Source organism: Rattus rattus, chromosome 4 (genome assembly GCF_011064425.1).
Source record: "Rattus rattus isolate New Zealand chromosome 4, Rrattus_CSIRO_v1, whole genome shotgun sequence".
NCBI lineage: Eukaryota > Metazoa > Chordata > Mammalia > Rodentia > Muridae > Rattus > Rattus rattus.
In genome coordinates this window covers 81,491,217-81,555,205 of record NC_046157.1, presented here as the reverse complement: position 1 = coordinate 81,555,205, position 63,989 = coordinate 81,491,217, and the positions used below count along the sequence as shown (strand labels likewise).

Genomic DNA, 63,989 nt, shown 5'->3' with positions numbered 1-63,989 from the left:
ACTATAATTCTAGCACCCTGGAGACTAAGACAGGAGAGTCTTGAGTTCCAGAATAATCGGGCTAAATGATGAGCTCCTATTTTTTAAAAAAAGTTATTCAAGATATTTAATAGCCTCTGGAGGGGCGTACAATGACTTAGATGACTTCCGTGTACCTCTACAGTTCTACCCTCTCCCACAAATCCAGGAAGAGACATTACCATGTAGCTAGGGAGTAATGGGTCCCCCATACATGTTCCTTTGAGAGATTATTTATTTTACTATTATTTTTATGTGTGCTGACATTTTTGCCTGCATATGTATCTGTGTGAAAGTGTCGGAACTCCTGGAACTGGAGTTACAGACAGTGGTGAGCTGCCATGTGAGTGATGGGAATTGAATCCAGGACCCCCAGAAGAGCAGCAAGTGCTCTTAACTGCTGAGCCATCTTTCTGCCCCCCCCCCCAGAGATTAAAGCATAGCTGTACTCAGTGTCAAATGAAGTGCAGATACTCATCAAAGGGCCGTACAATAATCCTGTGGGCAGAGAAGGCAGCTGGGCCAAATTATGTTGTTAAGGTAGGAACTGGGGTGCAGGACTCATGGAATGGGGAAACAAAGAAGACTTAGCAGGAAGACACCTGTAAGTGGCACATGCTCCTCAAACCTTAAGAGACAGGACACAGGCTATGGCTTAAGGATGATGACCTGTGGTCCAAATCTTGGGCTTCATTGGAGGTCTGGATTCCTTAGGAATACAGCAGAGCCCTGGACTAGTTTTTTTCCCTTCTTTTTCTTTTTTTATTAATTATTTTCACACAGTATATTTTAATCACGTTTTTCCCTCTCTCATCTCCTACCTGATCCTTTCCACCTCTCTACCCACCCAACTTCATGTTCATTCTTTCTCTCCAAACAAAACAAAACAAAACAATACAATACAAAACAAAACAGAACTGTCGCTCATTCATTCATTAAGATTTATCTTCCTTATAAAGCAGCAGATCTAAGTCAGTGGAGGAGCAGGTCAGGCCAAGGACATCATGACCTTGGGAATGTCTGTCCATTGACTCTTCCTCGAATGGACAAATTGCAAAACTGCTGAACAGCTATAGAACTGGGAAGCCGGTGGAGGAGATGAGGGAGATCTTTTACTTCCAACGCAATCCTGCATTTTTAAAGATCACTTCACCGTTCTATTTATACAGAGAACATCTGTGACCAGAATCAGAACTGTCTCCAGGCATAGAATGTGGGGAAATGCCTGGGGGAGTGTAAGATACCCGAGCGCCCGCAGTTTTCCTATTTTCCTGCAAGCACGTGGCATGGGTCGGGCCACAGGAGAGCGTATCCGCGAGTTCCAAATCAGCTCCAGTTTTCGTTTTTTCACTGCAGAACCCCTGCCCTTAAGATACTGCGTCTTGGTAAGCATGCCGGAGTCAGAAGCATATAAATAGATGTTGGATGGGGGGCAGTGCAGGAAGATGGGGAAGAGAAGAACGTGAGGCGATGTCGAGCAAACTAAGTATGTGAGAAAAATGCCATAAGGAAACTGGCTACTTTATATTAATTTAAAAATAAAAATAATCGGGGTTGGGGATTTAGCTCAGCGATAGAGCGCTTGCCTAGAGAGTGCGAGGCCCTGGGTTCGGTCCCCAGCTCCAAAAAAATAAAAAAAAATAAAAAAAAATAAAAATAATCTCCTGGGGGAGATGGCTCTGTGGGTAAGGACACCTCCTGGGTGAGAATAGGGACTTGAGCTTGGATGCCTCCCACACCCTCATAAAAGCCAGCTGCTCCCCTGTCTGTTTCCTCCTTTGATCCTCCTAACTGCTTCACAGCTGCTCCTAGTTGCTGTTATTGTGGTTTGATGAGAAGTTGGAATTAGCCTGACAAAGAAGATTGGACTTGGGCTGGAGAGATGGCTCAGACTGCTCTTCCAGAGGTCCTGAGTTCAAATCCCAGCAACCCCATGGAGGCTCACAACCATCTGTAATGGGATCTGATGCCTTCTTCTGGTGTGTCTGAAGACATCTACAGTGTGCTTATATACATAAAATAAATAAATCTTTTTCTTTAAAAAAAAAATGGGGGCTGGGGATTTAGCTCAGTGGTAGAGCTTGCCTAGCGTTAAGGCCCTGGGTTGGTCCCCAGCTCAAAAAAAAAAAAAAAAAAAAAAAAAAAAAAAATGGACTTGCCTCAAGAAACTCAACACCCCTAATCAGCAGGAAGTAGCCTAAAATGGTCTACATCTCCTTTTCCCTCTAACCTTTCTCTCCTACCTAGTGTTAGGGTGTTGGATGGGAGGTAGATACAAGAACCCAATAAAATAGTTTAAGAAAATACAGCAACAGTGTATTTGTCTTAGTTAGGGTTGTACTGCTGTGAACAGACACCATGACCAAGGCAACTCTTATAAAGGACATTTAATTGGGACTGGCTTACAGGCAGAGGTTCAGTCCATTATCATCAAGGCAGGAGCATGGCAGCATCCAAGCAGGCATGGTGCAGGAGGAGCTGAGAGTTCTACATCTTCTTCTGAAGGCTGATAGCAGAACACTGGCTTCCAGGCAACTAGGATGAGGGTCTTAAACCCACACGCACAGTGACACACCTACTCCAACAAGGCCACACCTCCTAATAGTGCCACATACAAACCATCACAGTATTGGTCTAGCTATGGGCTTGAACTCTCAGCCCCAAACCCATCACCTCTAAGCCTCCCTTCCCAACTAATGGAGACACTGAGATATCCAAGGTAGAGTCTGGTGTACCCTAAGGCTCGAAGGAGCTGGACCATGGTCAGCAGTCCCTTTCTGAAGAACTCTTCTAAGCGAGCAGTTGCACACAAAGGGGCCACTTCTCTGTGTCTCTGTTCTGAGAGGATTGCTGGAGGTCTACAGAGGCCCCAGCAACCTGAAGAGCAACAAACAATCGCACCATACATTCATGTGGTGTTTTCGTGTGGCTTCTTTCTTGTGTCAGCACCTCTGATAGTGTCTAGGCACTCTGTCCATCAGCCTGCCTGCCTGCACGGCCCTCCACGCCAGCCTGGAAATGGCTCCTACTGCCACGTTTCTAATTTTATTCCCACTGCTTGGCCTTTAGACAAATTACTTTCTGTCCATGCTTTTCCTTCTATTCAACCCAAGGTTTTCCTTTTCAATGACACAGACCAAGCACCTCTTTGCTTTTTTCTAATGAAAGACGCTTGTTCTTTGGAACCCTTCCCATCCAATCTGCATCATAGATCATTATTTCAACCACACACAAATCTAACACACGGATGGACCGCCGCTTTCTGTGCATATATACATGTCAACCCCAAGTATGGCTCCTCAAGTCCCCTCCTCTTTAACTTTTAAGTCAGGGTTTTTACCAACAATTTGCTTTTTTAGCTAGGCTGGCTGGCCAGGAAGCCAAAGGGATCTGTTTGTCTCTTCCTTCCCAGTCCTGGGATTAGAAGTGCATGTGACCATGCCTGTGGGTTCTGAGGCTTGAACTCAAGTCCCCATACTTGGGTGGAAAGTACTTTAGGAGCCATCCTCCCAGTCTCAGCTTCTAACAGTTCTCTTTCCAGCGCTGCCTTTTTTGTGTTTCTAGATCACCATATCCTTTTGTTTTCCTCTTGGCTGACAAGTTATTTTTGGGTTCTCTTGCTAAACCAACCCTTGTCACTCAAACCTTTAAAGCTTTTTCTATCCTCATTTCATTAATATCCTGTCCTGGTTGGTTTTTCTCAACTTGATCCAAATATGGACATGGCTAGGAAGAGGTACTTCTCCATCAGATTGGCCCGAGACCATGTCAGTGAGGCATTTTCCTGATTGCTAATTCATGTAGAAGGCTCAACCCACTGTGGGTGGCTACATTCCTAGGAAAGTGAACTGTAAAGAAAGCAGACCAGAGGAAGCAAGCCAGTAAACAGTGGTCCTTTGCGGTCACTTTCAGATTTCAAATCCAGGACCGTTAACCTTAACCCTGTTAATACAGAGGCAATTCCACTGGCATTAAAGGACCCTAGTTATCACTGAAGTATAGGAGCCATTAAGAGGCTTGGCTTGGTAGAAAGTTGGTAAGTTACGGGGTTCATGTGAAGGACCCTAGAGGCTTTTGCCAGCCTTACACCCAATGCCTCAGGTCAAGATTAGGCCAAGTACCAGCTTCCCACCTTGGGAAGGCCAAGTTCCATTCTCCAGTTCTTGGGAGGAGCAGGGACATTCTTGAAAAACTGCAGAATGTACTGACTGATAGTCACCTGACCCTCTGGTCCCAGATAGAGTTTGCATGCATGTCATATGCTTGCTAACCAATAGACTCAAAGGTCAATCAATATGCTTAGCCAATAAGTTTAAACTGTAACCTTGCTGATGTAACCTGTACCCCTAAAAAGTATAAAAACTGCTTGGCATAGACATTCAGGGTCACCTTCTAGTCACTCACCATGAGTGGCTGGTTGAAGGTTGACCCCGACACACTGGAAAATAAACCTCTTGCGTTTGCATCGAATTCCATTCTCATGTCTCACTTGGGGTGGGGGGGTCTCCCAGTAGTTAAGACTCACTTAGAGTCTTACAGCATGCTTTCAGGAACCTAGCAATTGTTCATGTTACCACCTGTTGGCACCAGGCATGCCAAGTGTGTGCTGCAGATAAAAGGACTTGCCAGTGACCCCAGATCTCTCTCTTTGTCTGTCTGCCTGTCTCTGTCTCTATCTGTTTCTGTGTGTGTCTCTCATTGTGTGTATCTCTGTCTCTCTTCTTTCTCCTTTCTGTGCATACTCACTCTCTTTTTCTCTCTGATTCCTGTCTCTCTTGTCTTCCTGCCTGTATGGCAATTTCTCTGACCTTGTTCTCTGTGACCAGTGAACCCACCCAAGAGCTGCCTTCAATAAACCTGCTATACTTTTAATTTGACTTGCTTCATCCAGGGAGAAACCATATTAGTTTCTGCCTTCAGGTTCCTTTCTTGGCTTCTCTTCATGGACTGTGACCAGTAAAATAGACGCTTTCCTCTCCAGGTTGTTTTGGTCATGCTGCTTCCCACAGCAACAGAAAGCAAACTAGGACATGCCCTCACTTTGTGTCATAACTTTCAGGATACGTAGTGATAACTCCTACATTTGTATTTCTAGTCTGGCCTTTTCCTCTGGTGTTAGACCCCCACACTCAGATGCCTCCTCCACAGCTCTCTGGTTCCTCACAGGCATCTCCAGCACATGCCTCTCAGTCTTCCCCCAAATCTGTCTCTTCTGCAGTTTAGAATTATTTCCATCTGTCTCGAGACTCAGGAAATATCCTTGGGAGACTTGGGATATATCCTTGACTCTTGAACATCTCACATTCCAGAACAGAATCACAAATGAACTGTGCTACCTATATCGAGACAAAAGGGCACCCTTCCCAGCCCTTCCCTCTCTGTTGCTACCATGGTCCATGCCACCACTGCTGTTTGACTGCGATAGCCTTCTGACGTCTCTCCCTACTTCCTCCTTTGTCTGTTTCAGCTTGTTCTCAACACAAAATCCAGAATGGACCCAGAAGAGGGCTCAGCGGGTGAAGAACATGCTGTGTAAGTAAACATGAGAACTTGAGTCCCCAGAATCCATGGGGAAGCTGAGGCTGTAATTCACACCCATGATTCCAGTGTTCCTAAAGCAGGATGAGCATTTAGAAAGGAGCGTTGTGAAAGTCCATGGGCCAGCTAGCTTGGATGACACAGTGACATATCTATCTATCTATCCATCCATCCACATATAACCATTTCTACCTCTATCTAATCTACATCTATTTCATCTATCCCTATCTATGTATAATATAAAATTAGGGATTGCTCTGACCTCACAGGCTCTCCATGGCATCCCTCCTACACAATAAATACATATAAATAAGAGTAAATCTTGCTTTTTTTTTTTTGCAGGCTCCACCACTAGCTCCCCATTTCTTTCAGAGCAAACACCCAGCCCTCCGGTGGCCTATGAAGCCGTCTGTCAACCTACCCTCCCCAGTTCCTTTGAGCTCATCTATTGTCCCTCACCTTTCCTCCTCACAGAAGGCATGACCATGCGTCCCTCCATTCATGCCTGTTCACTGTCTCAGATCTGGTATTCCTTCAGGTATTTGCTGTAATGTCACACCTCTGCAAGACATTCTCTAATCACTTGATTAAACTCGCCTCCCAGAATCTTATATAGAAAAGACTATGACAAGCAAGTGAGTTTTCTGGAGATGGCCCACTGTTTTGCATGACTGCCATGGGTATGCTCTGAGAGGCATGGACCCCAGAGACTGTCCCAGGACTGCTTCTCACCACTGATATGACTGTCCTGCCACTATTACAGAGCTTAATGATTCCTGGGCATTAACCCACCCTATTGATAGAATCGATATGAATATGTACTTTCATGTAATAATGCTGTTTAGATGAATTGATGATTTCATAACTCCTGATAATGATTGTCCAAAACTCCTGAATTGATACAAGTAATCACAAGGTCCCTATAGAATAAAAGCTATACATAGAACCCTGTAAACCTTCATGTGTCCAGGCTAAATGCACTAGGAAAAGAAAGCTATGATCAAGAAAAATATTTCTTATAGGTTAGGAATGAGGCCACTATCTGTTAACTAAAGATCACAAACTGGGAATAGACAAATTATTGTAGGTGTAAGTATAGAAAATAAGTGACTGACTAATTTAGCTATACACTTCAAAATAACAAGACACAAGGCAGATAAATTGTCTCGCAAAGTTGTGACATAAAAACTGTTGCTTTGAACTTATACTGAACTTGTGGAGCTAGAAGATAGCTAAGGAGTGCTTAGTCAGTTGCTAGACTTAATGAAAAGACATGTACACAATTCTGCTGAAACTCCTTAAACCTTATCAATCTATGACATGAAGTCTTGCCTTACACTGACTATGAATTTATGGAATGTAAAAGTGCTTAGAAAACCATGTGATCGATTATCCTGCTGTAATGGTTCTGCCTGCTATGAGGTAATTTTTTTTGTCTAAAAAGGTATGAAAACTAAGAACAACAATAAAGTAGCAATGTAGCCCTTTTCTGTTTCATTCAGTGTGCATGTGTTTGTGTGTGTACCTGACTTTCTCTTCTTCTTTTTTTTTTCTCTGTAGCTCAGAAAGAGTCAACAAACTCTGAGCCTCTTGCCTAGCCAAACAAGCAACTCCTGAGTGAAAGAGTTGTTGCTGCAAAATTATAAAAAATGTTGTCTTTTACCTCACACTAGGCCCTGCACTGTCGTGCCCCAAGATATCTAGTAGATATCTTAATCTCAGTCAGCAAAGCCTCTCACCTGCTTTGCTCCATCCTATATCACATTGCCGATGGCCTCTCTCTGAGCCTGGCAACAATCTCTCTACCCATCCAGTTCCCAAGGTAGGCTAGTGTCCCAGCCGCCATATACTCTCTTAAACCTAAATCGCCACATGAAAGAACACATAACACAATAACCTCTGATTCAATTGATAAGATATAATTGCCCACCTAAACATACAAAGCCCTGGACACATCCATCCCTTAAGAACATTCATAACAACCAGTAAAGGTGTAGAGTGGAATCTTAACATCAGCTTCCGTGTTCTCTCGGTGGCTTCTCTAGTCTCCTCCCATTCCAGCCTCCTCCTTTTCCCTCAAACTCTTCTCCTGCCCATCCTTCCTTCCCGTCCAATGACAGGCCTCATTCTATCTTGTACCTACCTTCAGCTGTATGACATCATCCTATAAACAGTGAAGAGCCCAAGTAACTCAATTTCTTTTCTTAATCCCATGCTGCTATCAGCCGGAGTTAATTGCCAGAAGCCATCATCAGTTTTTGGCCTCAAAATAGCAAGAGAGAGTTAAATAGCCAAATGTCACCAGCTTCTGGTCCCCACTGATACCACACCTCACTGCCTTCCTTAGTTTACTTTGGATGCTGAGCTGGCTTTTGGTACCATCCCCTGCTACTTCTCATTTTTATCCACCACCCAACATGTATGTGGTTATCCTAACATGCTACATGTGGCCGCAGAGCCAAGACCAGTTTCTGGCACTAGGATGCTTTTTATAAAACACTGCATAGGCAGGAAAAATGTATTGTTGAATGCTAAAATTATGACAACCTATTTTCTTTCATTTTTCCTAAATTAGTGGTTCCAATATCTTTTACAAACATGGACTCTAGAAGAGTCTGATAAAAGCTATAATTATCCCCATCGAATGCTCCCTTTTATTAGCCAATGTATTGATTAGATGCTTTGAGAGTTTGGTGTTTAATTACTAGGTTTTTAATGTCTTGACTGCATATTTTTTCATCCCTGCCCAGCTTTTATGTAAGTGCTGGGGATTTGAACATGGGTCCTTTTGTTCACAGCAAGTGCTCTTACTTGCTAAACTATCTTCTGAGTCTCCTGGATAGAAATCTTGGCTGATATATATTCAATGTACTGGCTGGTTTTGTGGACAGTTTTTTTTTTCTTTTTTTTTTTTTTCAGGGCTGGGGATTGAACCCAGGACCTTGCGCTTCCTAGGCAAACGCTCTACCACTGAGCCAAATCCCCAACCCCTGTGGACAGTTCTTGACACAAGCTAAAGTCATTAGAGAGGAAGGATCCTCAGTTGGAGAAATGCCTCCATGATGTCCAGCTGTAAGGCATTTTCTCGATTTGTGATCAATGGGGGAGGGACCTGCCCATTTTAGGTGGCGCCATCCCAGGGCTGGTGGTCCTGAGTTCTATAAAAAAAGCAGGGTGAGTAACCCAGGGGAAACAAGCCAGTAAACAGCATCCCTCCATGGCTTCCGCATCAGCACCTGCCGCCAGGATCTTGCCCTGTTTAGAGTTCCTGTCCTGACTTCCTTCAACACTGAACACCAATATGGAGTATAAATCAAATAAATTCTCTTCTCCCTGTGGTGTTTTGAGTTAAAATGGCCCTACTAGACCTATAGGGAGTGGCACTATTAGTAGACATGTCCTTGTTGGAGGAGATGTGGCCTTGCTAGAGGAAGTGTGTCACTGTGGGAGTTAGGCTTTGAAGTCTCAGCTGAGGCCACTTCTCTCCCTGCTGTGTGGGGATCAAGATACGGAACTCTCAGACCCTTCTCCATGTCTGCCTGCACGCTGCTGCGTTTCTTGCTATGATGATAATGGACTAAACCTCTTAACTGTATGCCAGCCCCAATTAAATATTTTGTGCTCATGGCGTCTCTTCACAGCAATAAAGACCCCAACTAAAACAGAAGTTGGTACCAGGGACTGGGGTATTTCTGTGCTAAGCCTGATCATGCTTTTGTCTAGAGGAATGTAGACTTTGGGACTTTGGATTAGAAAGTGTGTTGGATGCTTTAAGTGAGGCGTAATGGCCATCCTAGTTGGAACATGGGAGACAGTGGTGCTGAGGGCGACTTGAACTGTGAGGACCTGCCTCAAGATGGTTTAGAGGAGAAGAATGTGCCCTAGAGACAGTTCTTATAATATTTTGGCAAAGAATGTGACTGTTACCCTTGTCTCAAAAACTTACTCGAGGCCAAAGTGAAGAGTTTTAGATTAATTCTATTGGCAAAGGAAATCTCGAAATGGTCTAGTATAGATTCTGTGGTGTGGTAATTAATGTCCACCCTTATGAAGAGTGTTTTGATAAAATGAAGCAAGCCTAGCAAGGAAAAATATGAAATGTGTAGTTCAAGGAGGAAAGGGGTTCCAGGAAGTGGAAAGGAGCTAAATTCTCTGTTTAAGGAGATAAAAAGATTAAAGGAAAGAGAGCCCAATGTTAAATGGAATAAACACAACAGTGATCTCAGGACAAAACCATACCCAGCTAAGCTTCCATCTTGTGGAAAGGAATTAAACAAAAGCTTAGGAATTAGCATGGTTGTACGCACCTTTAATCCCAGTACTTAGTAGACAAAGGCAAGTAGATCTGAGTTCAGAGACAGCCTGGTCTACAGAGCAAATTCCAGGATACCCAAGCTCAGGAAATGAAGGAAACCATGGAGAATAGATCTGGGGAAGATGTAAATGAACAAGGGGGACCATGATCTAGTCTCAGCAAGCTGACGAAACTGGCACACTGGGCTAAGTGGCCCTGGTTTTGGAGCCAAGAATAGAAGAAATGGGTTGTGGAATCTCCCTCCATAATTAAGGAAAGCTTCTAAGGTCAGGCATTTGTCAGGGGTATCCCTACACGGAGGCCTAGAGAGGCCATTATGTGAAGCTGTGGTTTCATTGTCATAGCAGAAAGTGGATGAGTAAAACTGTCCCCACTTCTCAGAATAAAACCGGACTTTTGCAGAATACAACACTCTTTTGCATTTACATACTATTGAGTCTGAGGTACCACTCTTCATCGAATCATGGGCCCTTACAATATCATGCACTCCGATCCCATTAACCTTGCTGCCTCGTGGTATGTGACCTCTACTCTTGCAATCCTGCCCCCTTCCAAAGGAAAAAATAATAAAAAGAAAAAAGAAAACAAAAAAAGTCATCTTAGCATCTATTTCCTTTTGTCTAGTCATCTTGTAACGTTTTCTGCAATCAATTGGTGTGGTCAAAGGCCTGACTTTTGCCATATGCCTCACTGGGACTGCACTCAGAAGTCCTGTTGTTGCCCTGTGTCATGGAGATCCTGTGGCTTTCAGGTGCTCTAGCAGCTCAGAGATGTTGGGGTAGACCAACTCAGAGCCCTGGTTCTGGGCCTGGGAGAAGATGACTTGGTCAGACTGCCAGCACTGCTGGTCTGAACCAAGGACAGTGTGGTGGTTTAAATATGCTTGGCTGAGGGTGTGGCACTATTAGGAGGCGTGGCCTTGTTGGTGGACGTGTTTCACTGTGAGGGGTGGGCAAAATCTTCCTCCTACTGCCTGAGGGGTCAGTCTTCTGGCTGCCTTCTGACAAGTTATAGAACTCTCAGCTCCTCCTGCACGAGGCCTGCCTGGATGCTGCCAAGCTCCCACCTTGATAATGGACTGAACCTCTGAACATGTAAGGCAGCCCCAGTTAAATGTTGTCCTTATCAGAGCTGCCTTGGTCATGGTGGCTGTTTGCTTCAATAACACCCTAAGACAGCCAGCTCTCAATTTGGCCAAGTGAGTAGGGCCAGCTCTCCTGCCTAAGGCTGGGAGGGCTCCCCAGCAACCACACCACCAGCCTGGCTAGCTGCTGAGCAAAGCCCATGGACTGCTGTCTTTCCATCCTCAGTACTGAGTACGCCTGGCTCCAGCACACCTTGTGTACGTAGTCTCTAGAGTGTTAGAATGGAAATGAGACCTTCAGGTTTACACAGCCCCAGACTGTGGAGTTTGGTTTTGCTCAAAATATTAGAATTGTATCTTCACTGTTTAAGTCTACCACATGGAAAATGATAGAAGGCTAACTTACTCAGGGGATTACTTACTTTGATGTCCGTTTCCAAGGAGAATTAAGAGAGCACAAAGCAGAGAGACCTGACCCCTGACATCACATGTTCATGTGTTAAAGTCACAACTTTAACACTGAGTTTCCAGGCACAGGGCATGCAGATTCCTCAGCTGTCATCCATGCTGGGTATGGGAGTGCACACCAGGCAAGGCAGGAAGATCTTGAATTGGAGGACAGCTTGGGCTATATAGCCAGATCAGGTCTCAAAACACAACAAAAGAGCCAAAAAACCAAACTAAAAGAAAACAAAATAACCAACGCCCCTCCCCCACCAAATGAACCCTCAAAAACCAAAAACAAATGAAAACACCAAAAGTCAAGCTACTTTTTAGTATTTTTATAAATTTATTAAAAAAGAAAAGCAATTGCAATGACAGTGATCACCTGTACTCCCCTACTGGGGGGGGGGAGGGGGCGGGGGAAGACCTACATAGCTGAGTCCCAAAGGAAAATCAAGACATTATTATCAGGCACCCTGTAGCCAGGAGAGGCTGTTGGTGCAGTGGTCTAGACACTGGCGTGTCCCATTACCAGTGCAATTAAAATATGTACATTTACAGTTATCCTGTAACAGGAAGTAGAGTGCCCAGTAGACCAGCAGCCCACTCCTCCACTTACTCTGTATCTTTGAAGCCATCACTACAATCACAAGAACAAACAAGTAAAAAGAACTAAGTTAAACAAACAAACAAAAAGAAATCCAAGTGAGCCTCTCTGGCCTCTGTGGGCTCTTCTTACGCTGTGCTAGAATCAGAAGGACCACACCCACAGGGCCATGGGCCAACTGCAATGCAGCAACAAAATGGAAACCCGAGCATCTACATTAAAGGAAAGAAAACTCAAACTTGCCTTCCTCAAAATGAAACTCAGCAACAATATGAGGTTAGGGTTATGTACAAACTCACAGACACAAATAAATAGCACTCTACAATTGCTGGCTGAAGCACTAGAGTTAAGTCTGAGGAATCCCTGGAGAAACCCTTAGAATCCTCTCCCCCTCAAAGGTAGAGATTCCTCACGGTTTTCAGTGACACCCGGCAGCTCATGTGAGAGCCAGAAGTTTGTAGTGAGTTTACTAAAAAGGATCAGCCCCCTCTGACCTCTGGAAGCCAGAAGAAATGGCAAGATTCCTGGGATAGGAAGAGATGGCTTACTTCATGCTTCTCCGACTAAACTGGTCTCCCCGTGATACTTCTTTCCATCTTTAACAAAGTCAAAGAGCCAGTCTTTAGACGTGTCTTTGGAAGGACTGCGTTTGACTCTGATTGCAGAGAAGGCAGCCAGCTCTTCTGATGTATCAACCTTGGTCTTTTCTTCCAGGCCTCAGCATCTACGGAGCTGGGGCTGGGGCTAGGGTATGTGTGTGGCTCAGTGGTAGAGTGCTTGTCCAGAAAACACATTTCTGAGGCCCAATTCCTGACCCCGCAGGAATCCTGGCAGGTTGTTGGTCCCCACAGCACTGATGCAGTGAGCAAACCTTGCTGCAAGGCCTACAGAGAAAGGAGAAAACAGTGGGGACTGGCACCAAAGAAATCAGCTGCCATGGGAAGAACATTCATCCACCCAAGCAAGGGCGACACACATGTCTCTCCTCCACGCTGTGCTGCAGTCTGCGTCCAGGACAGCGGTCTCAACAGTGCTTCCTCAGGCACTGAGGATTCTTTCCTTCTAGTGCACGTCCGAAGTGTCAGTGTGAATGTGGCTGCTTCTTCATCCTGAGAGCCGTGCTGGTCCATCCACTGGAGACCCATGCTCTACCCAAGCACTTCGGCCGGCAGGGCACGTGCTCTCTGGATTGAAACGCACAGACCCTTCCAGTTCCTACTTGCTGCCATAAAGCCCATGATTAAATCTCCTAGGTTTGCCTCTGTTGAAGAACAACCGTGAACATCCTCAATACTTCAGCACAGATGTTGTGAAGTTTTGTTCTCTACTCTCTAAACTGTCTCTAAAGTGGCCACAGTGTGAACTATGGCCCAGAATGGCTGTTAACAGAAATGCGCAGACCACAGTCAAAGCTAGAAATGCACCTTCTAGACCCTCTAGGTTTTCTATCCTTTCATCCTGAGTCCAAAAATATCTTCTTTGTACTTTCTTGGCTGAAGTAAAAAAATACCAACCTAGCATGTGGGCAGACTCCTATCAGCACAGGTCAGAAGACTGCAGCTTAGTTTGTCTTAACAGGGAGCCACCTGAGTGCAGCGCCTTGCATCAGGCAGCCCGACACCCACCAGGGGATGGACGCTGTTGAGACTCCACAGGGAGGCAGAGGCTGTGGCTGCCTTCACTGAGGACCAGGTTGAGAAGGCTGTTCTCCCTACTGCAATGGCTGACTGGCTGGCTTTACTACTCAACATAAGTGCTGGGTTTGTAATGCTGGGCTGGCAAACACCTCTTTAATCATCCAAATTTGTAAAAGGTCAATGTCACCAACAGTCTGAACAGGTCCTCAATGAAAGGGAGAGACAAAAGCTTGCCTCTTCAGTTTGTCAGCCATCACTGCAGCTGTAATACTGAGCTAAGTAGTTTCTGTCCTGAGAAAGGGCAGAGTGAGACTGTCAGTGCCCGACTGGAAGTCAGTCCATTTCCAGGAACAGTGGAGAGGACTGTGACTCATCCGCTCTGCCACCCTCCTGTGGTTAGGAAACTCGGATGATCTGTGTCATGGCTTCTTCATCAGCTTGGTTTGGATCCTACAGAGAAAGACAACACATCAGTCCTTTACACCAGCAACAGGAATCCCTGGCTCTCACGACTTAGGAGTTTAGGTACGTGGGTGGCTAGGACAAAGCCCCAGAGCAAGCACAATGCCATGCTGTAGTTTTGTGCCATTATTTTATATCTGATAATCTGAAAAAAAGGAATCTTAATAGTGTTCCACTCTACAGATGAAGATGCAGATGAAAAGAGGTGAGGGAACTTCCCAGGTCAGCATGGAGAGTAAGGAGAGCCTTTAACACTGAGGCCTACAGTTGGCAGCTCCTAATCACAGACATGCGCAGACACCACCAAGAACAGAGGGTTGTCAAGATGTTTGCAGTGTGGGTCACTAAGGAGGAACCTGCAGACTGCTGTGGGCAGACCACTATGTGATATAGAACTGCTCATGGCCAGCTTAAGAGGCCCTGTGAGTGTAGAGGAATTCCATGCTGCTCAAAGTGAAATGAGCCAGCAAGAAGAATCCCTTAATCCAACCCCTATTTTTGAGCATTTGTTCAGAACTGAATTCTAAGCTAACCCCCAAAACCACAACAGAACAAACTGTCTATTTTAATGGAACTTACTCTCCAGTAAAGAAAGCAATGTGGACCAAATAGAGAAAATCTCTTGATGGTTTTTTTATAAGGTAAAGGATGAAACTACAGGAAAATGCAAGAGTAACAGAATTCTACTAGAGCCACAGCTCCGCTCCCAATCCCGGTGGGAGAGAGCTCACCCCTGGACAGGCGGGCTCTCCCGAGACTGCAGAGCGGGGGATTCTTCTGCTGCCTCATTTAGTTTAACGTTAGCTACTGGTTTGCTGGATATGGCTTCTACTATGTTCAGGTAAAACAAAAAGAAGCAAATACACCCAGGAGGAGTAGAAGGCAGGAAATAATCAAACTCAGAGCTGAAATCAGCCAAGTAGAAACAAAAAGGACTATAGAAAGAATCAATAGAACCAAAAGTTGGTTCTTTGAGAAAATCAACAAGATAGATAAACCCTTAGCCAGACTAACGAGAGGACACAGAGAGTGTGTCCAAATTAACAAAATCAGAAATGAAAAGGGAGACATAACTACAGAATCAGGAGGAAATTAAAAAAATCATCAGATCTTACTATAAAAGCCTATATTCAACAAAACTTGAAAATCTGCAGGAAATGGACAATTTCCTAGACAGATACCAGGTACCAAAGATAAATCAGGAACAGATAAATCATTTAAACAACCCCATAACTCCTAATGAAATAGAAGCAGTCATTAAAGGTCTCCCCACCAAAACGAGCCCAGGTCCAGACGGGTTTAGTGCAGAATTCTATCAGACCTTCATAGAAGACCTCGTACCAATACTATCCAAACTATTCCACAAAATTGAAACAGATGGAGCTCTACCGAATTCCTTCTCTGAAGCCACAATTACTCTTATACCTAAACCACACAAAGACCCAACAAAGAAAGAGAACTTCAGGCCAATATCCCTTATGAATATTGACGGAAAAATACTCAATAAAATTCTGGCAAACCGAATCCAAGAGCACATCAAAACGATCATCCATCATGACCAAGTAGGCTTCATCCCAGGCATGCAGGGATTGTTTAATATACGGAAAACTATCAACGTGATCCATTATATAAACAAACTGAAAGAACAAAACTACATGATCATTTCATTAGATGCTGAGAAAGCATTTGACAAAATTCAACACCCCTTCATGATAAAAAGTCCTGGAAAGAATAGGAATTCAAGGCCCATACCTAAACATAGTAAAAGTCATATACAGCAAACCAGTAGCTAACATTAAACTAAATGGAGAGAAACTGGAAGCAATCCCACTAAAATCAGGGACTAGACAAGGCTACCCACTCTCTCCCTACTTATCAATATATTTCTTGAAGTTCTAGCCAGAGCAATCAGACAACAAAAGATCAAGGGGATACAGATTGGAAAAGAAGAAGTCAAAATATCACTATTTGCAGATGATATGATAGTATATTTAAGCGATCCCAAAAGTTCCACCAGAGAACTACTAAACCTAATAAACACCTTCAGCAAAGTAGCTGGGTATAAAATTAACTCAAACAAATCAGTAGCCTTCCTCTACATAAAAGAGAAACAAGCCGAGAAAGAAACTAGGGAAACGACACCCTTCATAATAGTCCCAAATAATATAAAAATACCTCGGTGTGACTTTAACCAAGCAAGTAAAAGATCTGTATGATAAGAACTTCAAGCCTCTGAAGAAAGAAATTGAAGAAGACCTCAGAAGATGGAAATCTCCCATGCTCATGGATTGGCAGGATTAATATAGTAAAAATGGCCATTTTACCAAAAGCGATCTACAGATTCAATGCAATCTCCATCAAAATACCAATCCAATTCTTCAGAGAGTTAGACAGAACAATTTGCAAATTCATCTGGAATAACAAAAAACCCAGGATAGCTAAAACTATCCTCAACAATAAAAGGACTTCTGGGGGAAATCACTATCCCTGAACTCAAGCAGTATTGCAGAGCAATAGTGATAAAAACTGCATGGTATTGATACAGAGACAGACAGATAGACCAATGGAACAGAATTGAAGACCCAGAAATGAACCCACACACCTATGGTCACTTGATTTTTGACAAAGGAGCCAAAACCATCTAATGGAAAAAAGATAGCATTTTCAGCAAATGGTGCTGGTTCAACTGGAGGTCAGTATGTAGAAGAATACAGATCCATCCATGCTTATTACCCTGTACAAAGCTTAAGTCCAAGTGGATCAAGGACCTCCACATCAAACCAGATACACTCAAACTAATAGAAGAAAAAGTGGGGAAGCATCTCGAACACATGGGCACTGGAGAAAATTTCCTGAACAAAACACCAATGGCTCATGCTCTAAGATCAAGAATTGACAAATGGGATCTCATAAAACTGCAAAGCTTCTGTAAGGCAAAGGACACTGTGGTTAGGACAAAACGGCAACCAACAGATTGGGAAAAGATCTTTACCAATCCTACAACAGATAGAGGGTTTATATCCAAAATACACAAGGAACTCAAGAAGTTAGACCACAGGGAGACAAATAACCCTATTAAAAAATGGGGTTCAGAGCTAAACAAAGAATTCACAGCTAAGGAATATGGAGTGGCTGAGAAACACCTAAAGAAATGTTCAACATCTTTAGTCATAAGGGAAATGCAAATCAAAACAACCCTGAAATTCCACCTCACACCAGTGAGAATGGCTAAGATCAAAAACTCAGGTGACAGCAAATGCTGGCCAGGATGTGGAGAACAAGGAACATTTCTCCATTGTTGGTGGGATTGCAGACTGGTACAACCATTCTGGAAATCAGTCTGGAGGTTCCTCAGAAAACTGAACATTGAACTATCTGAGGATCCAACTATACCTCTCTTGGGCATATACCCAAAAGATGCCTCAACATATAACAAAGACACATGCCCCACTATGTTCATAGCAGCCTTATTTATAATAGCCAGAAGCTGGAAAGAACCCAGGCGCCCTTCAACAGAGGAATGGATACAGAAAATGTGGTACATCTACACAATGGAATATTACTCAGCTATCAAAAACAATGCCTTTATGAAATTCATAGGCAAATGGGTGGATCTGGAAAATATCATCCTGAGTGAGGTAACCCAATCACAGAAAAACATACATGGTATGCACTCATTGATAAGTGGATATTAGTCCAAATGGTTGAATTACCCTAGATGCACAGAACACATGAAACTCAAGAAGGATGACCAAAATGTGAATGCTTCACTCCTTCTTTAAAAGGAGAACAAGAATACCCTTGGGAGGGAATAGGGAGGCAAAGTTTAGAACAGAGGCAGAAGGAACACCCATTTAGAGCCTGCCCCACATGTGGTCCATACATAACAGCAACCAAACTAGATAAGATAGATGAAGCAAAGAAGTGCAGGCAGACAGGAACAGGATGTAGATCTCCTGAGTGACACACCGAGAATACAGCAAATACATAGGCGAATGCCAGCAGCAATCCAGTGAACTGAGAACAGGACCCCCGTTGAACGGAATCCGAGAAAGGACTGGAAGAGCTTGAAGGGGCTCGAGACCCCATATGAACAACAATGCCAACCAACCAGAGCTTCCAGGGACTAAGCCACTACCCAAAGACTATACATGGACTGACCGTGGGCTCCAACCTCATAGGTAGCAATGAATATCCTAGTAAGAGCACCGGTGGAAGGGGAAGCCCTTGGTCCTGCCAAGACCAAACCCCCAGTTGTTGTGGGGGGAGGGTGGTAATGGGGGAGGATGGAAGGGAAGCCCATATAGAAGGGGGGGGGCTAGGGGATGTTGGCCCGAAACCGAAGGGAATAACAATCTAAATGTCAATAAGAAATACTCAAGTTAATAAAGATTAAAAAAAAAAAAAGAAGAAGAAGAAGAATTCTACTACAGATGAGAGCAGGCTAAAACACCTTTCAGATCTAAGTCAGGCCTAAAAGTAAGGAGGACAGAACAGTCTGTGGTGGTCTGCTCCTGGAACCCCATCACGTGGGAAACTGGAGCAGGAGGACTGCAAATTTGAGGACAGCCTAGGCTAGGAAGAGAGAAGAAGAGATAGTCACGGAAATGATGGAGACAAGAACATGATAAGACTAGAAACTGTAAAGACAAAGGACCAGGCAGGAGAAACAGACACACGGCGAGCAAGCGAATTTAGACGCAGACATGCGCTTACCGGCCCATGGTTGACTTATATACGAGGAGTGAGAGAGCAAAGGCAGGCTAAGACTGGTGTGATGCCACGAATACCACCCTGAGATGTGGGAAACATAAAGCGAGGGCAAGAGTGCACGACAGTGGGTAGATCTATTCATCTAAACCAGAGAAAGAGGACTAGGCCAGGCTGCCATCAGCTAGGAGGGTACAATAAACAGATTCAAATCATGTTTCAGAGACAAAACTAAAAGAACTTCAGAATTTGAACCATGTAAACTGCAATGACTGGGTGGTGACAAGTCACTTTTTAGGTACAGTCTAATGAACAAGCACTCCAGTTTGGATACACAGACTCAGAACCATAAGAGATAGCCAGTGAGGTTCTACTGCCTGGGTTTGAATTCAGTTGATGGGTCTGTTTGTGGAGGAAGCAGGATTCGAACCCACGAACTCATATGTCAGTCAAATACTCTACACTAGTGAGCTAGCTACACCACTAGTCCTTTATGAGAACAAGTCCCACTAAATTAGCTGGTCCTGAATTCATCTCTAGCCTAGGCATGGCCTCAGCTTCCAGAGTAAGTGGGATGACTGGCTGCACTTCCGGAGCTGATTCAGCTGTGCAAGGATTGCCCTTAGGCAAGTTACTTAAGGTCTCAAGAACTCATATTCAACTGTAAAAAATGGTGATGTCCTTCTATTCCATGGGCCTGAGGTTGCAGTTGGTCGAACAACAAATAAAAGTTTACTACAATGCTTGACACAAGAACTGACACACAACACTGTTTCTGACTACTAATAAATAAATAAATAAAAGTAAAACTTTTCCTTAAAAAACAAAGACCTGAGAAACCAAAAGTAAAAGTAGCCTGGGTTGAAACTTTCAGTGTTCCTAAAAAGAAAGGAAGCCAAGCACCAGAGACCGCATACATAGAGAGTATGTTCCTTCCTTAAGGGGAGGGCGGGCAGTCTGTTGCTGAGAGAGAAGGTAGGCACCAGAGAAAGGAAGTATTCAATCTCCTTACCTGCATGTGGGGACTGTCCTTTTCTTTTGGAGAGAAGAAGCGGCCCCCTTCCCCACGCTTCCGTGCCATGGCGTGTCGGTGCCGAGACTCATGGAGGTATTTCTAGGGAAGAGCATAAGATTCTCAACTGTTAGCGAGCTGGCAGTAACCTACCTCAGAGTCTACAGTTAAAGGATCCTCACAGTGCAACCCGAGTCCAGGGAACGAGGAAAACGGGAATAATAGGCTTCAGTGACTGACTCAGGTTTGGTGACACAAATGGCAGATTAGGAGGAGACCCCATTTTTATGCAATCTATAGGTATGTTAGACTGGGTCATCGGATGCAGGCAAATCCTTTAAAATGAGAAGGCCACCTTCTTATTCCCTTGGCTGCAGACCAACTGCCACTTCGAACCACAACCAACACATGAGCACTGCAGCTCTAAGACAAGAGGAAGTCCTGAGGATAAGCTTTCTCTGGACTTCTTTGCTATAGAAAGGGAAAAGCCCCTTGCTTTGTCACTGGTCCTACAGTGAACCTTGATGCACAACTGTGCGGCTTCCTGCCTAGCACTCCCCATGCCATACGCACCCTTCTTTCCTTTGGGATCTTCCCCTCTGCCTCTAGCTTGGCCCGCGCTTGTCTCCTCTTAAGGATGCGGTGATACTGTTTGGCGTTCACGTACAGGGGCTCTTCTTCCAGCATCTCTGCCCCAGGTAAAGGGATTCTTTGGATAGCAGGCACAGAGCCAGCCCCTGGTACCATCTGCATGGACAAGAGAACAGACCTTACTGCCGGCATGAAAAGTTTAAATGAAATTGCCCATTCGCACCCATCCTGCTGTCTTTCCAGAGTCTAGACTAGTCTGGTACCTGGCAGGCATCAGAATGTTTATGCTTCCTGTGGAGGTAGACACTGCTAGTGCCAGCTAGCTTCAACCCCAAAGTTAGCATAGGAAACTTCACAAGAGACAACACCAGCTCAGACAGGAGCAGCCCACCCAAAGCTCCAGTGCGGGGACACTCCTTACCATGACCATTCCTCCTGAGTTGACCACATTCCCTGCCACTGGCAGTGTCACAGTGACAGTCCCTTGTCCACTACTGGTTGTGTTGGTATTGGCTCCTGTCTGAACGATCTGTGCCCCTGCCAAACTGGCTGCTGGGATGGTGATCATGCCTGAAACAGGGACTGTAACTTTAAGAAAACAAAACATAAAACAAAAACAGAACAAAACAAAAAAACAAAGAACAGGTACACGGAACAGAAAGAAGGGAAAACGGTTAGTCCCTTCCACCTGGCTCCTGTATACCCTCCTGGATAAGCTGACAAACACCATGGGAGAAAGCAAGCGTCTTCTACTGCTTCACTTGTTCTGCTAAGTAATCCGGTGTAAACTCATTTTTAAAAGTGTAACAGTCTAGGCTAATTCCAAATAAATCGTACTTCTACCCACTACCATGGATTCTGGCTGAGATATCCTTTCTAGACTTAGCTGCCAGAGCATTTAGGTCTACTTTGAGCATGTTTTCCCTGAAGCCAAGTCCAGATTTCTCACAGGAATCTAGCCATCTCTTCCAAGGGTGCACTTCTCTAAGACTCTGTACTCTTCTTTACCTCTTCTTAGCTAGACCAAGGCTTTGAGGCCTTCTCGTGACTCTAAGTAAGCATCTATATGAGTAGACGTAGAGACCCACAGTGAAATGGGAGGAGCTCTAGTCACCAAGCAGCAACAGGTTGGTCACATATGGCGACTGACAGTCACTGCAGATGTGGTGGAAAGCCTGTTGTCGTATAAACATGACATGGACTTCATAAAGATTCTGAAGCACTCTCAGGTACTAGAAGGCTGAAACTAATGCCCTGAAAAGTGCCACTGCAGCTTACCTTGCTGGAGGATTGTGCCATCTGCATTAACTGGCTGGTACACAATAGTCTGCCCTTCAGCAGTCTGGGCCACTTGCTGTCCCTGGACAGCAATCTGTTGTTGTGTCTGTAGAAAACAATGACACACTTAACGGAGGCCAGAGACCCATGGACAGAGACCCAATTCTGATGATGTTCTTCATCCACATGCTCTGGGAACCAGGTGGACTGACCTGAGTCTGGCCAGCGGTGACCGCGGTCTGTGGCTGCTGAATGATGATCTGCTGGGTCTGTCCCTGCTGGCCTTGCACCTGCACAGCCTGCCCGCCCTGGATCTGGATCTGTCCAGGGGGCACCAACTGTATCTGTGGAAGCAAATACACAGAAAGCTCGGCACCATGTTGACACCACTCCTTTGGTTCCTTATTTGTTTTATTTTTGCTTTTTATTTTAGGTATATGGGTATTTTGCCTGCATGTAGATATGTGTGCCACCATGTGTGTGTCTGGTGTCCAGAGGCCAGAAGAGGGAGTTGGAGCCCCTAGAACTGGAGTTATTTACTATGGCTGTGACCACCAGGTGGTTGCTGGGAATTGAACAGGGTCCTCTGGTAGAACAGCTAGTGTTCTTAACTGATAAGCCATCTCTCCAGCCTTACTCTCTGGTTTCTGAAATAGCTGAACAAATTCCACTAGAGACTAGGAATACATAGAGAAATGTGCCTGTAATTCTACAACTTGGGAGACAGAGGCAGAATTATCAGGAATTCAAGGCTAGTCTGAGGGACATAATTAGTGTCCCTTTAAAAAAATAATCCTTGGTAGCATGGTTATTTTTTAAAGTCTATTTACTTAAAAATACTCTGAAGTGCTATATAAATGAATAAGTAAAACAACTTTTAATAGATATCCTTTATAAGTCAAATGTTAAGCTGATGGCAGCCAAGGCCATAGTTTGATTAAGTCCTTGATAGACAGATCAGCTGTTGAGACTCCTGATTCACAGAAATTGAAACGAATAACCATCCATTTTCGTGGATATGAAATCATCAAGAAAACAAACACTAGGCATGTCTGTTAAAGAGTTTCTAGCTTAGATTAACAGAGGTGGCATTCTCCGAGTTAGGATCCTGAACTAGAAAAGGAGATAGTGGGCAGAACAGCAGCACCCGCCACTCTGCCTCCTGCTGCCACCCCTTCCCCACCATGCTGGACCAGCACCCTTGGACTGTGATTGGCAGGAAATAGCTAATACAACTACTTCTTGGTGTAAGCCAACAATCCCTGAGATGTGCTGTTCCACAGCAGAGATATCCCTCACTGTCACTCAGCACCCCTGTTAGTCATCACCAGCTCTTCCTACCTCTACCCTGCAGGTCTTAGAGCACCAAACCTCACACTACAAATATGGAAAGCAAGAGATCCTGTCAGGTGACCAGGATCAGGAGTATCATCAGAATCTTGACAAGAAGTTTTAAATGTTTTTCTCTGAAACCTTGACAAACAAAAATGCCTTAACACTTTGCTTAAGGAACACAAGCCTATGCTCTTGAGTACTGGATATAAACCTTTAAAAGATTTAAGAGAAAGCATTTAGGAAGGCCCCACAACTCAAAATGTCTAGTACTTTATACCCTAGAATACCCCCAACTCTAGACTCCACCTTCCTTCTCCCTGGCTTGGTAAGCATCTGGTAACCACTGCAGTTCCTTTGATCCTGTGAAGCATCCCAGATCTAGCACCCTGATTCACAGTTCTAGGTCACTCTAGGAAAGGTGAGTCGGTGAAGGACATGCTTAGAGCCTCAAGTCCCCACCACTCTCCAGCTGATTGACTGCTGGTGGAAGGGAAAGGGAAGGAAAGCAGGCCATGGAACCTTTCTGTTGGGCTACACATTGCCCAAGTTTTCTTAAGGACTAGAATACTACTTAACTCACAGTTAAAACTGTTGGCAGCCAAGTCAGCAAATCCACCTATTTCTGGAGTGTTTTGCTCCAGGGTTTCAGGTAGCAAGGAACACCTGTTTACACCCCATTACTGTGCTCCTGTTATGTATGACGGCACAGCAGAGGCGGGAAGACTAAATGGAAAATAAGGGTAGGACCGAAGGAAAAGCAGCTAGGTTTTGGGTTTTGGTGTGTGTCACCCCGACCCCCACCCTCCAGCAATTTCTTCTTCAAAACGTCTGCTCTGCAGACTAGGGAGACGGCTCAGAGGTAAAGGCATGTGGTGCACAGCACAAGGCTCTGACTGGAACCTTGGCATCCACAGGAATGCACAGCAGGGCAGTTTACATTTGCAGCCCAGGAGCAGAGTATGGGCATGGGTAGGGCAGACACCAGTGGACTCCCAGACCACCCAGTTAGTAAAAGACCTTGTCTCAAAAACTAAGGTGAAAACATGTGGCTTCCACATGTATGTACAAACCTGTATGTACAACCGGTACACTTATGAATATATACACCATCCACACTCAAACCAGACTTCTACACTGATGTACAACCTAAATACTTTAAAATACCACTCACCTGCTGTAAACCTTGTGTTCCAGACACAGGTACTTGCATGATAGTTTGGCCTTGTCCACCAGGCACAGCCTGTACCATGATGGGTTGGCCAGTTGATGTAATCAGCTGGCCTCCACTGACTTGCACCATTAATGGCTGCCCCTGAACCTAGAAAGAAAGAAAATAACAACAATGAAAGAGCATAGGACACAAGCAGCTTCATCAAGACAATCAGTCACTGGAACTATCCTGCTGCCTGGAAGAGGAGAGGCAAGGCAGATTTAGCAAAGTCAGACAGTCATACCTACCCATCAGGTTCTCTATATAGTGCTAGCTGGCTGGCCTTGAACTCCTGCCTCTTCTTCCCAAGTGCAGAGATTAAAACCTGGCCTGAAACAGTGTTTTAATCTCTCTCTCTCTCTCTCTCTCTCTCTCTCTCTCTCTCTCTCTCTCTCTCTCTGTGTGTGTGTGTGTGTCTGTGCATGTGTGTGCAGATTATGTGCATACGCTGCTACACAGAGAATGGGAAGTCAGATCCTCCTGGGGCTTGACACAGGTGATTAAGACCTGTTTGACATGGTGTAGACAGTATGTGCTCATAACTATTGAGCCATCTCTACAGCTCCAAGAAAAGTCTATGTTCTTCAGATATTTCTGTTTAAGGGCCAAGCTGTAAGGCATTCATCACCAAAACAAGGCTAAATCCAAGAAAGCAGCCAAGTTATTAGCAGGACTGTTTGCCTTCTGAAGTTGGTACTCAGACCCGGTTCTGGTAAAGGCTGGAGACACAGTGGTGGGAGGAGGTGGCACTGATACATAAAGGGAATGGGGCCCTAGCTTTGCATCCAGGAGAGAAAGTTAGGAAAGCCACCTGGAGCTTCCTCCAGGGCCTCAAGCAAAAGTGAAGAACGGATATTCACCTCTAACCTACTCTGAGGAGTCCAGGAATGGCTGCTGCTTAGAGCCTACCACTACAGACTTGTGAACAGGAAGCCGAGGCAGGAGGAGCATAGGTTTTAGGACAGAATGGGCTGCAGCAAGTTCCAGGTAAGCCTGACAAGACCCCATTTCAAAGCAAACAAAGCCAACACTGGTCAGAAATACTTTCCTGCCAGTTTGTGCTCATCAAGGTAGTTCTTCAAACTGCATCGTAGTTTTAGTTATCAGAAGCAATGAAACCCTGAAATCAGACAGCTGTTGTGTGTAAATAGAATGTCCAATTGTCAAGTCCTCCGCATCAACAGACACTCTCTAAAGGAAGCCGATGAAATGCTCAGTCACACCTTGAACCCAAGTGGGAAAACTCAAGAATGCCTTCCACGGCCCAGACAGAAGCTGCTTTGGACTGAGGAGTAACAGGACAAATCCCAAACTCCTTGTAGAGTGTGTCTGTTTCAAGGGACAATGTGTAACAGAAGAGACTAACACACTCACAGAAGTCAATGCCAACAGCACCAACCACCTGTGCAGTCACCCTGTCCTAGGTGTGTAAGGCTCTCCTCTACTCTCCATCAGAACCATCAGCCCCACCTCAGGGATGTTCCTTGAGAAATTCATGACTTTGAAGACTTTACGGCCTATCTGTTCACATTCTCTCCTCCCAAGTCTCCATCTAAATTCCCTTTGCTTCACCAATGCTTTGGTGTGCTGTGTTAGGAAACGCATCAGAAGCCTAACTTCGGAGTAAGAGAAAGAACTATTTGAATTCTCCTAACTCGATGAGGCTCATGAGAAGCCCCATTACTTCCATTTCTCTTCATTGCAATCCAGATCTAAGTAAGCTGACACAGCTGTGTTGTTACAGCACACTGGAAGGCTGGGCAGTTCTTGGTGTCAAAGTGGAGGCCAGAAGCAGACATTGGATGTCGTCTTCTACTGCTTGCCACCTTGTTTTGAGACAGTCTCTGTGATTAGCCAGCCAGCCACAGGTTCTGCCTGTTTCTGTCTCCAAGTGCTGGGGTTACAGGACAAACCCACGTACTTGAATGACTTCTATGGATCTGAACTTAGGTCTTCACACTTGCATAGCAAATAGGCACACTGAGCCATTGCCTCGGTCCCCAAAGTTGACACAAATGTAAAATTACTTAATTTTCTGGTTCTCCATCATCTCTGCCCACCCACCCACCCCTCCCCCACTAACATGCCATATATGCATGCGGTAAAGGATTTGAGGCTGAGGAGCTCATGTGTCTACAACAAACGATCACAAGGACTCATGCATAGGACAAGAAGCCACATAGTGAAGAGCAGGTTACATTCCCATTCATACCGTGCGTGGTTAATGATAAACCCCAGACACCAGTTCATGTATTAAAAAGGTAAAGCAAGCAGGAACAGAGAGCTGCTACTCCCCCGATACTCACTAAAACTCTGCAGGAAGACAAAGTGAACTACTTTTATGTTAATATACATGTAGCACTGGTTGTGTGTCATCACAAACACTACTAAGTGGCAGAGCTGGGACAGGCTGAGAGGGTCAAGTGCTTACAGCAATGGTTCTCAACTGGTGGGTTGCAACCCTCTGGGGGCTGAAAGACCCTTTCACAGGGGTTGCCTAAGACCATCAGAAAACATGGATATTTACATTATAATTTATAACAGTAGCAAAATTACACTTATGAAGTAGCAATGAAAATGTTATGGTTGGGGTCACACTGTAAGGAAGTGTTTTAAAGGGGTTCGATACGAGGAAGGTTGCGAAGCACTGACTGACAGGAAGGAGTGGTCACTGCAGGCGGGTCTCAGCAACATTCTCGATAAATTGAGAGGCCAGGTGGCTCTGGAGGCCCTACTGAGTCAGCCAACTCAACAGAGGAATAAAGGCAGGGCAGGGACCTGAGTCTTGCCAATTTCTCAAAACCTCTAGTTTTTAATGGACCCCGAAAAGACCATGCTGTTCCTCTTCTTTTCACCGGCATTTAGGATATTTAAGGAGCATATCTAACACTGCAGAGCAGCATCCCTTAGCTCCAGTTGGGGTTTTTTGCACATCACTGTAACTAGTAATAACTTTTTGTTTTGACCCGAACTCTCATTCCTCCTGCCTCCATATCCCAATTGCTTAGACAAGACACCATGTGTCACCAGGTCCTATGCTGCCACTTAGAGATAAGTTGAGTCTCAGATAAACTGTGCTTAGTACAATGGTTGTTCAGTAGTCAAGTTGCACACAGTATAGCCGACTCTCCTCATGTGCACACTCCCTTTTCCAGTGTAACACAATTCCTGAAACTCTGCCATGTGCCTGGATTGGGAGCTGAGCACTGAGTAGGATCCACCCGTAGAAGGTATTCCTGTTGCTTGTTTCCTGGTCTTTCTAAAGCAACACTTAGTGCATACTTGAGAGAACGGACACAGCAGTCACTACATGTTTTGGCATGGGACACTGGCACATTGGCCTCAGAGACAGGTTAGCAGCACAAAATGCATGCAACTTTGCCATTCAATTTGAGATCCAAACACAAACAGCAGCAGACAGGCAGCGTTCATGCAGCGCTCACAGAGAATCAGAGAGGGCACCACTACCTGGAGGGTCTGGACTTGCTGGCCTGAGGCGGATGCCACCTGGGCCTCAGTCTGCAGCTGGACAGCAGTGACACCACCCTGCTGCTGAGAATAGGAAGAGGAAGAGCTTGAAATGTATCAGGATGGAAATGTACAGCTCACGACAGCAGATTACTCTGAGGGAGAGGAAGGGAGCCTCAAAAGCGCCTCATCTTACACAGGAACTCAAAGGTGTGGGCTCCCTATATTCAAGCTGTCATGCTGCAAGAGCTGTCCCCAGAGTAGACCTCAGAGCATACTTCTGACTTCTGACTTAAAATACAAGATTTATAATGCATCCTCCCTAGGAATTTTTCCCTTCTGCTAAACATTTATGCTAAGGATCTCTATTTCCTTAGGGTCACAAGAACAAAACCACTGGGTTTTAAAGCCTTGAAACTACAATGAAGTTTCTGGGGCTTTAACGGCATCCCCATGGAGGAAGGACCTAGCCATGGCGATTGATCCAGATGGCAGTCTCAGGAGGTACTGCTTTTACATCCCAAATGAAGATTTACTCCTATCCAACTGACGGCTTTAGAGGCAATGTTTTCAGAAAGTCAACCTATTTCCTACCCTGGGGAAGTCCTCACAGAAGAGAGATCCTCAGCGAGGCTCTGCCCAGTTGGAAGACCCCTCCAAGGCCCATTCTCTAAAGCGCTTCAGGAAGCTGCCAGTGCTACAGCAGAGTGTGGACAGAAGGAGGCTGGGAAGCCTATGCTCAGCCATCTCCCCCTTTAATGTGGAGCAGCCTCTCCCCCTATCGGTGGCTTCAAATTCACCATCAATACTCCCTCACCCTCCCTGCTATTCCTAGTGAACCTCTACTCTCAGGAGAAAACACCCTGAGGACAATAGCCTTGGCCTAAAATCAAATAGAAATGATGTCTTTCTCTCCAAAGTGTAGGATTAGGGGACAGGGGGAGATTCACTAATATTAACCCAGGTAAAAGCATCAAAAGTGGTATCTGAATTAATTCAAACATCTGACCAACTTTACTGGAAGAAGCCAGTGTCAGGCAATCCTTTTCAATATGCACTTAACCACAGAATAGCACACAAATATTATTCCAATATTAACCCATAACTGTTCAGAATTAATTCTGAACAGATTGGCTGGAGTCTGACAATTGCCTGTTATGGCCAAATCCTTACTTTATCACAAGTCAGCATAAAATAAGGAAAATAAGCAGACTTAATGCAGAGAAAAGCGGGGTAGGTATCATTTCAATGAGCTAAAAGAGGGTGATTTAATTTTAAAGTGATTTTCATGAAGAACAGGTACCAGATGGCAACAGACTGATTCATAGCACAGCACCAGTCATGAGACCTAGGACTTCCTAAGGTCAGAATGGGTCCAAGTCCTTCCACAAAGGAACTATAGACAACCCCGCTGCTCTGTTGCCCTGTGGTATTGTGATGGTCAAGGAACACTTGCTCCCATACCTGCTGCTGAATCTGGCCAGCCTGCACCACGATCTGCTCTGTGGAACTATTGCTGTTTGCTGTATACTGCTCCATGGCCCGGCCACGTTGTGTCCTGAAGCTTCACTCTACAGATCCCAGGCAGCTGCCAGGTAGGGACTCCTATTAAAAAGGGAAGGAAAAAAGCCTAAAATGAGTCAATCAGTAAAGGCCCTCTTAAGATACTTACTATACAGATAGATAGATAGATAGATAGATAGATAGATAGATAGATAGATAGATACATACATACATACATACATACATACATACATACATACAATTTGCAGTATTTAGACTATAAAAGAACACCACAGGGGTTGGGGATTTAGCTCAGTGGTAGAGCGCTTGCCTAGCAAGTGCAAGGCTCTGGGTTCGGTCCCCAGCTCCTAAAAAAAAAAAAAAAAAAAAAAAAGTATCATGGTCAGGCTAGTGGTGGGTATCTGCAATAAGAGGCTGAGGCAGGAGGCTAAAAGTTTGAGCCAGTCTGGGCTACACAAATTGACTTCTTCAGAGACTACACAACAGAACCAACAAACAAGCCACAGTATTTTATTTTCACTTTCACTCTGAGCGTGTGTGGGGTTGAAAAGTACATTTTCACCCCACGGTGGCCAGGACATAGAGAATGAATACTCCAAGTGGCCAGGCAAGATCTAGTCCTCAATAACAAACACTCCTTTCAGTAACCCACTTCTAACTAGGCCCCACTTACCAATAATGGTATATAAATCCACCCAGATCAGAACACTTAGGATGCAACACCCCTCCTATAAACAACATCACAGATAAGCCCAGGTGTGTTTTCCTATTTCCTGTTTCTTAACTCAGTTAAGCTAATAAAACTGACCTCCTTTCAATATTACCAGAATAACACTTAGAAGCACTGTCAGACCATCTCTTGTGGCAAGGTCTACTTTCAAGGCAGCAGGTCTATGTCACAGAATTTGAATACACACTGGGGCCCAAACATGCTACTCTCTTGAGCTACATATGTCACGAACACCTCAAGCTAGAGGTTCAAATAAACTAAGTAGTTCAAATATTTTGCTTATCAAAATCTCCACTCTAAGTGCGTCTGGGGGGGGTCTTATGCTAATAATCCCAGCACTTGGCAAACAGAAGATAAGGACCACCTGTGTCAGGCCAGCCTGGGCTACACAATAAGTTCAGGACAGCCTATGCTTGACTGAGACACTTTGCCTGTAAACAAACTCCACCTTATAGAATCATGTCTAGTAAAAACAAAACCAAACTCCCAAATTTCCTGTGCAGATAGATCTGAATTCAAGTCTTCTGGGAGTTCATTCCAGGCCAGCCAGGGCTAAATAGTGAGACCCTGTTTCAAACTCCATTAGGTAGCACTAAGTAGGACTACTGTAGCAAAGCTTTGGGAATTGTGCGATAGTCCAGGATAGTGACTGCAATGAAACGGTATCAATGCTAGCAGGCACTTAAAACTTGACCAAGCACATGGTGGTTCAATACCCACATGGGGTGCTTAAAACTTGGCTTAGTACCAAATCCCATCTATACTGTACTTGGTATATTTACCCTGCAGCAAAGCCTAAACGGTGAGCCCAAATGAACCTTTTCTTGGTTGATTACTTAAGGTTGTTCCTTAGAAACTGAAAGGTACCTAACAATATTCAAGTATGTGCCTAAACACTGACATATAAAACTTATTTTATGTTCCACTATACTTTCTTCTACCCATCTTGTGGCGCCATTTCTAGGTATACAATCTCTATCCACACAAACATCTACTCACCCACTAACATGGAAGTAAGCTGTGATTGCCTATGCCAGGATTGCTATGCCCTAGGGAAAAACACATGTGCTTTTTTGAGTCTGACTTATTTTGCTTAATGTAACATGCATTAGTCAGGGTTCTCTGGAGGAACAGAATAAATCCAGACATATATGTATGTGGAGGAGGTTAGAGCGGCTTACAGGCTGTGGTCAGCTAGTTCAACAATGATTGTCTACCAACAGCAAGTCCAAGAATCCAGTAATTAATTGTTCATCCATGAGGTTGGGTGTCTCAAGTGGCCTTCAGTATATAGCTTAGGAACCCTGAAGAAGGCCTCATGCAGTAAAGGAGCACGAGCAAGCAGGCCAAGACCCAGTGAGAAAGTTTCTTTCTTCCATGTCCTTTATATATAAGTTGCCACCAGCAGAAGGTATCCTAAATAAAGGCAGATCTTCCTACCTCAAATGATATAGATTAAAGATATGTCTTCCCACTTTAAATGATTCTAATCAAGAAAAATTCCTCACAGGTATTCCCAGCTCCTTGGGTTTTAGTTAAGTATAAATGTGGTCAAATTGACAAGAACAGCCATCACATAAAACTTTCCGGATTTATGTTTTTCATGCAAATTTCATTTTTTATGGCTGTATAAAATTCCATTCCACATAAGCATTGCACTTGCACTATCCATTCTGTTGAGAACATTTAGGTTGGTCCTACTTCCTTGTTATCATGCATACAGTAGAGCACAAGTACTTCTGAGGTAGCACAGAATCCTTGGAGTACACAGCTGAGTCACATGGTAGATCTATTTATTTCCCGAGAAAGCTCTGCATTCATTTCTACAAAGCAGCAGTGTAAATGACTAAGACTCTTCTTCCCTACATCCTCAGCAGCATTTGTTGGTCTTTATTTTCTAGATGAAAGCTGTTTTGACTTAGGTAGGGAGGTGGGTCACTTTGTGTCCTGAGAACTGCAGAGCCCATCTTATAACCGGCAGCTCTAGTCTTGTGGTGGTTAATGTTCACGGTTCTGGGAAGATGGCTCAGTTGGTAAAGTACTTGCCTCCTGAGCAGGACCTGAGCTTGATCCCAGAATGCCCAGAACACTGGGTGTGCTGGACTGTTTATAAGGCCAGAGCTGGGGAGGCAGGCATAGCACAACCTCTGGGCCTCCAGTTCAGCCTAATTGGTGAGCCCCAAAACGAGAGACCTTGTCTCAAAGGAGGGTAGTTATCCTGAGGATGGGTGGTTTCCTTCAACAGGCAAACACAAATGATATGCTGGCAAAACTTCTACTCTGGAGGCCATGTACTTTGCTAAATCTTAATTTCACAAAACCCCATTTGTCAGTTCGTAAGACTATTTCCAGGGACAATACGGCCCTCCTCAGAAAGTTCATATCCTTTACTACCATACAGCCCTGGAAAAGTCTGATCTTTCCTTATCTCACAAGCCAAGCAAGGTGGGAACTGATCAGTTCTCAGTACTTGGATGGGACAGTGTTCTTTTCTCATTCTATATCTTGTGTTTTCCTCTCAGTAGTAAGTTCTAGTGATACAAAGTAAAATGAGTTTGTTGAGAAGAACCAGCATTTAATTTGGTAGATGGTAATTATAGAGTCTAGTAGTAGGTACATGGGTATTCAATCATAACTTCAGCTTCACTGTTTGGAAGTTGAAATTGGTATATTACAATGTAGGGGGAAATATTCAATAAAAATAAGTCAGGCTCATTACCATAACCAAAATAGACCACTATGTCATTATTGTGGGTTCTAATGGACTACTCAACGCATAGATTTCTGGCTCTGACTTGAACTTAAAGACTTGCAAAGGGAAGATAATGTGAATGGCAACATATCTAAATTTAATCACTACCTCATTAGCAATGTATGCAAACATGCTTGCTACCTTACTAGCACATTTTCACTGTATAAAACAATGGCTTTTATTTGTATGTTTTTACAATACACATAACCTGTCTGGACTACTCTATTTTTCACTTTACAAATAATCCCTGTCTTTATTTAGATCATGCATATAAGAGAACATATTTGGTATTTGTCTTTCTGAAGACAAATGTACCTTTTTTCCCTTACTATAAAGCTCCAGTTCATCCATTTCCCTACAAACAATAACATATAATACATTGAGTGTATGTTCACTCACTGGCACCTACCTACAGATTCCCTAACTCGGTGGTGAAGGTGCAGCACCGAAGTGCAGTCCTTTGGTACACTCTTCTCAAGACAGTATAGCAGGATCATATATATAGTGGTGGGTTTTGGGGGGTGGGAGGATGTCTACAACATGATGGCTTCTCTTGGTGTCAACTTGATACATCTGGTATTAGCTAAAACCCAAGCAGCTGGGCACCCCTGTGAGAACTGTTTCCAACTTAAGTATTTGATGTGGGAAGGCCTACCTTTTATCTGGCTATGCCTGGTGGCAGCCCATATAAAGGACCTGGATTTGCCCTTTGCTGCTTGCCCTTGTTGGCAACTTCATTCCTTCCCTGACTGTATAACCTAGTACTTCTAGATTCTGGCATATACTGAAGACAGCTAAAATTGAAATATCCAACCTCATGAACTGAACAACTAGATTCTTGGCCTTTTTGTTGGTAGAACACCATTGCTGGACTAGTTAGATTACTTGTAAGCCACCTTAATAACACACACGCTCTCTCTTACACACACACACATACACACACAGTCAGTCAGTCAGTCAGTCAGTCTGTCTCTTGTTTTATTCCTGGAGAACCTGACTTAGTACACCAATTTCCATATACTCTATTGCAACAGAACTTATATTCCAACCCATGAGGTTTAAGAGCTATTCCCATCCTCACCAGTACTCTTTATTTCCTTGATGACAGCTATTCTGACTGGTGTAAGAAGGAATTACAGTATAAGTTGATCTGCATTTTCCTGATGGCTCAGTATGTTATTTTTAAATACATCTACAGGTCATTTGTCTTCTTCTGAAACTGTCTAATCTATTTACTTGTTTATTGCTTAGATTATTTTGTTTGTAATTTCTGAGCTCTTTCTGTATTCTGAATATTAATCCCGTCAGCTGAAAAGCTGGCTAAAATTGCAGAATTTTACACCAGCCTTTCTTGAGCCAGTTGACTGAGCTGGTTGTGGAGACTCCAGGTCCGATACGGAAAGTCTGCCAAACTAAGTGGCTGCACTAGGGAAACCAATGTTTCCCTTATTGGGGTGAGGGGGCTCAAGGGTGTTGACAGGTAGCTGCATGGTGGCCGCATGGTCCAAGCTGCCCTCAAACTCAGAGATCCACCTGACTCTGCCTTCTGACTACTAGGATTAAAAAGCTTGCACTACCATAGTCCACCCAATGTTTCCAAGTCTACCTTGTGTTTAACAATGTATCTGTCTGCAGACTAATAAATTAAGGCTACAATATAAACAAGCATGGCCCCATGATAAGAAACTGACAACAGTAGCCTAGACAGAAAACAAGTCAGATTTCCTGAAGCCTGAGGGAGGGAGGGAAGGAGACTGACTGAACAAGCCAGCCATTATGGGGATGACCAACGTTTTCATCCTTTTTCTCAAGTGGGGACTGTACAGGTGTGGAGAGCTTTAAAAACTCACCCAAATATAGACATATACAATGATTACATTTTGATGTTAAAAAAAAACAAAAAAACAAAAAACCACACTCACTCTCTGTATTTCAACACTTCCATTAGCCCTAAGACTCTTTCCTATAAAGCTTTCTTCTTGGCTAAATTTCCTAAATCTGCATCATATCAGATTAAATGCAGAATGGAGCTTGAAGTGGACAAGAGGGCTGGAATGGCTGTAAGGAACACTTGGATCTAATTCATTTACCTCACTGATACAAATGCTCCATTCTCAGGCCATTGAGACCCACTGTGCTTCAGAGGGTAAAAACAGAGGCAGCTTCAAATTCAGCAGTCATTCTTTCTGAATTGACAAGGGAGTGACAGAGCTTGGAGCACAAGCCTCAGGCTGCTCATGGTGCCTGCTTCTTGGCTCCAGTGCAGCTACATGCTCCTTCCTTGTCACCTCAGCCAGCAGAACTGTGGCACAACCTGACACACTTCTTTCCTCAAGCATTTCTTTGCCCAAGTTTATGACAGAATCGAGAGCTGGATTTAGTCTGTCTAGCTCTTCCACAAAATTGTGAATGTGGTTTTGAAAGTGAGAACATGAATGAATATGAATGAAAATGGATTTATTCTGGCCTCTGAGACATTCTCTTTCCATAGCATTTTCTGACCATTCACATGGCACAGAAGCAGTTGGCCAGCACTTAGAAAGGTAGGTAACCTATCTGAAGATAGCAAAATCAGAAATGCCCAGAAATGCGACTAAAATAAGCATGATTACCACAGCCCATCTGACCTGACAATCATACACCAGAGGACAAACCAAGAAAAACATTAGGAAAGGGTGTCATGTGAATTAGATTTAAATGTGAGATTTTACCCAGATGATGCTAGTCTACGGTGAAGTATTTCAAATAAAGGGAAAACATTTGGGCTCTGTCTCAGAAATTGAGAATCTACTTTTTCTTGAAATGCAGATGCAGAGGAACCAGGGGAGGCTCCACAGGCCTGAGTCACCGTGACCAGATAATGGCCTTTTGTCCACAAAAACATTTGGCAGTTTTGAAGTGGCCAGATGCATCCATTTTTAAAATTCCAACCAAAGTTAGAAAACCCAGTCCAAAGACAAGACAAATAGACCTATAAAGACCGAAGCTGTACTGATGTAGTTCGTTTATCACAAATGGAAGAAGTAATGTGTGCTGGCTTTTTTTTTTTTTTTTTTTTTTTGGCTAGGGTCTTCCAGAATGAGGAAGAAGAATCAACTGAGAAAATGCCCCCTTAAGAATGGACAACAGGCAAGCCTATGGGGGCATTTTCTTTAATGTGGGAAGGCCCAAACCAAGAAAGGCTGTCAAAACCACGAAGAACAAGCCAGCACACAGCACCTTTCTATGGCTTCTGGTGGAGTTCTGGTCTTCCCTTCCCTTCATGATGGAAAATGAAATAATAATGAAATGCTTTTGGTGTGGTGTTTACAGCAACTAAAAAAGGCAAACGAACATAAGGGAATTTAGTAAACAATTTAAGGGTAAATGTGATTGCAAGCTGTTTTGGTTTAGAAGGGGGGGAACATTGGATTTGCTTTTCAAACCCTATCAGTTAAAAACTCATACACAGAAAATCGGTTCCCAGCTTCACCTGAGTAAAAAATAATTTCCCTCTCCCAGGCCAAAAAATTCCTTTCTTTCCTTTAAAAAAAAAAAAAAAAAAATCCAGCCATTATTTCTTCAGGTCAGCAACCTTTCCCCGAAAGGTTAGGGGAGAAATCCACTCTAGGCCACTTTTAACCTCCAGTCCAAACTGTTTTCAAAAAATTTCTTTGTAACATCTGCAAAGGTTTTTACAAATGGGTCTTTCCCGCCTAAACTCAGTACTACTGGGCCTTTCTGCGTCCGACAGCACTATCTGTTCCAGTTATTCTTTTCAGTCTTTCCTCTCCGAGGACATTATCCTCCAACACCCAATCAAAAGTGTGGCGATGAAAATAGGCTTCCTCATGCAAACAGCACTTCTCGATACTAGATTAGATCCCTATGAAACACTAGCACCAGTCAATCTCCACTGAGCAGGTATGGCTCCTACCCGTCTTCTTGCAGCACTTGGGTGATGCCCGCCAAAGACTATGGCTAGCAGCCCTTGGAAGACTTCCTGTCGCCCGAGTGGGTGTGTGGTGTAATCTAAGCATGTGCAAGTTTTAAAGCATCAATTGAGAAAACGTTCACGCGGGACTCCAAAGTGTTTTAGAAAAAAGACACGGTGGGCTGAGTTACTGAGCGGAGACTGACACAAAAAAGATTAAAGGAAAACAAAACCAGAGAGCATCCAAGGGAGAAAGATCAAGGGAGAAGGTATGGATAAATAGGAACTGAGAGATGAGTGCCCCCAATCATTAAGAATGCACAAGGTTATCAGGCAAGGTTTCAAACACCGACACACCGAGCAAAAAGAGGAAGAGCACTTGGTTGGGATCCAGCACGGAGGTGTGCCGGCACCACGGGCAGAGCGGGGAGGAAATGACGACCCAGAAAGGGGTGGTAACGGCGCCGGCCCGGAGCCCCGGTGGCGGGCCGAGAGGAGGGGCGCGGCAGGCGCGCCAACGGCCCCGGGGTGGGTCTTGGAGGCCGCGCCGCGCGTCTCCGCCTGACCTCGCTCGGGATCTGTAGTCCCAACTGTGCAGAGCTCAGGGTACGTGGACCTCGCCGGGGCCCGGAACGCGGGGACACAAGAACAGGCCGTAGGATGTGGCTGGAACGACTTGGGGAAACCGCCACGACCCGTGGTTGGGCGGTCGGCCACCTGACCTCCCGGGACCCGAGGATCCGGGACGAGCGGCGCATCCGCCACCGGCACCCGGAGAGTATCCAGATCCCAAAAAGCCTGGCTCCAGGGCGCCATCCCAATGTTGGACGGCCCCCGTAGGCCTCCACAAACTCCGAGCCGGGGCTGCTGGCTACCCAACTCCGGCAGCCTCGGCTCGACTCCCGGGCTCGACGGACGCCTGGGCCTCTCCTGAGTGGTCAGCGAGACCCGCCAATCGGGGCGCTGGGGCCGGCTCTGGGCCGCTGGATATTGGCTCCTCATACTCACCGTGCCTCGCTCCCCCGGTTCGCTGCCCGCGCTGATTGGCTCCAGTACCGGACCCCGAAACCCAATCAGAGGCTCCAGCCGCCGCCGCCGCCGCCACTGCCGCTGCCTCGCAAAATGGCGAATCTGAACAAAGGGGAATCGGGCCTCCCTCCAACCGCCTTCGCGCAAGCGCCTTCGAGACCACGCCCCATAACCCCGGCCAATCTGGCCCCGCCCCCTGGGAGGAGCACTGCGCAGGCGTTCCAGAGGCCCCACCCACTTCCTGGATTTGACACCGCCTTCCGACTGAGGACTACGCAGGCGCCTTCCACAAGCTCCGTACTAGTCTTCTTAAACACCGCCCTGAGTTATATACTACGCAGGCGCTAACACGCCTCCACCTTTTTTTTTTTTTTTTTAACTGTCCACCTATATCTAAGCGTCCACTGGGATCCACCCCCTAGGGCCAAATGCGCAAGCGCTCTTCCTCTCTAGTAGGGGTCGGTATTTCGGTACGCATGCCTGAGCGGCAGCGGGAACCTACGGAATTTACCGCCGGAAATTCTGAAGCCTTTACTACAGAGAGCGGGCACGGCTACCTAGCTAGAGAGGCTCACTTCCGCCCCGTTACGGGATGGGGGCGGCCATCTTAGAGTGCGTACAATCAAAGGCTTTGGCGGGATTTGTTCTGTGTCGGGGCGCTTCTGTTGCTTCCCATCTTCGAGGGTTTCATCTCGAACCCTTCCCTGCGTGGAGGAGGGCCTGCTGACGGCCGATTCCTTTGCAGGTGAAGAATGACCCCAGCACCCACTGTTCTACGGATCCCAGGACTTCCCTCCTTAGAGTAGGAGGAGAGAATGAGAAGTCATTTCACACTTTCCTTCCTGCACCTCCAAGACAGTTGGTGATCGTCCCCTGAGAAGCTGTTCCTCCACCTGAGTTCGATTCACTCTGATTGCCGCTCAATGCGCCTGTGGTCAAGTCTTTCCCATTCTAAGCCATATTCTCTGGGAAAATACTGGACTGTCCTAAACCTACCCTGCTAGGAGAAGGCTTGAAAGTAAGGAGGTGTGTCTTGGGACCGCCTTTTCTTCCGCTCCTGGAAAGCTGTTTTGTGTTGCCTCTTAGAGATTGAGTGAACTCACATTCAGAGATAATACGCTAAGGAGGTGGGGAAAACTAAATGGGTTGTCAGGGTGATCTGAACACGCTATGTTCAGGCTGCCTGCACCGTTTTTACTTTCTTTTCCTTTTCATTAGCAGAAGAAACTCTTAAATTCTGGAAATAGCGACTCAGTATCATGGCCAGCCGCATTAATGAAGATCCAGAAGGAAGTCGAGTGCGTAACAGCTATTAAATTTATCGGTGAAGTGAAATTCAGAGTAATTGAGGTCAAAAGCATAAACACTTTTTAATTAAACCAATAATTGGATTCTCGCCCCTCCCTGTTTGTTTCTCTCAAGCTGATTTACTGGGGAAAGGCTAATACAATCCTAGGCAGATAACAATCATCCCTCACTTCCCTTTTACAGATACTTTAAAATTTAGTGCTTAATTCTTTAAGATGGGAAGGGATGTTTTTAATTCAGAGTGTCAGAGAAGCAGGTTTGGGGCAGTGGGGGTGGGGCTCTGTTGAAGATCTGAAAGGAGAAACAGTTTTCTGGTTTTAACCCTTTTCTTTTCCTTTGCACATTTTAGATCACTTATGTGAAAGGAGATCTTTTCGCATGCCCCAAAACAGACTCTCTAGCCCATTGTATCAGTGAGGATTGTCGAATGGGTGCTGGAATAGCTGTTCTCTTCAAGAAGAGATTTGGAGGGGTGCAGGAACTGTTAAGTCAACGTGAGTTCTGAGAGCATCGTAGCCTGTTTCATGGTGGCTGAAGCCTGGTGTGGTCTTCCATTAGACTCCGTGTACATGTACAAAGAGATTTCTGGTGACTGCTTTTAACTGTTAAGGGGTTATTGTTGCTGTTGTGCAGCTGCTGCTGCTAGAGGGTTTTTTTTGTTTTTTTTTAACTTCCTCAAGATTGGCATCTGATGTGATTTTTACCACACTAATCAGAGTTGTCAAAGTTTCCGGTCTCTTCCCCCTTTTTGTGTCTGAGTTTGCAGTATGCAGATACATGCATGTAAGGAGGCCTGGGGTTGGCACCATCTGTCTTTGTTTGCTCTCCACCTTTTTCTTTTGAATCTCTTAATAACATAGAGTTTGTCCATTTAGCCCCATTGGGTTAGTGCCGGGCATCCTGGATGTGTTTTTCCAGTTTGGGCTCTACAGTGTGTACCTGATACCTAGGTTTTATGTGGGTGCTAGGAGTCACCCCAAGATTCTCATGTTTGTGCAGTATGCACTTTACTGATTAACTCATTGCCCCAAAGTTTTCCTTCCAAAGTATTTCACTTCTCTCAAACTTTGGTTAACTGAAGGCCTTATCAAGTTCCATGTGCTTTGGAGGTCGGGGTCCTGTCCTAAATATTATTCTGTTCTTCCTTAGAAGTAGAGTCTCATTGTGGAGCCTAGGCTGGCCTGGCACTTGGCGTGAAACATAAGTTTGTCTTGAACTCTTAGCAGTCCTGCTGGCTCAGGCTCCTGAAAATGCACATTACAGGCATGAGCCACGACAGCAGGCCTTCTCAACTTAATTCTTCACAGTGTGATTTGGGCCAGAAATGGTTGCAAGACACCCCGATCCCAGCGATTGAGATATAGAGAGGGATGGATCACAGTGAGTTCAAGACAAACCTGTGTATTAGAGTAAGTACATCTGGAGCTTCTGAAATAATCTTGGACTATAGTTCAGCCCTGCCCTCTGCAGAAGAGCTAGTTCTCCAGACTTCTAAGACACTGTACCATTTTGTACAAAGCTGGGACAAAAGCTTACTGCCTTTGGTTACAGTTATTTAAAATGATGACATTAGTCAGATGGCGGTGGTACATGCCTTTAATGCCAACACTTAGGAGACTGAGGAAGATGTATCTCTGTTAGTTCAAGTCCAGCCTGGTTTACAGAGTGCACTCTAGACCAGCTGGGACTGTTAACACAGAGAAATCCTGTCTTGGGGAAACAAACAAGAACAACAACAACAGAAATGATGGCGCGGTTTCTGAATAGATAATGGAATAACTTAGGACCTTCAATGGTTCTCATAGCACTGTGTGATTGCATACACCTCTAATCCTCGTAGTCACGAGGCAGAAGCAGGCAGATCTCTGTAAGTTCAAGGTCAGCCTGGTCTACAGAGCAAGCTCTAGGACAGCCAGGGCTGCATAAAGAAGTAGGGAGTGGGGTGCAAAGGAGAAGTGTTCTTATAATGTCTAATACAACACTGAAAGGTGGTTGTTGGGATAGGGGTGTGATTCAGTCCTGTAAAGTGCTCACTGAACAAGCATGAAGGTGGACGTTTCATCCTCAGAACCCATCTTTTATTTTTGTAAAGCTAGGCACAAATATGTTTGTTCCCAATCCTGGGGAGATGGAGGTAGGTGGATCTCTGTGGCTCACTGGCCAGTATAGCTGATTCAGGGAGCTCCAGTCTCATCGACAGAGCCTGGCTCAGAAAAACACAAGAAGAAAAAGAGAGAAAAACAAAATATTAGATGGGGTGGGGATGTTGGAAAGATGGCTCAGTGGCTAATAGCAGGTACTGCTTTTGAAGAAGACCCTAATTTGATTGCATCCACGTGGGGTATCACAATTGCCTGTAACTCTGGTCCCAGGGGATCTGAGATCTCTGGCTTCCACAGGCACCTGTACTTGTGCACATACGCATACATGAACATAATTTAAAAATAATAAAAGTAAATACTTTGAATAATTAGATGGAAAGTATTTGAGAAAGCACTCAATATTGACCTCTTGTCTCGTGCCCACCTGTACATGTGTGGATGTGCACCCCCCACCCACACACACATATACAAGATCTCGTGAATAACAACTTTTGAATAGCGGTCCATTCTAAGACAATTTTAAGACATAAGTGGGCAAATCACAGGAATTGGGGTAAATATGGTCAGGTCTGTAAAAACTGTTTTATCATAAGTGTGGAAATAGACCTTCTTTTTCCTTTTTACTATTAAATAACTGTTTGCTTTTAGAAAAGAAGTCTGGAGAAGTGGCTGTTCTGAAGAGAGATGGGCGATATATATATTACTTGGTAAGATGGGGCCGAATCGTCATACCGTGTAGATTGGCAAGTAGATGACTTCTCGGCATTGGCCTTGACACTCCATCCTAGACAGCAAAGGATGCCAAAGAGCTCCCGTTTCACTTAGCTCCGCTCCAGAGGTGCTGGCTGCTTGGAGCACTGTGGCAGGTGTACCAGGCTGCCCCAGTTCCATGGCGAGACAACTTTGCTGTCCTCTATGGGCCTGTGGTCTAAGAGTGGCAGACCTAGGGCGATCCACTGTTATTTCTTAGTCATAGTGAGAGGAAACCATATCTCAAGAGAGATTTCCCTTAGGACCTTTAATCTTCTCTGTTAAGAGCCACTAAATGTTCTGTCCTCTCCTGCCTGCTTTGGGGAATATAGGATTCTTTATCTTTTACCCTATCTTGGTCCTAAAAGAGGTTCCCTTCCTTACAGTTGGGGGCGGGGTGGGGGTGATTTAGAGCCAACCCACAAGCCTTTACTTAAGGATAGCAAACACTTGGGAGACACACTAACCTGCCACGTGGGGTCTTAAAAGCCAAGACTGCTTTTCAGTTAGAAGAACTGTCTCTTGCTGCTGCTGCTGTAGAAAAACAAAAAGCCAAGGAGCATGATTTCTAAATGAACAGGCTTTGAAGGGGGCTGCTCAGGCAGTATGAGGGCTTGGCACAGTGTGCCCCTTCACTGGGGATCTTAAGCATGGCGGTGGGTTTGGCTTTCCTATGCCGATGTCTTCCTTGTTACTCGCAGAGTGTTTCTCAGTCACTGATGGGTTTTCTCTGGCTGGAGGATGTTGCCATCCCTGCTTTAGAGAGTTGAGTGAATTAATCTATAAAGCCGTGTTTACTCTTAGAATTTTCTGGATGTAGAGGAATCTGATCACTGCTGCTTTGTGGACTGCTGTACTGGGAGGTGGAGCTAATGAGAATTCGAATCCTTTTGTGTTCAGATTACAAAGAAACGGGCTTCACACAAGCCAACGTATGAGAATCTACGGAAGAGTTTAGAGGCCATGAAGTCCCATTGTTTGAAGAATGGCGTCACTGACCTCTCCATGCCCAGGCAAGGGAATCCTGAATTGATTGGTGAAATTCAATCTCTAACTTCCAGGCCACCTAGAGTGTAGGTGTAAACAGGTCCCTGTTTGTCAGAGCTCCCTACTAAGTGGCCATGCTGCCATAGCATAGCTGTCTTCTAGCTTGACTTGAATGAATCCGGTGAGTGATGGGAGGCCCGCCCGCCTCCTCTCCTCCATGGGGAGTGCCTGTGGTTGAATTCTTGACTCTGTGTGTGAAGCGCTGGCCTCTACTCCTAAAGCAGTGGAGTCTCAGGATGGAGACAGAGCAACTGCCTTCCCCTCGGGCTACTTCTGATCTCAAATTGTTGGTGCTAGTAAAGTTGTCAGTGACCTCTGCCTTTCATGCTACATGCCAGCTTGTGTTCCTGTGGGTAGCAGCCAGAGTGTCCTTGATGTCTCTCTGAGGACTTAAGTGACCCTTTGCTTCCTCTTGAGGACCTGGTCCATATCCCCTCTCCTTTTATTATTCTAGTAGTTTTCAGTCTTTTTATTTCTTAATGTGCATTAGTGTTTTGCCTGCATGTATGTCTGTGTGAGGATGTTGGACCACTGGAAGTGGAGTTACAGACAGCTGTGAGCTGCCATGTGGGTGCTGGGAATTAAACTCCTGGTCCTCTGGAAGAGCAGCCAAAGGCCCCTCTCTAGCCCATCACCCCTTCAGTGTACTCATGGCTTATATAACAGGAACTTGAAAGTCACTGTTCAGGAACTTTACTGTCCCGCTATCATATAAATTGGCAGTTTTAAGTGTCCCCTCTGTCCCTAAGGCTGCTGAGGATCAGTACAGTGTCAGATTCAGGGAAAGTGTCAGGTGGTAGAGTTGACAAGAGAGAGAGCTCACTCGGGCTGCAGCCAGCTCTGGACATTCCGTTTTGATTGTTTTCTAAGATCCTCCCCCTCTGTGTGCTCCTAACATTGTTATGTAAAGTGCGTTTTAAACACAGGTACACTCACCTACCTGCCACTCAAGTTACTTTTCCTTGAAAGAGGGGAGCTAGGCTAGTGGCCTCGATTCAAAGACTGAATAATTATTAGAAAGTGATTAGAAATAATTGGAAAACAGATATGAGGGCCGCCTAAGAGCTGTCCTGAGTGAATCGACTTGGAGCTCCTTCATCATGGCTTCCTATAGGCGTGAGCCGGGGTGACTGCTTTGGTCAGAGCTCAGAGGGAGAGGGAGGGAGCTGGTTCCTGAGTGCTTTCACCATAACCAGGGTTGTTGTTTTCACCCTTGATCTTAACCAAAACACCAGGGAAGATGGTGTTTTCTTTTGCTCTCAGGATTGGATGCGGTCTGGATCGTCTGCAGTGGGAAAATGTATCTGCAATTCTTGAAGAGGTGTTTGAGTCAACAGACATCAAGATTACCGTGTACACACTCTGAACAGATGAAGATCTTGGGTGAGCCCAAGGCCATCTACGAAGCTGGAGCCCCAAGCAGCTGTACCACCTCAGAATGGGCAGAGGACAGTGTGTGTGAGGGCGTCTCTGTCACAGGCCAGCTGTGGTTTTCTGTACTCCAAGATGATAGGGAGGGCACTGTACCCAGGCAGGAGGGTGAGGTTTGTCACTAGCCAGGAAAGCAGGTAGGGAAGCTTAGTTTTAGGGCCTGCTTTGCTTAGCCACTACTGCATTTGTTTGTCTGGCCACTGGGTGGCAGCGTTGGTTCTAATTCTCTTTCTTTTGAAGAGAAATTGTGGGAAGGGTAAACTTTCAAGATTCTTTGACATCTTTGTGTTTGTGCATTTGGTGTTAGTCATCAGAAATCATTACAGGAGAGGGTTATGGTCATGATGTCACAGTGTTTCAAGAGTGCAACAATAAACTTTTCCCTTGGGTTCACTGAGGTTTGCATGCGTGAACGTTTGTGTTCTGGATCTTGGGTACAGGCTAAACCTGGGACTTAATTTTGAAAAGCCAGGGTTCACTGGGAAGAGCAACAAGGTAAGGGGTAGGTATGGACAAGGACTGTGTCCGCCTGGTTACAAGGTGGGGTTAGAGTGCTTGGGGGCTCTTTACTGTCTGCTGTATAGTTGATGTGACTGGACATGCCTGGACTTAAGGAGGCCAGCAAAATAACACTAAAGACTCAGGGGCAAGGACGAGTGGTGTTTTCCCCTCCCTAAAGATTGTGACATGCAGCGAACTGGAATCTCAGGAGCACTACAGTAATTATTGTCCCTCTTCTGAAACCAAGGACAAGCACCATGTCTGTGGTGGGAAGATGAAGCCCATGGATTTAGTCACTGTTCTGTTATTAGAGTTATTGGGGCAGCTAGGAATCCTCCCTACCCCAGAGTGGCGGTACTGCACGTTAACACAGCCAGACTCTCCACAGTCTGTAGTCTAGTGTGAATGCTGGTTGGTCAGGAATGGGTGATTGTTCCAGTGTAAAATAACAAGTAAGTTAGAAGGGGCTGTGAGGACACCAGGACAGCGCTGGTGACATGATCTGGGTACGTGAGACATGTTCTTAGCAGATTGCAGCCTGCTGCCTGAGGCTGGGAGGTGGGGGATGGTGCAGACAAGTTCTACATGGTGGTGTGGGAGGAGGAGTCCATTACTGACTTAGGCCAAAGCTTTCATTAGAATCTTCTGTGTGTCTAAAATTGTAGGGGAAAGCCTGAATCCATGAAGCAGATGAGGACCATGATGGGCAGGCAGATCATGATATTCACTCTGGGAAATCTTTCCATTCCTTCTCCCGTGGATCGACTCTGCAGCCTTTCGTGTTAGATATTCCTCCACCACCTCTACTTCAGCTCCTATGGAAACATCTGAACACTTGGTCACATCAGTAGCTCTCTAGGCGCCTTTGCATTTAAGGGGATTATGGTTAATAGTTAATTTTTGTCAGGGAGCCTGATTGGCTGTCGGTGACATTCTGGACCTTGGCAGGGATGTGATTAAGTGCCTTTGGGTCAAATTCCAGTGACTTATCGAACATGAAACCTGAGGAAAGGATAAACCTGATAACTGGATAAACACCACCTCCTCAGAAACCCAGTTAGAGTCTGCCTGACAGACACCAAGCACCCTGACACACACGAGGTGTGCTTTCACTTCTGTGAGGACTCAGACAAACCCTTTGGGAAGTGACCCCTGCTCCCATCCTGTCATCGTTTCCAAGTGCTGCTTGTTGGAGTCTCACGGTGTGAACATTCAGCTGTTACTTTTCACCCCCACTTTAGGGAGAAGAAAGTTGCTTATTGCGTGGCTGCTGGGATGTGGATGTCATAAAATTCTATGAGCCTTGTGTCCCCCACCATATTCAAAGGACAGGAAAAGCCATCCTTTACAAACAATCCCAGGAGCGCATTGTTTCTTTTTTCTCAGTGTTCAGTAATGCTGGGGATGGACCGAGGGCCTTGCGTATTCCACCTTCTGGTCAACCCAGACGCTCTGCTGCCTCACACTTTTACTTTACCGTCAGTCAGCCTCCTGGTTGCCACGGGTATATCAGGCTGGCCAGCCCACATACCCCAGGGATTCTCGAGCCTTCGTCTTGTGCTAAGAGTACAGATTCGTGCTTCTACATCCTGCTTCATGTGAGTTCCGGGGATCTGGAGCCCGGTTCTCGTGCTTGCAGCAAGAGCTGTACACCCTAAGCCATTGCCATCTCTCCAGCCCTCAGGTCAGGACCATGGTGGGAAGTCAGCCTGGGAGAGCGTTCTTCACTGTCAAGACCTGGCTTTATCTTCCTAATGCCATGGCTTGGTTCTTAGCCTACACTATCCCTGCACCTCGGTATCCGCTCTCTGACCATGGGAGCTTCCCAATGTCCCACTTTCTTAAAAGAACAGGCCACAAAAAACGCTATTTCCTTTATTGATGTTGCTATTTTGTCTTTTAAAAAGCCAGCTCAATTCAAAACACTTTTCTAGATGTATTTTGAAGTCAAACCTTGACTGTGAATCTCTGTCTCAGGCAGCAACCCTGGAGAGGCAACAAGACCCTCCACCCCCAGGTACCTGCTGCCCACATCACACATGTTTTTCTTGTCTTCATTTTCCTTTCTTCCAAGAGCCATATTGGAAGGCATGGCTGAATGAATGATGGCCTGAGATGTGTTTTGAGTTCTCTGAGGGGAGGTAATGGTAGGTATCAGATGTCCAACTCCAAGTAGAATCAGGAAGCCAGGCATGTCCCGGATGCCATCCTGGTCATGGCTCTGAGTGGCAGCAGGCAGACCTTCATGGAAAACAGCATGTTACTGAGAGCCTTGCTAACTCCCGACAGCCAACCCTCAGAGATAACTAAAGCCTCTTTTGCTTTCCCTAAAAGACCCTGGATGTCCTCTCCGGGACCTCCTGTGCTTCCCGGCTGAGCTGGTGTCGGGGCTGTCTCCTTCACTGCTGTGGTGGTGTTAGCACAGCCCCAGAGATCTGTTTGGAGTCTGCTCTCTTAAGTTAAACACACAATACAAATGCTCTGCTGTAGCTTTGTGTGGTCCAGAACTTACAACACAGACCAGGCTAGCCTTGAACTCAGCTGTCTACCTCAGCTTCCCATGGGTTAGTCAGCCAGTCTTTCTTAAAGCAAAAGATAAAAATAAGAGATAGACAAATTGTATTTCTAAAGTGCTTGCTTTTTAGTGAACTTTAAGTAGGGCTGGCTGTTCTTAAGGGGCATTTGTAGACTGTCATGGCTTTTTTTTTTTGGATTGTATTTGACCTGCCCTCAGGAACTCAGAAGACCCACAGATATGCCAAAGGAAGTGTGCTGATGGGTTCAAGAATATTGTGCCCTGGGTTCAGTCCTTAGCTCCAAAAGAAAAACAAAAACAAAATGTTGTATCTGTATACCCAAGAAGGAGTTAAATTCTTTTTAACATTACACTTATATATGTGTATAGGGGGCGGCATGCAGGTTTGGAGGTTGAAGAATAACTTTGGGGATTAGTCCTCTCTTTCCACTATGTGGGTCCCATAGATGAAACTCAGGTCTTCAGGATTGGTGGTGAGCACCTTTACTAGGTGACCCGCTGGCCCAAAATATTCTATTTTAAAATAAGCTGACTTAGACACGTACTTCCCCCTCATACCGGATTATTTACTGAGTGTCAAAACTCCCAGTGATCCAAATTTAAAACTTTAATTATCATTGAAATTCACAATTTTAATTAAAGTAAAAAAGATCCCTGAAGACTTGCTAGTTTGGTAGCTGGCAGAAGTGGGCTGTAAAAGTCTTCAAAGGGGCTGGAGAGTTAGCTCAGTCGGTTAAGGAGCAAAGCTGGACGCCTGAGCTCCATTCCCGGGGCTCACATGGTGGAAGCACAGCCCCAGCTCTGGTAAGTTGTCCTCTGACCTCCATGTGTGCCTTGACATGTGCCCCTTCCACATAACATATAAATGTAATCTCATTAAACGTGTGGAATTTTTGTAGGGGAGGTGGTTTTGTTTTTGAGGTAGGGTATGTAGCCCAGGCTGGCCTATGAACTCTCTATTCTCTTCAACTCACCTCTTGGTGCTGGGAGCATGGGCATAGACAGCCATGCTCAGATTATTTTTATTCTTGTTGTCAGAGCTAGAAACTGAATCCAGTCGTATGCATGCTAGAAAAGCATTTCACAACCCTATCGCAAATCTTTGGGTTTTGTAAGCATTCTACTGCTGAACTACCCACAGCCCACACTCTTGGGTTTTTTGTTTAGTTTTGACTCTTATTTTTGAGACAAGGTCTCATTCCATAGCGTGGGTTAACCTGAGACTTAATATAACCCAAGATAGCCTCTAACCCATAATCCTCCTGCCTCTCTGCCTCTGGAGTGCCGGGATTATAGGCACACAGCACCGAATGCCTCTCCCCCTTGAAGACTGCAAAAGAAAACATGTCAGGGTTAAAATTAAGTCAGCGGTCACCGTTCTGGTGAGTCTTATGGTGGCTAGTGGTGCTTACACTAACAGAAGTCTTTGAGGAATTTTAAATTAAGTTCTGCATTTTCAGGGATCCACCATGAGTCTTTCTTTACTGCTGTCACGACCTGTGTTACTTCATGGTGTGAAGCATCTCTGCTCTGTCCCTTGGCTAAGGAGACTATTCTGAGAGTGTGTCCGCTTGGACAGGAAGATGCTCAGCCTGAGGATGCCTGGGCACCCCGTGGGCACGCCTAATAGCAAACACCTGCCAACACACAGGGCCGGAGCCTCAGCCTTCCAGAACGTGTCTGCAAAGCTGCATCTTCTCTTAAGGGTACTGGAAGCAAGAAACGTCAAACACAAATTGGATGATCTTCATGAGCGCATGCTGCGTCCATGTTTTATGAATACGGGAGTCGTTCCAAAATTAAACTCGGGTAGGAGTGCAGTGAGGAGCCTTCGCCAACAGCAGGGGATTTTGATCAGTAACACTCAGGCCTTGGAAAGGGGTTCAGTCACAGCAGTTCTGTGGGAGCAAACTAGATCAGACCAAATTCAAAAGATAGCGAAGGATCTTTTACCCTCTTTCCTGAGGATAATTGGCCTGTTTCTGTGAGAGTCTAATTTACCCTCAGCAAGAGGCCAAATTGGCCTTAATTGTGTCCTAATTATTTGCCTAAACAGCTCATCTTTATTTCCAGTTCTCCTATCACCTCTTGACATCTGTAGGAGCCGGCTTCTATGCTGTTTTAGTTACAAACACCTCTTAACCCTTTAGACACTCACCTCATGGAGTTTGACTCTCCATGAGTTAGTTCTCATGGTGATTCCTTTTGAGAAGAATGCCCTAGCCTTTATGCACCCACATAGCAATCACCGAGAGCCCTCAAAGAATAGCCCTCTGAAAGCAAGAGGGATCCGGTTCAAATGGAAAGTAGGATAAATACAGGGCTAGAGAGATGGCTCAGAGCTTTAGAGCTCTGGTTTCTCTTCCCAACAACCGGGTTTCATTCCCCGCACCGTGTGCCTCACAGCTGCCTGTAACTCCAGTTCCAGGAGGATCTAATGCCCTCCTCTGGCCTCCTTGGGTACAAGGCATGCACACGGTACACAAAAATACATACAAGCAAAACACCCACACATAATTTTAAAAATAAAAAATGGAAAAAAAAAATGAAAAGAGAAATTCGCCTCCCAAGAATGAAAACCCTGTGTTACAGAAGAACAGAGGTGGTTGGTGACTTTGGAATTAGGGATCTAGAAAGCATCCAACAGTAAGGGTCTTGGAATCTCTGGAGTTCCGGTGGTCCTAAGCCACCATGTGAGTGCAAGGAATCAACCTGGGCCCTTTGCAAGAATAACCAGTGTTCACAACCACTAAGCATCTCTCCAGCCCTTATTTTCTACTTTTGTGCGTCTGCATGTGGATCTGAGCAAGTGCATTCTAGTGTCTGGAATCCAGAAGTGTTAAGCACCCTGGGGCTGTGAGCCACTCAGTATGGGTGCTGGGAGCCAAACTTTAGAGCAGCCAATGCAATTAATGGAGAAACCATCTCTTCAACCCTAACACTTGGATTTAGGTAGGGGGATTCAGAAACAATGTTCTTGAATGTTTCTACAACCAATCCATTCAGAGGAATGCAGCCCATGAGACTCGCGTTTCTTCCTACCTGAGCTCAAACCTTTCTGCTCAAGTGAACAGTTAATAGAGAGACGGTGCCAGGGCACCAGGAAAACTCACGGAAGGCTGAGCTCTGTTGCCTACTTCAGGATGTCTGCCAACTTCTCCTCATAGTATAGGAAGTTCTCCTGAATGTCCTCCCAGGGCTCAAAGGCCTTGGATTCACCCTCTTCTTGCTCCACAAAATTCTGCCAGAGGTACTCGAAGTCCTGGGGTTTCATGATGCGAAGTTTGCAGCCCGCCTCCTTCAGCTTCTTCAGGGCGGCCTGGACCTCTGGCTCCTCCCACATGAAGAGCCGGCTCACCAGGATGAGCAGCCGCAGGTTCTTGGTCTTGCTGAGGGTTTTGAGAATTCGGTCGGCGCAGGCTGCACAGGGGCTGGAGGACACATACCAGGTGACATTGTACTTCAGGGCCGGGTCGAAAGCTGGCAGGATGGTGTTAAAGAAAGCCTCCTCAGCGTGGGCACCAGCGTGTTCATCCTCCAGGTAGCCCTGCGTCGCCTGTACTTGGCCTCCCTTGCTCTGTGCTTCGACCACATAGCAGAGAAAGGTCTTGTTCCGCCCGGAACTGTATTCCACATTCCGGAACTGAAACTTAAAGAAGTTGACAGGCAGCCGCACCCTGTAGGTCAAGGGGACAAGAAGGGGATGATGAGTCTTTGTTTCTAGGACCTAAAGCAGGCAGATCTCCAAGGCCCGTTTCATTCTTATTGAAAAATGAGCCGCGTCCATGCTAACACTGACTACACACACCGAGTGGATCCCAGAGGTTATGGGGGCTTGCTACTCTTCTAGAAGACTTGCGTTTACTTCCCAGCCCCCATGTTCAGCAACTCACAACTACCCGTAACACTAGTTCCAAGAGCTCTGACACACATTTCTGGCTTTCGAAGTCACCTGTACACATCAGTGACGCATACACATCAATATGAAAATATTCACCCCTCCAAAACAGTACGGTCTTTTTACATATCCCTGGCTGTCTTGGAACAAACTATATAGACAAGGTTGGCCTGGAACTCACAGAGATCTGCCTGCATTTACCTCTGAGTGCTGGGAGTAAAGGCATGAGCCACCATGCTTGGCTCAAAAGTAAATCTCTCACATAGAGCTCACTGGGAGGGACAGAGATAATCTGGATTTGAGTTTGTATTCTTATTACCCCACTAAGAAGTGACCCGATGTGTCTACCTTCGACCTAGTTTCCCTCCCTCATTTCTTTCTCTCAACAGGGTCCAGTTAGCCCAACCGGCCTGGGACTCCAGCTCATCTTGCCTCAGTCTTCCAAGTTCTGGGATAGCGGGTGAGTGCCACCCCTATCCCACCAGCACACTCCACAATGGGGCAGTGGGATGTGAAATTTCTCTCGATGGAACAAGACAAAGACTTTACAGAGTGTCTCACGCCTTCCTTTCTCATCGAAGCTCACATAGATTGCATTTTGGTCACGGAATGGCCTATATCATGTAATACAGTGTTCTCCTATTGGCTGCTTCTCATTTGAAAGGGGTTTCACATGATTATCTGTAAGAATTATCTGTACGACGAGTCTATGCAAGGGTATACCACTGGGTGATTAAGCTTGTGTCATTTCAGTCTGGAAAGACTTGGCCCTTGGCCTCCATGTGACTGTCATCTAGTGGCTAGAATCTAGTTAGACTGCCGAGATGTAAATAAACAGCCCAGAATGCTAGAACATTGCAAAAGTGGGCAGGAGAGAATCTCCGGAGTGTGAGGATTGGTTCGTCAATCTGACTAGATTAGAATCACCCGGGGATACACCTCTAGGCATGTCTGTGAGGAAGTTTCCGGGGCATTTACCTGAGAAGGGAAGAACTACCCTGAATTTTAGGAACCATGGCATGGGCTCAGGTCTCAGACTGATGGAAAGGGAGAGAGAGAGAGAGAGAGAGAGAGAGAGAGAGAGAGAGAGAGAGAGAGCGCTAAGCACCAGCGTTCCCTGATTCCAGCTTCCTGGCTGTGGAAGCCATGTGACCAACCACCTCACTTATGCCTTCCAGGCTCCAACGGGTTATATCTCCTCAGACTGTGAGCCCAAAGAAACTGTTCTTCCATTGTGTTTGGTTACAGCAACAAGGGCAAGCTTTAAACAAAGTGTGGAGGCTCTTGAAAGTTGCACCTTGATTCGTGAGGCCGTACAAAATGTCTCCCAGTTCCTCAAGAAAAGTGCGCTGCAGGTGACCTCCAGGGAAGATCGCAGTGGTGCCACCTGGCTGATGCAGCATGACTGGGTATAGCCTGAGGTTGATCTCAAGAGCCCACTGAATGTCTTAGGACAGTGGACTTGGTAAGTAGAAGGTTTAAGGGGAGAGTTATATCAGGCAATAAATGGAGTGGGAGTAGCCGGGCATTTTAAAGACCAGCATGCCATTAATGAACGGAGAGGCATAGGAGTTGATGATCACATTCTTTTAAAATTATATTTACTTACTTATCCACAGGGAGGAGGCACCGTGCCAGTCATGTGTGTGGAAATCAGAGGACAAAAAGAAGTTGAGGCCGGGGTGGGGTGGGGGTGGGGGTGGGGTGGAGCTTGGGTAATGAGGACTGACAGCCAAGCCAGCCTCTTTACCTGCTGAGGTAGCTTTTCGACCCTCAAAGATTATTCTTATTTTCCTCGTTCGTGAGTGTTTTCCTACAATTTAGACCTGTATAGGTTGGGGGGGGGTGAAAATGAGATTTTTTTTTCCAAGTCAGGATTGGAAAGGTGTTGATTTAATTATTAATTAATAAATCCCGGTGACAATGTCGCTGCCCGCCTCAATTTTTTTTTTTTTTTTTTTTGGTTTTTTTTTTTTTTTTTTTTCGGAGCTTTATGTTCTCAAATGAAAGAGACACACATACACAACCTTTGTATTTTAATACGCCCTATGCAGCGCAATAGCTGGGAGACTGCCTAGCCTCCATAGCTCCATCTACCTCCATGGATAATTCTGAATTACTACTTACTAACTTCTGTGTTCCAGTTTGGCTACTCCGGACCCATTTGTATAGCTCTCTGGGCTCTGCATTCTTGGCCCAGAGCCCAGGGCGCTCTCCTTGCTTCTCTACTCCTATTGGCTGCTGGTATCTTTATTACCAATCAGAACCAACTGGGGGCGGGTTCCCAGAAGGTTCGTGCAGACTCTCTTGTGCAAACAGTTTGGGGACAACATTATTAGCATTTGTAAAACAAAGGAGAAATTCCTGCCAAAGGTCTTGCTTTCCTTGCTACTTGGTCACTAGGCAGGGGCGTGGCTCCCTGAGAGTGCTTGCCAGGCATGCAAGGTCCCCAGTGCTGCAGAATAAACGTGCAATCAACGTGCGGACACCTGCTGCAGAGCGTGGCCCGGGACACCACTAACTCACTCATTGCCTGTCTCTTTGCTTCTTCTCTCTCCCCATGAGGGTCAGCATACTCCAGGGCTGCAGGGGAGGCCCCCAGTGTCCCAAACCTTGGCCTCTTAAAGAGAAGCAGCCGATTGTTAGAGCACAGGAAGTCCTCCCCCCACCCCACGGACCTCCCCACACACACCGGGGGATTTAACTTCCCCTCGCTAAATGTTCTCCACTCCCGTTCCCACGCACCCTGCTGTCAAGGTAAAGTTCCCAATATGAAGATGGATCTGTCTGAGGACCTAGCCCCAGGATTCCCTCAGGGCTATATTTAGCTCTCTAAGCCCCTCCATCCCAGGCTGAGTTTATTATTTACTTCACATTGCATCAGGACCAAATCGCCCGATGTCTTTCCTCATTTGAACCGGAAGAAGACTCCCAGGTAGTTCCACTTCCCCACAAGGCCACCCTCCAGCTCTGTCGTCATTCCCCTCACTTCCTGAGATTTCTTTTCCCAGGGACACAGAGCTGGTATCTATCTATCTATCTATCTATCTATCTATCTATCTATCTATCTATCTATCTATCTATCTGCCCAAACTTTTTTTTTGGGGGGGGGGCGTTTAAAGATTTTCACAAGATTCCTTTCCTCCCTTCTCAAGACCAACCCGGAGCCTCCCCTGTGCAGAATCCTGGGAGAAGGAGGTGTTGGTAGTTCTAAGTCTACTTTACGGGCCTGGGACTTTCACAGTGGTTGCTCCATGTGGTACTTTGGGCTTTTTTTCCCCCTCCTGGTGCTCTTTCCCTTCCCCCGACGTCCAAAGCATTGCTCCAACTTTGCTCACTGTAGCCTCATTAAAAGCAAGAATTTGGCTCAGCCGACAGTGGCAAGCTAGCTCAATGGATGAGAACTGAGTATGGCTTGAAGCCCCTCCCTCATAAACTCTGACATTTGCCCCCTCCTCTTCTTCCCTGAGCATGAAGAGAGGACCCAGAAATCCTAAACCCATGGGAGAGGAAGAAAGGTCACCTCACTATAAATATCCATTTCTGACCCAGTTCTGCCAGCAGCCCAGGGCCTGTCCTGCCCCTCACAGGGCCTCTGCTCTAGCTGCTTAAGGGAGGGCCTGCGGCCTACACGTTCCTTTGGCTTGGCTAAAGCCTGAGCTTGCTTGGCTCCTTCCACTCCTCACTAAGGCTTTCTGGTGAGGAGCATAAAGGTCAAATGAGGTTCTTCGGGTTTCCTGTGAACTACCTCAGTCAAGAAAGGGCTGGCTGAGATTTGACATCGATGCAGGGAGCTGGGTAAAAGGAGTATCTCAGGCCACTGGGGAAACACAGGATAAACCAAGACTTCTTCGCTCCTTAGGGGGAGAGAGGAAGCCGAGGCGTCTAGTTTCTCCACTGCAAACCTTTCTTCTAATAACATAGTGCGGCTAAACATTGCTCTCGACCTCAGGGGATTTCCCTGCTAAAGAGGCAGTGGGCATTGCCTTCTGTGTAATTGTGCACGTGTGCACATGTGTGTTGGGAGGGTAGGCTAGAGTGACAATTGGCCAGAAGTCTTGTTTCTCTGTATTTAGTCACTCATTCGGGTGTAGACCTGGGGTATGGTTCCAGTCCTCTCTTTTAGGAACTGGGCATTGAGTGGAACAAATAGGGAAAATCAGAACCTAATATCTAGCTGAATGAGGGGGACCTGATATGGGCATATGTAGTATGCTTTTTCTAAGGTGTAAACTTTAAAACATTTGCGTTTCCTAAACACAGATATGCAGTGAGAGGGAGCAGCACAGGAATCCCTAGAATCTAGCTGGTCAGAGGTGAGTTCTTTTGCTACAAAGTAACCCTGAAGTGGAAAGTCCAGATCCTTCAGGAGGGAAGACCCGATACTGACATGTTCAGGTTCCCCTCACATCTGTGTTAGCGGTAGATCCGGTGCTCTCATGGACCACCTTTCCAGACCCGCTCACTATGGGATGCCACTCAGGGAGAGGAGGGTAGAGCAAAGCGGACGATTCTAGAACAGGCGAGGATGCCAGATTCGCAGGGCTGCATGAAGCTCTCTGCCCAAGGCAAACAGGAAGTCTGTGTCTTCTCTATGGGAGACTCTCATTCCACAGTGTTGACCTCCCTGAAGGCCAGGGTGGCAGTCGGTGCACTGTTTCCTGGTTCTCGTAGTGCACTCCCCAGCATGCTCCAGAGACCAGGGTGAGACAATGTGGCCTTATGAATAGGGCATGAGTGTTAGAGCGGTGAGTGTTAGAGCGGACGCCTTTAACCCAGCACTTGGGGGTGGTGGGGAGGGCAGAGGTGGGTGGATCTCGGTGAACTGGAAGGCGGCCCGGTCTACTTAATTAGTTCCAGGACAGCCAGAGCTACACAATGAGAGCCCGTCTCAAAAAAGCCTAAAGTGTTTGCTGTGCAAGAGTCAGGACCCAACTTTGAATTCTCAGAACCTAAGTAAAAAGTTAGACGTGGTAGGGCCCTTGCCTGTAACCCAGGCATTCCTAAGGGAATATAGAAAGTAGAAACAGAAGCCACCCCGGCAGCTCATGGGCCAGCAAATGGACACTGTGGAAAAGGCACGAGGCCCTGCCTCAAAGAGGTGAAGGTGGGGATAGACCCTCAAGGGAGTTCTCCGACCTCCACATGTGTACCTCATGGTATGCATGCTCCCACGCTCACACAAATGGGTGCACACAGCTTGCACGCACACACAACTGGTGTTGAAGGCTCACTGCATAGACGTGAGTGAGCAAACCACTTACATGCATACAGTAAAATAAGCAAGCGTAGAAGAATATGGTGTGGTGGAAAGAAAACTCACTCTGCCATGTATCCCCAGTCTACCCCTGTGACAGCAGCTGTGCCGTCTACAGACACATACATGATGCCACACTTACAAGGATGGTGCTAGGTCAAGCCAGGGTCAGCCATGGCAGAGATGGAAAGATGGGGATCATGTTGTCCCTCAGCATCCCAGTGCTTGCTGCAAGGGCATGCCTGGGAAATTCAGTCTGTGCCGAGAACCGCACGTCTCTCTGTATTCTGCTCTTCTCTGTGTAAGAATCCCTCTCTCCATTTCGTCTCCTGTCACAGTGGCTTGCGAGAGCCTAACACACGGAAGTGCTCATTCATTAGGTCCATTCATTGGCCCTGCAAATATTTATTGAGTACCAGTTGAGAGCTAGGGATAGAGTGATGAGTGAGAGCCCTTGCTCTCATGTAGGAGAGCTATTCTGACGGAAGCAAGCAATACATGGGTGGCAAATATTTGTGAATATAAAGATCCTCTTTATGATTTGCTTGGGGGTAGTGGTTGCTTTGCGGTCATAAAGTCCTGGGGTTTGTGCCCTATGACTCTGGCTAACCTTGAGTAAAGTTCTGTCCCTCCGAGGTTTAGTTCTATATGCAAATGACTGAGTAATTCAACCTCTGGGACTTGGAACAATAGTAGACACTTAATAAGTCTCTGCTACTATTGATGGATGACATCTTCTCTAAGCCTCAAGTTGAATCATTCAAAGGACCAAACCACAGAAAGAGAAACTTCTGGAACCAAGAGAAATGTACCCAGCTCTTCGTGGGAAGGAAAAAAATTTCCCTAAGTTGTAACATGATTTTTATATCACCACCACCACCACCACCATCATCAACACCATCATGTGTGTGTATGTTTGTTGCACATGCTGTGTGGCGTGGATACCAGTGTGTGCATGTCATGCCACCTGTTTGGAAGCCGGAGGACAATGTTCTCCCTTTGTGTGGGTTCTGGGAGTTGAACTCAGGTTGCCGGCTTGCACGACAAGCTCCTTTACTTTCTGAGCCATTTTGCAAGCCTAATATTTGCTGAAACCCTGCACTGTGGAGACCTCAGAGTATCGGTGGAAATCCCTGAACACAGTCCAGGGAAGAGGTGGGCAGAGTCTCCTCTCCAGATGCAAGGATCTGCCTTCAGCCCACACAGATAGTTTGAGACCCTTTCCAGAATCTTCCACTATCTTTCTTTATTCTTGTACTCGGGACTCTTTTCTGTCTGTCTGCCTGTCCATCCAAAGTACCCCATGTACACAGAACAACAACAGACAAATCTCTCTCCTTGTTCCTCTACAAACCCTCCTCACCCCAGACTGTTCCTGCCAAGCGACCCCTACTCTTCTATGAGTTTCAGCCCAAGTCTAAGGAGCATTTTAGACCCGTGGAGTCTAGACTAGGAAAGGAGCAGCTTCTCGGGCCCTGTAGGAAAGAGGAGAAGGAGAGACATCTTTACTGGCCCTGCAAAGACACAGCCACACCTCTGGGCTATTTTAAGTATCTGTTTATCCAGAGAGGCCCGAGAGACAGATCACCACAGCTGCTGTCTGTGTGCAAGAAACAGAGCTCCACCTCCATCCAGAAGTGCTCTCAGATCTCAGAATGGTACCCCTCTGTGCCCCTTTCTCTGAGCCTTGAGTCATAGGAAACCTCCAACTCTCATTTCCACGGGAGACCTGTGGGCAAGACACTTGGCTAGGAATCCTAAGACCAGTACTGCTTCCTGGTTCTCTGGTCTTAGATATATTGTTTAGTTTCCCTGAGTCTGCTTCTGTTCTGTTCTGTTCTGTTCTCTTCTCTTCCTCTTCTCTCTCTCTCTCTCTCTCTCTCTCTCTCTCTCTCTCTCTCTCTCTCTCTCTCTCTCTCTCTCTCATCATTACCTGAGGGTGAATAACCAAATTCTCTTGACCACATGTTGTGTTGTGAAGCCTTAGACAAATGTCAGTTGTTAGAGAACCTTCGGGCTCCCTTGCCCTGGGACCCCGATGTGTGTTCAATTCAAATAACAGTCTAATTGTGTTGTTGACCCACCTTGCCCTGTACCTGAGAGATCAAAAGCTGCATAGAGCGGAAGGTATGTGTGTAACCCAGGACAGCATGGTCCAGGACGCCGGGGTGTCAGTAAAAGGATCCTCCGCCATAGACGAGCCACTGGAATGGAGGGCCCTGCTGGCCCATTCGCCCTAGGCTTCCCCTGTGTCTATATTAGTCTGTGCCCAGCTGGTGCCTTAATCCTAGGATGAGAGCAAGCTTATCTGGGTGAGCAAGAGTGAATAGAAGTTCAATGGCTACTCACATCTCAGGAACCAAGCAACGTTTCCCCCTGGGCTCTCTTAGAAGTCAGAAAATATCTGAGCAGGAAGGGACATTAAGAATCAAGTCGGGTAGCGTCCTCATGTTAGAAATAGGAAAACGGAGGCCAGGCCTGGGGCAATACAGGTCAAACATGAAACAGCCAGTCCAAACTACTCCCCAGGGCTGCTTCTCCTCCTTCATGCCTTTGTTCCTCCTGAGACTCGGTGTGCCCTCACCCAGCCTTTGTGCATTGCTGTGAAGGGGAACCATAGTTCAGGGAGGAAACTTGCCCTCCCAGCCCCTTCTTACTCTGCCTTGGATTTAGCGGCATCTTCCTCTCTAGGAGTAGAGAGAGATAAAGAGGAAGACTACTTGTGTTCATTTCTGGAGATGGCACAATCTGGACGAGAGGGGACTGTAGACAAATTTGAGCCCAGTCGCTATAGGCTGTGCTTAAGCAGTCTCGGCGACGACTGTCTTGCTGGGGCCATCTTTAAATGTGCTGTTCTCTCCGGACTTGTTGGTTTGGGCTAAATGCACAGGCAGGTGATGCCCAATACCCAACAAGCCCGATTGCCACCAGGGCTCCTCCCTCTCCACAGCATCCATACCACCACTCTTCCAGAAACTTCTCTCGGCGGGGCTCCTATCCTGCCTTTGCACATGGTCAGAGATCACCATGAAGAAAATGTCGTGTACTTTCATGCTGTGGCTTCCGTTCCCGAGGCACTCCTCCTACATCCTTCTGATTAAGAGGTCCAAGTTGTCACCTCAAAAAGCCAGGAGTAGCTGGACCTGGTGGTACGCGCTTTTAATCTCAGCAATGAAGAGGCAGAGGCAGGAGGAGGATCTCCGTGAGTTCAAGGCCAGCCTGGTTTATATAGTGTGATCCAGGCCAGCCAGAGTTACATGGTTAAACACTGATTCAAATACATACATACATACATACATACATACATACATACATACATACATACAGGAGGCCTTTGCTGCCCTGAAGCCTCCTGCTAGCATACTGGACACAGAGCTCATAGCTGACCTTGGCCTCCACTACTCTTACCCTAACCTTCCACGGCCTGCTCAGACCCCACACTCTCCCAGGCAGGAGACCCAGCCCCCACTCAAGGCTTACCCAGTGACGATCTCGAAGGGCGGCAGATCGATCAGCTCCTTCAGCTTCTCAGGGTCTTCTAGGTTCTCCAAATCGTCTCCGTTCTGAGAGGCTGGTGCCGCGGCCTCAGCGGCCTCTTCCTTCTGAGCCATGGAGGAGCTGTGACTGAGAGACGTGGAGAGGTTGCCAAGCCAGCCAAGGGCCTGGAGGCAGAGTCCCAAGCAGCTGTCAGCAGCTAAGCCTGGCTGGGGATGACAGAAAGAGGACCAGGTTTGGTGCTCCCCACAACTCAGCTGCAGGTTTTATAAGCAGGGCCTCCCGCCCCGCCCCTGGAGCTGTCTCACTCATCTTTTTTTAATTGAATGACTGACGGGTGACAGGGTGGGGGAATGGAAACTCTGGCCATGTGTATTCCCCTATTTATCAGCAGGAAGACAGGAAGCTGGCAGGTGGGGAGGGCTGGGCCAACTCTTCTCCATCTCTTGATGGAACTTTAGGGGAGAAGGCCTCTCAGGATTTTAAACAGACCTGTGATGTAAGACGGACTTGTAGAGACCCCCCGCCATTCCTGTTGGCGGAACTCAGGTTCAGGAAAAGAAGGTCTTTGTGGGGGCCTGAAATAGAAATGCCTATTTCTTTGAGGCAGGCTAACTCCCAAATCCAATGCCTCACGGTCTGAGTTAGGCTAGAAGGTAGTAAAGCCCCAGCCACTCTCAGGCCTCTGCCCTGCTCAGAGCCTAGTTTACGGGGATTTCAAGGCCACACAGCCTCTTCTATTAGTGCAGGGATCCAGGCTCCGTTTTTCATGGTTGAGGATCAAGCTTAACTGTCTCTCCAACTGCTGACCACTACGCGTACAGATGTAGTAATGTCATATTTACTGAGCTTCCGAGTTTCTAAATGGTCAGTGAGTTTGGTGGTTTACCCGTAGACGTCTGTATAAGACTCACCGTAGCCCTGGAAGGCAGCATGTGCTCTTGTCACAGTAAACATGGGGACTCTGAGACTCACAAAAGGGTTGGGGTTGTTCGAGATCATTTGACCTTAAGTGGCATCGGTGGGCTAAAAGGCCAGTTTGGTGCACGAGGCAAACTTTCAGCCTTCGTCCCCTCCATCAGTCAGTCCCGTGCTTATGTGGCAAATGTATGCTGAGCAGATGCTCTCTGCTGGGAACTGTTCCAGGCACCGAGGTGCAGAGCAGACCAGAGAAAGAAGCAAGGGAAAGCCCTGCTCGCCTGCAGCCTGTGGACGTCAGCTGCTACATCAGATAAGGAAAATAATATCAGATGTTTTGGTAAACGCTGGGGATAACAGGCAGGGAAGGGTCTGAAAAAGACAAAGGGTGAGATTACGTTTTAAGAAGATATTTGCTTTTCCTTTGTTTCTTTGTTTTTGAGAGAGACTCTCTATGATGCCCAGGTTGTCCTGGAAACACCAGGCTGGCCTTGAACCCACAGAGATCTATCTGCCTCTAACTCTGCTTCCCAACTGCTGGGATTAAAGGCCTGGGCCAGTACACCTTGTCCTTATTTTTTTATTTTTAGTGATCTGTGTTTAAGTCTGTGTGCATACATGCATATAAGTGCAGGCGCCTGCAGAGGCCAGGAGAGGGCGTCAGATACCTTGGAGGTGGAGTGACAGGAAGTTATGAGCTGCCCCTTGTGGGTACTGGGTTCCAGTCGTCTGCAAGAGCAATGTGTGCTCTTAACCACTGAGCCATCTCTCCAGCCCAAAGATTACTTTTTAATAGGGATGGACTTTGGAAAGAAACGGAACAGTCGGAGGGAGACAAAGAAAACATTCATCCGACTATCTAAAAGGAAAGTGTTCCCAGCAGACATGGAGGGGGTGGGGGAAGAGGTCGAGGTAGGGAAAGGTGTGCGCAGGGGAATTCTTACGGGTGGGGACAGAGGCCCTGAGATTTCCTGCTGTGCTCGAGAAAGCAGCAGGGACAGCTGGACAAACAGGCTATGGACATGTTGGGATATATGTCCCACTTCTGGTTTTGCAGGGTCAGTGTAGTGAGGCAGAGTGTAATCCCAGCATTTGGGAGGAGGCAGAAAAATCAGGAGTTCAAGGCCAGCATTGACTATGGACTGAGGACGAGGCCAGCCTGGGCTCTAAGAGGCCCTTCTACAAGGTATAATATATTATCTACACGTTGTGATGTGATGCTATACTATACTGGGGGAACCATTAGAAGACCGATCGAGCCAGATTCCTTGAGCTAGAATGGCATTGTAGGACAACTGGACAGTGTGTAACTCATGTGATGAGTGCTTGACATGCCCCTCTCCAGGTGTCTATATTTGGGGTGGTACAAATGCTCTAGAATCCTCAGAGAAACCCTCAAGACCACCTTCTAGTTGAGATGAGGACTCTAAAATTATTGGTTGCAGGTAGAGAGGCTCGGTACATAACTTGGTAGCGTGCTTGCTTAGCATGCCAAAACCCTGGGTTTGATTCCCAGCATGGAATAAACTGGAGATAAATAATTCCCACACTGGGAAGGTAGAGGCAGGAGGACCAGAAGTTCAAGGTCATTTTTGGCCCTGTAACAAGTTTAAAGATAGCCTGACCTACACGAGGCTCTGTCTTTAAAAAAAAAAATAATAGGGGCTGGGGATTTAGCTCAGTGGTAGAGCGCTTACCTAGGAAGCGCAAGGCCCTGGGTTCGGTCCCCAGCTCCGAAAAAAAGAACCAAAAAAAAAATAATAATAATAATAAAAGTATACTAGGGAAGTGGTCTGGAGTGAGCCTAGGGCAAAGGGCTGTGTGTGGGGCTCCCATTTCTGGAGTTCTGAGCAGCAGGGTGCACTGTTAGTGAGTTCTGAGCATCTATAGTACCCGGGACGGTCATACTGCCTCCCTGCTGTCCCATCGGAATTACCACAAGTGTTGCTTTTGTTACCTGAGATTTTCTAGTCGGACAACAAATTATATGCTTTTTCCTACTCATTAAATCGATTACAGATAGTGTTCACGTCTGGAGGTAACAATATAAATCTCAGGAGACTCAAACGCGAGTTGGGAGAAATAGCGCCCGTGATCACAAAGCAACGTCAGCGATAGCTGTAAACGGCAATGCTCATTTGTCAAGATGCAAGCATGCAGCACTCGGACGCAAAGCGTTTTTGCTTCACTGCTTCGTTTAATCAACATTTACTGAGGTCGCCTATGAGCCGGGTGCCGTAGTGAATACAGAGATGAATCTGCAGGACCTGTTGTCTTTATAACATCTGGGGGCACTAATTCGGCACTAAGGCATGGCCCGTCCCACTCAGTCTCACCATGGGAGTTACTGGGCTCCCTTTGCAAGTTAAGGGGCAGAATGCTTGGAGAGGGATATTGATTTGTGTAAGGCCAGCATGGGGTTGTGTTCAGGGCTTCTGAGCCTAGCCAGGCCCAGCCTCATTTCTCCCAGCGTTTGGATACTTATAACACATGTCTTGGCTCACCTGTAATTCTAACCTCATAAGGCAGAGAGATGGGATCACCAGAGAGACCTGACTAGCAAGACTAGACGCATCGAGCTCTGTTTGATGGAGAGGCCCTGCCTCAGTTTAATAAAATGGAACAGTGATGGATCAGCCCTGGGCCTTCCACATGCATGCACACAAGTATGCATGTCCACACATATTAAACAAAACTCACAACACACATATACATACTATAAACACACACACAGGACATGGAATAAAAAATAAAGCTTTGTAAATACGAGGCCCTCGCCCTCTTTCCACTTATGGTGCTATGCTTGGATCAACTGAGGAAGGGTCTCCGATCTCTGGAAGACAGACCCTGTCTGCTCGCTAGTCCTCAGGGAAAGACTTTGTCCTGAAGGACCCGTTCTTACACCTTGGCTCTCAAGTCAAACCTTGGATGAGGAAGAGAAAGTAGCCTGAATCAGCCCCATCTTAGCCTGCTTCAGGGTGGGATCTTAGGTAGTTACTTCACATCTCTGGGCCTCAGTTTCCCTCTCAAACTCCTATGCTATTGCTCTAAGGAATGCGATGCTGACTTAGGGTGGGCGGGTAAAGACC

General features: G+C 46.0%; 3 protein-coding genes across 15 annotated transcripts; 1 reads left to right on the top strand and 2 right to left on the bottom strand.

Annotated features, from left to right (window-relative positions):
* Positions 1-11,722: 11,722 nt before the first annotated feature.
* Nfya (nuclear transcription factor Y subunit alpha) lies at positions 11,723-37,911 on the bottom strand. Of its 7 annotated transcripts, none has more exons than XM_032900541.1 (10): positions 37,637-37,911; positions 29,174-29,314; positions 27,707-27,793; positions 24,203-24,349; positions 21,909-22,040; positions 21,697-21,802; positions 20,840-20,988; positions 20,401-20,574; positions 19,828-19,929; positions 11,723-14,093 (listed from the first exon to the last, which is right to left on the bottom strand). In XM_032900541.1, exons 2-10 carry the CDS (start codon positions 29,246-29,248, stop codon positions 14,040-14,042), a joined length of 1,026 nt encoding a protein of 341 aa, XP_032756432.1. In that variant the 5' UTR covers positions 29,249-29,314; positions 37,637-37,911; the 3' UTR covers positions 11,723-14,039. The 7 variants fall into 7 exon arrangements, with proteins under 7 accessions (XP_032756432.1, XP_032756430.1, XP_032756428.1 ...); XM_032900539.1 differs by having other exon boundaries at positions 20,840-21,006; positions 27,710-27,793; XM_032900537.1 differs by having other exon boundaries at positions 20,840-21,006; positions 37,637-37,910.
* Positions 37,912-37,985: 74 nt separating this feature from the next.
* Oard1 (O-acyl-ADP-ribose deacylase 1) lies at positions 37,986-45,501 on the top strand. 7 transcript variants are annotated; one of them, XM_032900551.1, is made up of 7 exons: positions 38,026-38,402; positions 38,876-38,955; positions 39,315-39,459; positions 41,716-41,774; positions 42,718-42,830; positions 44,128-44,234; positions 45,462-45,501. In XM_032900551.1, the coding sequence occupies exons 2-6, from the start codon at positions 38,917-38,919 to the stop codon at positions 44,228-44,230; spliced, it is 459 nt and encodes a 152-aa protein (XP_032756442.1). In that variant the 5' UTR covers positions 38,026-38,402; positions 38,876-38,916; the 3' UTR covers positions 44,231-44,234; positions 45,462-45,501. The 7 variants fall into 7 exon arrangements, with proteins under 7 accessions (XP_032756436.1, XP_032756442.1, XP_032756440.1 ...); XM_032900549.1 differs by lacking the exon at positions 45,462-45,501 and adding an exon at positions 38,403-38,675 and having other exon boundaries at positions 38,028-38,269; positions 44,128-44,688; XM_032900548.1 differs by lacking the exon at positions 45,462-45,501 and adding an exon at positions 38,403-38,683 and having other exon boundaries at positions 38,028-38,269; positions 38,879-38,955; positions 44,128-44,688.
* A 1,156-nt stretch (positions 45,502-46,657) lies between these two features.
* Apobec2 (apolipoprotein B mRNA editing enzyme catalytic subunit 2) lies at positions 46,658-60,196 on the bottom strand. Its single transcript, XM_032900553.1, has 3 exons — positions 59,968-60,196; positions 50,446-51,009; positions 46,658-47,037 (listed from the first exon to the last, which is right to left on the bottom strand). The coding sequence occupies exons 1-2, from the start codon at positions 60,096-60,098 to the stop codon at positions 50,466-50,468; spliced, it is 675 nt and encodes a 224-aa protein (XP_032756444.1). The 5' UTR covers positions 60,099-60,196; the 3' UTR covers positions 46,658-47,037; positions 50,446-50,465.
* Positions 60,197-63,989: the final 3,793 nt, after the last annotated feature.

Bases quoted from the DNA above. Each gene is read 5' to 3' on its own strand.
- Nfya (XM_032900537.1), bottom strand. From the start codon at position 29,248: ATGGAGCAGTATACAGCAAACAGCAATAGTTCCACAGAGCAGATCGTG. The intron at 24,350-27,706 runs GTGGTGCCCTCT...CTTTCTTTCTAG, and splicing joins AAGTCCAGACCCTCCAGGTA to GTTCAGGGGCAGCCATTAAT. The intron at 14,094-19,827 runs GTAAGGAGATTG...CTTTCTCTGTAG, and splicing joins AGGACAGTCCCCACATGCAG to GATCCAAACCAAGCTGATGA.
- Apobec2 (XM_032900553.1), bottom strand. From the start codon at position 60,098: ATGGCTCAGAAGGAAGAGGCCGCTGAGGCCGCGGCACCAGCCTCTCAG. The intron at 51,010-59,967 runs GTAAGCCTTGAG...CTTGACCTACAG, and splicing joins CCCTTCGAGATCGTCACTGG to GGTGCGGCTGCCTGTCAACT.
- Oard1 (XM_032900551.1), top strand. From the start codon at position 38,917: ATGGCCAGCCGCATTAATGAAGATCCAGAAGGAAGTCGA. The intron at 39,460-41,715 runs GTGAGTTCTGAG...GTTTGCTTTTAG, and splicing joins GCAGGAACTGTTAAGTCAAC to AAAAGAAGTCTGGAGAAGTG. The intron at 42,831-44,127 runs GCAAGGGAATCC...TTTTGCTCTCAG, and splicing joins ACTGACCTCTCCATGCCCAG to GATTGGATGCGGTCTGGATC.